At 37.1% G+C, this 72,089-nt stretch overlaps 3 protein-coding genes and 1 non-coding gene across 8 annotated transcripts in view; all 4 read left to right on the top strand.

Moving 5' to 3' along the window:
• Positions 1-21,978, top strand: part of VNN1 (vanin 1) — a 36,393-nt gene extending 14,415 nt beyond the window's left edge. For all 5 annotated transcript variants that reach the window (XM_055324670.1, XM_055324672.1, XM_055324668.1 and 2 more), the window contains 6 exons: positions 1,059-1,189; positions 10,664-10,856; positions 11,538-11,829; positions 12,265-12,626; positions 18,341-18,511; positions 19,396-21,978. In XM_055324670.1, the coding sequence (XP_055180645.1) occupies positions 1,059-1,189; positions 10,664-10,856; positions 11,538-11,829; positions 12,265-12,626; positions 18,341-18,511; positions 19,396-19,578 (1,332 nt within the window). In that variant the 3' untranslated portion in view covers positions 19,579-21,978. The remainder of the gene's footprint in view (positions 1-1,058; positions 1,190-10,663; positions 10,857-11,537; positions 11,830-12,264; positions 12,627-18,340; positions 18,512-19,395) is intronic.
• LOC129509304 (U6 spliceosomal RNA) lies at positions 3,478-3,581 on the top strand. Its single transcript, XR_008664328.1, has one exon. It is a non-coding gene; the product is annotated as a U6 spliceosomal RNA (small nuclear RNA).
• A 20,481-nt stretch (positions 21,979-42,459) lies between the features above and the next one.
• TAAR1 (trace amine associated receptor 1) lies at positions 42,460-49,007 on the top strand. The gene is given in 4 exon segments (XM_055324647.1): positions 42,460-42,586; positions 47,623-47,854; positions 47,856-48,139; positions 48,142-49,007. Coding segments are annotated over 4 exon segments (1,182 nt in total). The 3' UTR covers positions 48,681-49,007.
• Positions 49,008-70,312: 21,305 nt separating this feature from the next.
• Positions 70,313-71,319, top strand: LOC129509298 (trace amine-associated receptor 2-like). The gene is given in 2 exon segments (XM_055324735.1): positions 70,313-70,547; positions 70,549-71,319. Coding segments are annotated over 2 exon segments (987 nt in total). The 5' UTR covers positions 70,313-70,331.
• Positions 71,320-72,089: the final 770 nt, after the last annotated feature.

Below are 72,089 nucleotides of genomic sequence, written 5' to 3'. Positions count from 1 at the left end.
AATTACTTAACAATATGTATTATGTACTTCATATTTCATTCTAATTACAAGATAAACTACATATGTTAATGTGTAGTGAGTTCTTGGGTTGAATGAAGGGTTAAGTATAAAGGTCTGGTTTGAATGGATATGATTTTTTTTTTTAAGATTTATTTATTCATGAGAGACAGAGAGAGAGAGAGAGAGAGAGGCAGAGACACAGGTAGAGGGAGAAGCAGGCTCCATGCAGGGACCCCGATGGGGTACTCAATCCCGGATCCCAGGATCACGCCCTGAGCTGAAGGCAGATGCTCAACCACTGAGCCACCCAGGCGTCCCTGAATGGATATGATTTAAACAAGATATTTGTAGGTCAGGTATAGAGGGAGATTAGGTGAAGTGTGATGAGTCATGAATACATACATGTAACTCCTATTTACCAATATACATTCTTATACAATACAAACATTTTAAATACTATGAAGAATTCTGAGGTCCTTTTTCATCCTTAGTCCAACTATTTTCTTAAAAGCTGCAGCAGCTATCAGGGTGACTCTCCCATCTGAAGGGACCCCAGTGAGCTCATGGTGTACCTCTGGGCTTGGCACCCTTTTGGGAATCCGTGTCTGAGTGCTCTCCTTCTGAGAAGCCAGAATCACTTTTACAGAGTGATTTGGAGAGCAGGGAAGGTTGGAGCAGAGGAGGAAGTAAAATGGAGAATTTGAGTATAAATCAATCCTGTAATACAACACCTGACTGAAGTGTGGGGGGGGGGGGGGAGCGATTTTGAGAATTGGTTTTATGCTTAACAACCGCAGTGGATAGCAAACCTTTCAATAAGCTATTGATGTTTATGAAAGAATGAAAATGTTATAGAGAAAAGGTGGTGGTGGGATTAGACTATGCAATTGTGAAAAAAAAATTACAAAAATACAGAACACAAAAAATTAAGATCGAAAGAAAGAAAAGGCCTGGATGGCTGTTGCTAATCCATTCAGTTTTTCAGGTTCCTTTACAGACCCTCTCTTGGATTGTTTTCTTACCTGAGAAATACTTTAATTGAGCTACATTTTTAACAGGGTGCACATATTATTGTGACTCCAGAAGATGGTATTTATGGCTGGAACTTTAGCAGGGAAACTATCTACCCATACTTGGAGGATATCCCAGACCCTGGAGTGAACTGGATCCCTTGTAATAATCCTAAAAGGTAAGGAAATAGGTGGTGGACAATTCAATCATGAACGTGAACTTACTTTATCTGGAAGGACTTTGTAGAAGATCACTGTGTAAGATCCACTGTCAACTCTAACTTCAAGACCATTTTATTATTTTTCATCTTCTGTGGATACATTTATTAGGAAAGTGAATAAGAGTTGTGAAATCACAGAAATCAGTCCAAGAAGGTGACACAGAAATCATCAAATTCAATGTGAATATATTTCCATTGAGAAAAGGAACCTGGAGAGAGAATAGCATAACTTGCTTAGGGATACAGGGGTAGTGGTGAGTCAAAGATGACTAAAGGTGACTAAACAATCAAACTTTAGTTTTCTGACTTCTTACCAGTGAACAGAAAATTGTCCTGTGTTTCCATAATTTGGAAACTGTGTGAGAAAATGGCAAAATAGAGCCACGTGTTAGTTTAGGATTTAAAATTTTCCTTTTTACGTCAATAAGATAGCTAAATGAGGTTAATGTGTATGAAGTCCTAAGAGCTTAAAGTGATTGTTGATGTAGCAGAACTGCGGAAGTGGTTTAAGCCAGAGCTAGACTTTATTTTTAAGATCGTATTTATTTATTAATGAGAGACACAGGGAGAGAGGCAGAGACACAGGCAGAGGGAGAAGCAGGCTCCACGCAGGAAGTCCGATGTGGGACTTGATCCCAGGATCCTGGGATCACACCCTGGGCTGAAGGCAGGCACTAAACCTGAGCCACCCAGGTGTTCCTTTTTTTTTTTTTTTAAAGATATTAGGGTGTGTGTTCTAACAAAGCATTTTGTAGTCTTTATTGGATATAGCAAACAGTCTGAAAGATATAGTTTAAATGTGCATATATTTGGATATATGATGGGCTTTCAAGATTAATAGAGACAGAAGGGAAATATGTTATCAGGACTGTTTAAAAAATCCCAAACACCAGAATTCTATTTAATGTACTTATTCTACCAGTTGTGGTGATCTGAAAAGACTTCGGCTAAAAGTTTCAAGTGATATGATGTATTGTGTTTAATACCTAGGTATTTCAGACATTAATTGAAGCAAACGAGAGAGAAGAATTGTCAAATACTCATTCTTTATATATAATGCATTAAAATAATTTTTTAGATGTGGTTTCTCATCCTTCTTGGTCTTTTTCAAGGATATGTTTTTGTTGATAATTGGTATGGTTTTGCTTATATTAATTGTACCAATTTGTAGATCTATCTAATGGTCTCGGTTTGATACTCAAAGAAAGCTTTTACTACTATTGCCAGCAGATAGCGCTAAATTTCCATTCATTAAACTGTTATTTTACACTTCTCAGCTCTTCTTCAATAACCGACCTCCTATTAACCATCTATTATTTAAAGATTGTGCCAAGAGAGAATAAATATGGCTACATGTTACATGTAGTAGGGTCTCACTTTTGAAGATTGCCTTTTAAATTACTTACTGGGACAACTACTGGTAACCTGATAAAGAATAAAGAAATCAGGGGCACCTGGGTGGCTCAGATGGTTAAGCATCTGTCTGCCTTCCGCTCAAGTCCTGATCCCAGAGTCCTGGAATTGAGCCCCAAGCTCCCTGCTCATAGGGTGTCTGTTTCTCCCTATTCCTCTCCACCCTGCTCGTGTGTGTTCTGTCTCTCTCTGTTTCTCTCTCAGATGAGTAAATGAAATCTTAAAAAAAAAAGAGAGAGAGAATAAAGAAAACATTAACAAGCATTCCAGCCAGTATTTCCATTTTTCCATACTGTCTGGTAGTGCCCTAGGTCAATCCTTGTTTCCTTTAATCTGAGCTATTGCAACAGCTTTCTAATGATTCCCTGTATTTAGTCTCTTATCATTCTAGTACATTCTATACCCTAATGGCCTATTATCTTAAGGAAAATTCAGATCATGTGACTTCTGTCCTCAAAACCTTTTGTCTATTAAATTTGAAGTAAGTTTTTAGCTTTTTGTGCTGAGCTCTTTTATGATCCCAAATGCATCTTTTAAAATTCCCCTTTCCCTTTTCTATCCCTAATGATGCCTCTGCTCCAACCAGATTGACTAGTTCCCTGAACAAGATTTCCCTTTTCTTAACCTCCAAGGGTCTCTTTTTTCCTAATTTTTTTTATTGTGGTAAAATATATAGAACATAAGGTTTACTATCTTAACCATTTAAAAAGTACAGTCAGTAGTATGAAGTATATTCATATTGTTATTCCACCATCACTATCACCCACCTCCAGAACCCTTTTTATCTAGCAAAACTCAAACTCTACACCCATTAAACAATAATTTTGCTTGCGGTCATTTTGGCAGCACCTATACTAAAATTGGAGCAATACAGAGAATATTAGCATGGCTCTTGCACAAGGATGACATGCAAATTCCTGAAGCACTCCATATTTTTAGAAAAGAAAGAGGAGACATTATAGTGATACCACAAAAATACAAAAGATTATGAGAGGCTACTATGAATAAGTATATGACAACAAATTGGACAACGTAAGATAAATCCATGGATTTCTAGAAATAGGGAACCTACCAAGACCAATAATGATTAAGGAGATTGGATCAGTAATCAAAAAATTCCCAGAAAAAAAAAATTCCCAGCAAAGGAAAGCTTGAACCAGATGAATTACAGATAAATTCTACAAATATTTAAGGAAGAGTTAATGCCAATCCCTCTTAAACTCATCCAAAATATTTAAGAGGAGGGAACATTCCCAAATTCATTTAATGGAGCTAGGGTTACCTTGATGCCAGTTAGATAAGGATACCACAAGGGAAAAAAAAAAAACCACTACAGGCCAATATCCCTGATGAATACAGACATAGAAGTTCTTAACAAAATACTAGCAAAACAAATTCAATAGCATATTAAAAGGATAAGAGGCCATGATTAAATGGAATTTGCCCTGGCATGCAAGAATTTTTCAACATAAGTAATACAAAAATGTGATACACCATATTAATAGAATGAAATATGAAAATCATAAAATCACTTCAATAGATGCAGAAAAAGCATTTGACAAAATTCCACATACTTTCATTATAGAAACTATCAACAAAGTCAATATAAAAGGGACATATCTCAACATAATGAAGGCCATATATGGCAAGCCTGCAGCTAAAAGCATACTGATAGAAATTTGAAGAATCCCTCTAAGATCAGGGAAAAGACAAGGGTGTCCACTCTCCATACTCCTATTCAATGTACTACTAGAAGTCTTAGCCAGAGCAATTAGTCAAGCGAAGAAATAAATGGCATCCAAATTGGAAAGGAAGAACTAAAGTTGTTTCCATTTGCTGCTGCTGCTGCTGTGTCTTGTATAAATAAAATCCTAAGGACTTCACCAAAAAAACTATGAAACCCAAAGCTAAATAACCCAGTTAAGAAATGGGCAGAAGATATGAATAGACATTACTCCACAGAAGACATTCAGATGGCTAACAGACACATGAATGAAATGAGCATGAAAATGCTCAACATCACTCATCATCAGGGAAATACAAATCAAAATCATGGTGAGATACCACCTCACACCTGTCAGAATGGCTAAAAATAATAACACAGGAAGCAACAGATGTTGGTGAGGATGTGGAGACAGGGGAACCCTCTTACACAGTTGGTAAGGATGCAAACTGGTGTAGCCACTCTAGAAAACGGTATGGAAATTCCTCAAAAAGCTAAAAATAGAACTACCTTATAACTCAGGATGTATACTACTAGGTACTTACCCACAGGATACAAAAATAACAGATTTGAAGAGGCACATCCATCCCGATATTTATAGCAGCATTATCAACAATAGCTAAGCTATGCAAAGAGCTTAAATGTCCATTCACTAATTGATAAAGGTGTAGTATAGGGATACTTGGGTGGCTCAGTTGGTTAAGCATCTGCCTTCAGCACAGGTCATGAATTTGAGGTCCGGGGATTGAGCTCCACATTGGGCTCTCTGCTCAGTGGGAAGTCTGCTTCTCCCTCTCCCTCTTTCTCTGTCCTTCCCCCCCCCACTACTCATGCTCTCTCTCTTCTCACAAATAAATTTTTAAAGAAGATGTAGTGTACACACACACACACACACACACACACACACGGAATGTTACTCAGCTATCAAAAAGGATGAGTTCTTGCCATGTGCAACAACATGGATGGAGCTAGAGTATATTATGCTAAGTGAAATAAGTCAGAGAAAGACAAATACCATATGATTTCACTCATGTGGAATTTAAGAAACAAAACAGATGAATATATGGGAAGGAAAAAAAAAAGAGGGAGGCAAACCATAAGAGACTCTTAACTCTATAGCTAGAGTTCTCTATAGAACAAAGATTGATGGAGGGAGATGGGTGGGGAAATGGGCTAGATGAATAATGAATATTAATGAGAGCACTTACTGTGATGGGCAGTAGATGTTATTGTAAATGATAAATCACTAAATTCTACACCTGGAGCCAATTAGAATTCAAATAAAAATTGGGGAAAAAAAAGTGAATTCAGTAAAGTTGCAGGATACAAAATCAATATATAAAAGTCAGTTCTATTTCTGTATACTAATGATGAACCATTAAAAAAATAATCTCATTTACAAAGTACCAAAAATAATAAAATACTTAGGAATAAATTTAATAAAAGAAGGGAAGGGAAAGATCTGTACACCAAAAATAATAAGACATTAAGGGAAGAAATTGAAGAAAACATAAATAAATGAAAAGATCCTGTGTTCTTGGATTGGATGAGTTAATAGTGTTAAAATATTCATACTACCCAAAACCATCTACAGATTCAGTGCTATGCTTATCAAAATTAAAATTGTATCTTCATAGAAATAGGAAAAAATAGATCCTAAAATTTGTATGGAGCTACTGAAGATTCCAAATAGCCAAAGCAATCTTGAGAAAGAACAAAGCCAGAATCATCACACTTCCGGATTTCACACTATATTAGAAAGCTATAGTAATCAAAACTTACTGTGCTATTTTATTGGCATAAAAGCAAATACATAGACCAGTAGAACAGACTCCAAAGCCCAGAAATAAATCATGTGTATATAGTCACCTAATATTTGACAAAGCAGCCTCGAATACTCAATGGAAAGAGGATAGTCTCCTCAATAACTGGTGTTGGGAAAACTGTATATTCATATGCAAAAGAGCAAAATTGAACCTTTATCTTACACCATTCACAAAAATTAACTCAAATGTATTAAAGATTTAAACATAAGACCTGAAGTCGTAAAACGGTCAAAGAAAACGGGGAAATATCTTGACATTGGAGTTGGTAAGGACTTTTTAGATATGACACCAGAAGCATAAACAAAAAAAGCAAAGATCAACAAGTAGAACTACCTCAAGGTAAAAAGCTCAGCACAGCCAAGGAAACAAAATGAAAGGGCAACCTATAGAATGAGAGAAAATATTTGCAAATCTTATATCTGATAAGGGCGTAATATCCAAAGATATGTAAGGAATTCACACAACTCAATAGTTAAAAAGGGAGAGAAAGGGACAATGGATCTAAATAGACATTTCCCCAAACATCACTAATCAAGTAAATGTAAGAAAAAGCAAATCAAACCCACTGTATATCTCACGCCCACTGGAAATCTCCTGGAATTATCAAAAAGATAAGGGATAGCAAATGCTTAAGAGAATACAAAGAAAACCCTTTCTACTGTTGGTGGGAATATAAAGGGGTGCAGTCACTGTCGAAAACAGTATGGAGTTTCCTCAAGATAGAACTACCGTATGATCCACAAGGAAGTGAAATCATTATTTCCAAAAGATATCTGCACCTCTATGTTTTTTTTTTTTTTAATTTTTTTTTTTTATTTATTTATGAAAGTCACACACAGAGAGAGAGAGGCAGAGACACAGGCAGAGGGAGAAGCAGGCCCCACACACCGGGAGTCCGACGTGGGATTCGATCCCGGGTCTCCAGGATCACGCCCTGGGCCTAAGGCAGGCGCCAAACCGCTGCGCCACCCAGGGATCCCTGCACCTCTATGTTTATTGCAGCATTTTCTACAATAGCCAAGACATAGAAACAATGAAGTGACCTTTAACAGATGAATGGATAAAGAAATGTGTTATATACATATATTCAATGGAATATTATTCAGCCATGAAAAAGAAATATTGCCATTTGCAACAACATGGACGAACCCTGAGAACATTATGCTAAGTGAACTAAGCCAGGCAGAGGACAAAAACTGCATTATCTCACTTATAAGTAGAGTCTAAAAATGCCAAACTTATAGAAGCAGAGAGAATAATAGTTGCTGGGGGCTGATGGTGGGGGAAATGAGACAAAAGTTAGGCAAAGGATACAAACTTCTAGTTATAAGAGGGAATAAGTTCCAGAGATCTAATGTATATCATGGTGACTATAGTTAACAATACTCTATTGTTTGCTTGAAAGTTGCAATGGGAGTGAATATTAAATGCTCTCACCGTATTAACAATAAAACAGTAATTATACTAAAGAATGTGTTAACCTAATTGTGGTAAACATTAATATATACATGTATCAAATCACATTTTATATTTTGATCTCACACAATGTTAAATATCAACTATATTTCAGTAAAGCTGGAGAAAGAACACAATAACTCCCTATTTCCCCATCTCTGTAGCCCCTGGCAGTCATCACTTTACTTTCTATATTGATGAATTTGGCTACTCTTGACTATGCTAGCTACCTATATATTACTTTTTTGTGATTGACTTATTTCACTTAGCACAATGTTTTCAAAGTTCATTCATGTTATAGCACGTGTCAGAATTTCCTTCCTTTTTAGGCTGAATAATATTCTACTGTGTATGTATACCACATTTTACTACCTTTCATCCATTGATGGACACTTGAGTTACTTCCACCTTTAGGTATTGTGAATAATGTTGCCATGAACATAAGTATACAGATGTATCTTCAAGACCCTGCTCTCAATTTTTTGGAAATATATCCTGAAGTGTAACTGCTAAATCATATGCTGGTTCTATTTTTAATTTTTTGAGGGACTACCAAACTGGTTTCCTGGCAGTTCTTTTCCTAATCATGTCATTTTTACATTTTCACCAACAGCGCCTTTGTGTTCCAATTTCTCCACATCCTTAGAAACCCTTGTTATTTTCCTTTTTTTTTTTTTTTAATAGTAGACATTCTAAAGGGTGTGAGGTGACATTTCATTGTGGTTTTGATTTGCATTTTCCTAGTGATTAGTGAGGTTGAGCATCTTTTCACATGCTTATAGGCCATTTGCCTGGCTGGTTCTTTTTTGTTTGTTTTTGTTTTTTTAAGAAAAGACTATTTAAGTCTTTTGCCCATTTTTAAATCAGATTGTTGTTGAATTTTAAGAGTTCTCTTGTATTGTGAATATTAATGTAAATTGTCCTTCTTTGTCTCTTGTAATCTTTTTTTAATTTAAAATCTATTTTGCCAGATATTAGCATAGAGTGTCTTAATTTCTCCCTCACATTTGAACAGTATTGCTGGATACCAGATTCTTAGATGACATTTTTTTTTTCTTCCAGCACTTTAAATATATTGGCCCACTGCTTTCTGGTCTCTAAAGTGTCTGATCAAAAACTGCTGATAATTTCATTGGGGATTCCTTGTATGTTATGAATCACTTATCTTTTGTGGCTTTCAAAATCCTTATTTTGTGTTTGGCTTCTGACAATTTGATTACATGTCTTGGTATGGGTGTCTTTGAGTTCATCCTTCCTGGAGATCATTGAACTTCTTGGTTATTTATATTCATGTCTTTAATTAAATTTGGGAAGTTCTTAGATATGATTTCTTCAAATAATCTCTCTGTCTCTTTATCTCACTCTTCTTGGACTCATATAATCTGTGTATTAGTCCACTTTGTGGTGTCCCACAGCTCCCTTAGGCCTTGTTCACTTCAATCTTTTTGTCTTTCCATTATTTTGACTTGATTATTTCAGTTGGCTTACCTTTAAATTTATTGATTCTTTCAGCTAAAATTCATCTTTGAATACCATTTGTAAATTTTTTATTTTAGTCATTGTAATTTTCAGCTCCAGAATTTCTTTTTGGTTCCTCTTAGGTTTTCCATCTCCCTACTGATATTTCCATTTTGTTAATATGTTATCTTCTTGACTTTTTCTACACTTGCTTGTAATTCTTGAGCATCTTTAAGACAGTTGTTTTAGTCTTTGTCCAGTAGGTTTGCCATGTGGTCTTTCCATAGGATGATTTCTGTAGGTTCATTAGTTTATTCTTTTTTTTTTTCCTTTGAATGGGCCATACTTTCTTGTTTATTTGCATGCCTGTGATTTTTTTGTTGATAAATTGATATTTGAATCTTAAATGTGATCATTCTGGATATCAAATTCTTCCCCTTCCTCAGGGTTTAGTGCCTTTTGTTTGTTTGCTTGTTTTGATTCCTGTAGGCTGTTTCTGTTCTAGGCATAAGCTTGAGGTGTAAAATTAAGATCTTTTGAGGGCTTTTCTTAGCCTGTGTCTTTCCCTGACCACATGTGTTGACTTTCTAAATTCTCCTGTGTATATTATTGCTTTTTTATGTCCTAGTCTTTAAATGTCTGACTCCCAAAAGAGAAAAAGGACAAAATTAAGGAAGGGAGAGAGAAGACAACCATGGCTCTTTAAATCCTCTAGAAATTACTTCAGCTAGTAGGGGAAGGACTTGCAATAATATGGTAGTTGTGGTGGTAATGGGGTACAAAAATGGCTGCCTACCCTTGTGTCTGCACCTCCATGATCAGAAGCACATATCAGTGATCAGAGCACAGATCCCTGATATTTGGAGGACAGGGTTTTTATTGTCCAACCTGGTCCCAATAAGCTGCCTGCATGGTCCTCCAGGCACCTGCATGGATGTAGGGTAAAGCATGGGTAGCCTTTGCTGAGCTAAGAGCTGAAATTGACTGCAATTGACTACAATTTGCCTTCCAAGCCTTCCCTTGGAATTTACAAGCCTTGGGATAGACTTCAGAATTTCAAAATAGTTGCATAGGTTAGATTCTGCCAATACAAATATTATCTAGGTGGACGGATGTATTCCTGGTCCTTCCTACTCTGCCATCTGGAATTGTAATTCCAAGTTTTCATTCTTTCACTTGAAATATTTTTTTATTCCTCTTTTCTGCCAGGGTTAGTGAACAGAAGATGTGTATCATTGCTCCCAAATATCCATGAGATGTGACACACATCTTAAGACAAACACATAATGAATACATGATTATTATATATGATGACAAATGCTCTGATGAAAAAAATACATGGCCTATAATCTTGTCCTAGAAGAGTTTCCTACAACCAAATTCTCACAAGCATGTACTTCCTCTGAAATCTATTCTTGTTTTAATCCTTCCCTTCTATGATTTTATTTAGAATTTATTTTCACGTATATAACATAATAGGTTTAGACAACATAATTCTGAATTTTATTAAAAGATAAGCTTCATTTTTGTTTTCTTTTTCCAATAAACACATATCAGGTTTGGCTACACCCCAGTGCAAGAAAGACTCAGCTGCCTGGCCAAGGACAACTCTATCTACATTGTAGCTAATATTGGAGATAAGAAGCCATGCAATGCCAGTGACTCTCAGTGTCCCCTCGATGGTCGTTATCAATACAACACTGATGTGGTGTTTGATTCTCAGGGAAAACTGGTGGCACGCTACCATAAGGTAAAATTAATTTGCAAACAGTTCAGTTACTAAGTATTTAACAAAATAAAGTGGACAAGAAAGAAAAATAATTAGTGTTGGTAAAAAGTACACTTCAGAAGCAGACTAGAGACAAAGCATAGTAAGTATGATTAGGTGTGGTAAGCTCCTATGAAGAGGCTCAGGAGGCTTCCTATGCATTTAGGAACACAGGAATATATCTGTGGAAGTGTATGAAAATCAGCAGGAGGTACCTGCATTGACATATAATGTTGCCTTTTAGACTTTGTCCTTTTAAAGACATGCCTTGGCATTGGGTCAAGACTAGAAGGAAAAACTACCTACCAGATAGACTTGGTTTTGAAGAGAAAGAAGCAAAGAAAGTTCTTTCTCCACAGAAAAGAGTTAAGTGTTCTTGGCAAATAGAAGTTATCTATTTCACTCCTATGTCTTTCTAAGATTCAAGAGGGCCTTAATAATTAAGGATTTCCTTCTACATATCTATAAAATGTGGATATTGAACCAAAGGCTCCTATCAGTTGTAGTAATCTCTGATTCTCTTACACTTTTTCCCTGTGAAGACAGTGGTCATGGATTAAATTGGCAGTAAGAGATGTTGGCTTGCACCTTTTCAGGCACAGTAACACCCAGGCCAACTTCTGAAAAGAGACTTTTACCCACTTCATCTTCCGTTTCTTACAGCACAACCTTTTCATGGGTGAAAATCAATTCAATGTACCCAAGAAACCTGAGATTGTGACTTTTGACACCATCTTTGGAAGATTTGGCATTTTCACATGCTTTGATATACTCTTCTATGATCCTGCTGTTACTCTGGTGAAAGATTTCCATGTGGATACCATAGTCTTCCCGACAGCATGGATGAATGTTTTGCCACATTTATCAGCTATTCAATTCCACTCAGCTTGGGCAATGGGCATGGGAGTCAACTTCCTTGCATCCAATATACATCACCCCTCAAAAAGAATGACAGGTAATGTGTAAGCTCTAAAATTTACAAACTTTTGTAATCAAAAAAGTACAAGAAAAAATATTTTTTCTAGCTAACATGTATACTCCTTAATATAATATTTTCTTAATTTTTGCATATCTAGCTGGTGACATACTGTAGAATCAGTCTCAGCCCAAATTGTTTTGTAGATTTATTTAGTTTTTTTTTCCATTTATATGTATACTTTTTTTTCCCCTTCAAAAATTCACCACTTCTTACATGAAAGTTTCTCTTATTGGCCTTTTAGTATCATACTTTGATTTCTTCTCACTTGTTGTCCTTTTCAATATATTTTACTATAATTAATGATGTATATAACTTAGAGTAAATGGTAATGTGAGTTTAAAATAACAATAACAACTATGCAATTCCATTTCACTTTTCTATTTTAAATGCTATTTCCAACATCACTTTCAGGAAGTGGCATCTATGCACCCGATTCTCCAAGAGCATTTCATTATGATATGAAGACAAAAGAGGGAAAACTTCTCCTCTCACAACTGGATTCTTATACACATCACCCTATTGTGGTGAATTGGACTTCTTATGCCAGTAGTATAAAAGCATTCCCAACAGAAAATCAGGAATTTACAGGTACTGCTTTTTTTGATGAATTCACCTTCTTGGAGCTCACAAGAGTCACAGGAAATTACACAGTTTGTCAGAAAAAACTCTGCTGTCATCTAAGCTACAAGATGTCTGAAAAGAGAACAGATGAAGTTTATGCCCTAGGGGCGTTTGATGGACTACATGTTGTCGAAGGGAGGTATTATTTACAGGTAATGATTGTTTTGGTTGCAGGGAAGTTAACCAGATATAATACAGGACCCCCAGTTGAATTTGAATTGCAGATAAACAATGAATTATTTTTATTATAAGTATGCCTCAATTTTTTGGATACATGTACACTAAAAATTTTATTTGAAATTTGAGTTTAGTTGGGCATCTTGAATTTTTATGTGCTAAAACTTGAAATCCTAGTTGTCAGTCTCATTTGAAACTGGCTAGAGAAAAGGCAGAAGATTTATTTACAGTACCTGTATTTAAAATGATATAATAATTAAGTTACAGATGACTTTAATGGTTGTTAACCTCTCATATTTCCTTCCTGAATAAATGTATCCATTTTTTTGATATGTCCACTAAAGCTTATCATTGCATGTTTCATTAAGAGCTTGACACTAAGTATGTCCTGGAGACATATACAGTTGACCTCTGAGATATGTAGTAGATAGTTCACTTCCCTCAACATTAAAGGGGGAACTATTATAGCCTGGTGAGGTGTGACCCCTATGAGCAAACAACTTTCATATTCCTCTCATTCTGTTCTCCTCTTCCCTAAACTGGCTCCCATCCTATTTCAAGGCTTCCTGTTGACATTTCAGCCCCATCCAATCCATTTCTTGCACTCTAGTTACAAAAATTACTAAAAGCCATTTCTGATTATTTTATTCTCTTGCTTAAAATTCCTCACTGTCTTCTAGTGGGCAAATCAAATTCCTTAACAAAACATAAATTCTTGACATGTGCCATTTCCTAGTCTCCATTGTCTTCTCTCACTTCTCTCACATGTGCCCTGGGCTTCTCTCATATTGAGACCTTTCCTCTTCCCCATTGTGTGGGCATCTGCAGACCCTATGCATGTGTGCACAGGTGGTTTCCTTTATCTATGATGGCTCCACCTATTCACCATTCACAGTGCTTTTCAAGTGTTGTCTTCACCAAGAAGGCTGCCCTGGCATTTTCTGTAGCACCACTCCCACCTCCCTACCTGGTCTAGGTACTTCAGGCATCCTATGCCCAGCTTTATCAAGGACATATTATGTGAAATTATCCAAATACTCATTTAAGACTGAAAACTATTGAGTGCTGGACCTAAACCCATTGTACAATATTCTGTTTGCTATATGACAAACACTTTACCAATGCTTGCTCATTTGGAGATTTATTTTAGTGCCTACTGCATAGTAGGTATATATTCAGTGCTACTGGATATGAAGATGAATAAGTAAAGGCCCTTCTCTTGAAGAATTTAGTAGCAGGGATAGACATATGAATAAATAAGGTCAATACAGGTAGCATGTGATAGAACTTAGAATCCACATTTTGTTGTAGGAATACTAACAAGCTCTACCTGGCCTAATCTGGAGATTCAGGGAAGTTTCCAGAGACATGATATATAGACTTATGCTTTTATCCAAATGAAAAGAATGGAAGGAAATTCTAGACAGAATGGAATTTGAGCAAGTGTGTGGATGTGTCAAGAAGTAGGGTATGCAGGTCATTGTTATTAAGGCATAATGTAAGAAACAAGGGTTGGTGGAAGATGAACCTAGAGGCAGGATCACATTTGACAGAATCTTACCAGTCATTCCTAAAGTTTGGACTTTATTTTCTGGGTGACAGTCTTCTTTTGGAAGGTGTTCAGCAAGGGAATGATGTTATCAGATCTGCTGTTGAGTAGCTCACTGTGGCATGATGAAACTAGGCAAAAAGGCTACTTAGATTACTAGAATAGTCCTATCAGGACCTGTACCAAGATTATGTTGGAATAAGAGCAGGGTTTGGAGTCAAGCAATATTTAGAAAACTTAACTTAGTAGTTAATTTGATACAGAATAGGAAAGCAGAATGAGGCAACTGGAGTGTGCCAGGTTTCTGGCAAGAGTAGCTGGGTGAATATAATGCTCTGACAGATCAGAATGCTAGAGTGGGAGCAGATTGAGTGGCAGTGGGGAGATGCTCAGATCATTTTGGATGTTGGTTTTGAAGTATTTATGGAACATTCACCTGGAGCCATGGTACCCAGTATCACCAGCAGAATCTGGGGCAGCACCCCAAATCAAACATGTTAATATGACTGATGGAAAACATGGGACTATTTACCCTAAATAGCTTAAATAAAAACATAATAGCCTTATATTAGTTCAGATTAGGTCACAATGTCAAATGCTACAAAGCCTTTATTTTTAGAGAAGCCTGATCTTGGGATTGAGGATGAGGGATTTTGGTATTATATTCATAATCTTTTATAGTCTAACTGTGATGATAATTAATGCTAGAAAAATCTCTAACACCAAAATCTATTTCTTAACTGAGAGAAGAGAAATTAAAGGAAATAAGGATACAATAACTCCACATCTTGCCACAGAGATTTTCCAAGTATTCTAGAGTGAATTTTAAGGACGTGGGTAAAGAAGGTGCTTGTAGCATTTTTTAGAGTAGAAGATGGTAAAATATTGGATAAAGATTTATAGCAGTTGTTATGGGAGAGTGGGAGAAGGAGCAGCCTACATCTGACACCATCTACCTGGAGCCAATGCAGAGTCCACAGAGTACTTGGTCTCACAAGTCTGGTCCCCTCTCCACTTGAGACTCGTGGCAAGTCTAGGTGCTTTCTGACCTGACTGTAAATCAGGGGTTCCCATATCCCTGCCTTGGATTTGCTAATGTTCTGAAATGGCTCATAGAACCCAGGAAAATGCTTTATGTACTACTAACAATTTATTACAGAGGACATTTTAAAGAATACATATGAACAATCGAGGACATGATACATAGGGCAAGATCTGGAAGTGTCCCAAGCATAGGAGTTTCTGTCCCCATGGAGTTTTTGGCTTGTGCCACCTTCCTGGCATGTAAATATGGCCTTCTTGTTTGCCAGCCTGAAATCTCTCTAAACCCCATCTTTAGTAGTTCCTATGGAGGCTTAATTTCATGGACACAATTGATTCAATCATTGACCATTGGTGATTAATTTAACCTCCAGCTCCTCTCTCCTCCCCAGAGAGATTCCAACTCTCTTACCAGATGGTAACCATTTCCATTCTGTGGTTATTAAAGGCTTTCCAAAAATCTCATCATTAACATGAACTCAGGTGTGGTGGAAAGAGGCTCATTATGAATAAAAAAAGTGCCTCCTTTCACATTTCCCCTCTTATCACTAACCAAATTCCAAGGATTTTAGGGCCTTCTATGTCAGGAACTGGAAAAAGACCGAATATATATTTCTTACTATAAATCACAATACTACACACTTCCTTTGTTCTAAGTTCTGGGAAGAGAGTGAGTGGGTGATGAAATGTTTTCAACTTAAAAGACTGAAAATGCCTTTCTTTTCATATTTAATAGAGTATATCCCTAGGTATGGAAATCAAGGTCATTGTATTGCTACAATGAGAATTCTTGAGTTTTTTTGATTCCTGATCCTTTGTATATGTATCCCTCTTCCTCCTGGTTTCTCAGAAATCTTTTAGAATTTCCTCCCCTCCATTTCTTCTTTTGGAAGTCCTGTTATCGGAGACATGTGTCTTTTGGATTGGTCTTCTAATTTTTTAAACTTTTCTTTGCTATTTATTTTCATTTTCTCCATTTGCTTTCTGAGAGTTTTTCTCCTCTTGATCTTCCAAGGCTTGCATTGAGTCTTTTATTTTTGCTGACATGTTTTTATTTTTGAAGAATTACTTTTTTGCTTTATGAGTTTTTGTATTTTTTTGCTGATGTTTTCTGGATACAGTATTTAACTCTCTGAGGCTATTAAGGAAATCTTTTTTTCCTTGGAGTTTCTTCCCCTTAAATGGTTTCTTTTCCCCTCAAATTTCCTTTATCTACTTGTTTTGCTCTCCCTTTCATGTTAGAAGCTTTCCTCATATATAGGGTTACCCTTTAACATTACCAAAAACTGACTGAAAAGTTGAGCATAGGAGTGATACTTGCCAATTTTAAGCTTCACTGGAGAATAACTAGCCAGGCCTTTTGTTAAAGAAATCCCTGAGTTAAGTACATTTGGAGACTTCCTCTTGAGATGGGTCAGGTTACTCAGGTTTTAAAATTCTTCTAATTCCCTTCCTTAATAGTGTTGCTTAATTTTGCAAACTAAAATACAAGATGGCTTGGTAAATTCAAAGTTTGGGTAAACAACAAATATGATACAAGTATGTTCCATGCAATATTTGGGACATACTTAAGTTGAAAACTATTTTTGGTATTTTTAGTTTATCTAAACTTCAAATTTAACAAGACTACAAGTATGTTCCATGCAATATTTGGGACATACTTAAATTGAAAACTATTTTTGGTATTTTTAGTTTATCTAAACTTCAAATTTAACAAGACTCCTTTCCTGTAATTATCTGGCAATTTTATTTCTAAAGGATTAATTATTTGCTGGCAGGATTTCGAGAGCCAGGTGGGAGCAATGACCTTGCCGGATGTGGCCATGGGGGAAGGAGATGGTCACAACATTTACTAGGTTTCATTCATGTAATCCCTTTCAACTAGGTTATTTAAAACCTCCACTAAACATAATCTGCTTTACCCTTTCTGGAAATAAATGCTCCATCTTTTATGGGAAGAAGGTAAGGACAGGTGCACATCCATGATGGGGGACTCAGTATCTGAGACATCCTTAACTTCCCACAAATTTTCCTTACTTTAGCCAGTTCTTTACTGGCTCCTGAGGCACTTCCAGGAATGGAATCTTCTGAGTATTCTGCAGTGTAGATAGGGTTGATTCTTGGCTCTCCCATTGCCAGTTTAGGACTTGGTTTTCTTTTTAGGTCTGCTAAATCATTTGCTACTTCTGCATCAACCACCCCAGCTTCCAACGTTGTACCATGATCTATCCTCCCATTCTGTCCTTGTGAGTTTATGTCTTTAAAAAACAAGCAAACAAACAAAAACCTAATGTTGGTTTCAGTAAGATGTCAAGAAAATAAGAGCATATATTCATTTTACCTTAACCTGAAATCTAATTGTATCCCATCTTAACACATTTGCTCTAAAGCATTTATTCTCCAACTTCAAAAGTAGAAGCAGGGGGACCAGTTAGAGATTATTGCTTTAGTCAGGCAGGAGGTGAAGGTGGTTTGAAATAAGACTTGGAAGATGCAGCAAGATAGAGTTAAATAAATAGGGTCTTCCTTTTGAGGACTTTGCATCTGCACAGAGAGATGACTCATATACTTAAAGTTTACATTCAATAAGTATGTAGCAGGCCAGTGTAGTTAGTATAACTATGTAGTACAGTGAGAACTGTGTCAGTTCTTGCTTAGATATAAAGTATATGACTTTTCCAATTCACAGGGATTGTCTCTAGATCAACTCTAGGGTTCATTTCAACTTTAAAGTTCTTTTATTGTGTCAGATAGGCAAAAATGTAGAGATTATAGTGTCTAGATGTATCCTTTAAAAAATAGAATATTTGATTATAAAAGCATTGCTAGCTTGAGAATGATGAGGGTACATCTGTTCACGGCTAAAGATGAGGTGTCTGATCGTTGCTTTAAGAAATTTAATCTGTTTGTGAGTTGCAGAAAGCACTAGGTAGGGTCTGAAGTCCTTTATTTTTATTACTAGCTGAAGTAGCTATGTATCAATGAACTGGATTAATGTAATGGAAAAAAAGTATTTTATCAAACAAAGGGGCATAGATATGATTTCTAGTTCTGGAGGGTATATGCTTAAGGCTTACTGGTTTGCATTTACTTTCCTAGATTTGTACTCTGCTGAAATGTAAAACAGCACATGTACATACTTGTGGCGGCGCAGTTGAAACTGCTTCTACCAGGTTTGAAATGTTTTCCCTCAGTGGTACTTTTGGAACCCAGTATGTTTTCCCTGAGGTGTTGCTAAGTGAAACTCAGCTTGCACCCGGAGAATTTCAGGTAAGAACTTTTGCTTAATATTGACAATTCATTTTATGTAAGAGGAAACATTTTTTGAGTACAAAACCTTCTTAAGTGTTTACAAATATCACTATATATATATTATTGTGGAGACTATTAGAAAGAGGCTGAGCTGTTTGGGATCTGTTGAATAGGAAGAAGATTCAAGCAGGGTTTCAGGATTGGCCCCACCAGAGGGAAACTCTTCAGTTTTTGGGCAGTGATAGCAGAGTTAAAGAGAATTCCCCTCATTGTGCGGGGAAGGCCTTCTGTGATTCATGAGTGAAAAAGAAAGAAGGAACAGCTGAGGAGAGAGAATCTGACAATGGCTGAAATAGGCAAGAAAGCTATCACTTTTTTGAAAGTCCAGAAATATTTCCTTAACATACAAGCTCTGCCCAGCCATATTCTTCCCTTGACATTCCTGTGGGTTTTGCTTTTATTCCCCCTTCCTTGTAGGAATAGGTACTGTGGGGCACTAGGGACAATGAACAGGTTGGGAGACTGTGGTGAGTGAGTGGCAGAGATGACAGAGGCTCAGCTCAAATCCCCTCAATCAATCCCCTCTGTCCACTTGGAGGAGCCTATTATGTCTGAGAGGACTAGACCAGATTTCTCTTAGATACTCCCAAACCCATTGCTTTAGGCTTGTCGACTCATGGAATACTTCTTCAAATAAGTAAATGATAAGATATTGATTATGGCCATTTCAATAATAAATGAATCAGTGCTGATTCCATGGCTCTGATTCTTCTTATACTCTATACCATTTCAACAACATTATTTTTATTGTTTCTTCACCTAGTTGTACTGAATTTTAGAAGCTGTTGTGGGGTGGTATAACTTACAGGGAGACTCAGTCAACTCCTCTGTGTTTTAATTAGGTGTCAAGTGATGGACGGTTGTTTAGCATGAAGCCACTATCTGGACCCCTCTTGACCGTGACTCTGTTTGGGAGAATATATGAGAAGGACCAGACATTAAAGGCTTCATCAGATCCCAGGTCACAAGTACCAGGAGTAATGCTCTTAGTCATAATACCAATTGTGTGCTCATTAAGTTGGTAGAATATTTTCATTTGATCTCTTTTATTTTGTGTAATTTAAAAAATGATGGATGAGAAAAGATTGAAGACCATAACAGTGGTCATGGTCTCTTGTACAAGCAAATACAAGTATATTTACATATATAGTTCACTGTTTTTTAGACACACACACACACACACCCCAGATAATAGATGCCAGATAAACTGTGACATAATTTTGAAAGTAAAATCTGTAAAATGAGAGTAACAGTTTTACCCATATTTTACAGGATTTCTTGGGATGAGAATTAAATAATTGAATACATTTAAAGTCCTTAGGCAAGTTTCTGGGTCTGGTATGTGTGCTAGCTATTATAACTGTGTGACTATCACAATAAAAGCATGTGTGATATATTTATTGCTAAAGTTATACTACTTCTGATTGTCTAAAGTATAAACATTTTCTCATGGCTTAGCCACCATGCATATTTCAGTTAGAAAATCAGTGAACTCAACCTTAGCTAATTGGTTTTGGCTCTATACCTAGCAATAATGTACTCTAGAAGGCAACTAGGCTTGCACCTAGGAATCTATTAGCGCGTCTTCACATTTTTGCACATTTTTCAGTGTCTCTGTAGTGTTTTGCCTATTTTATCAGCCTACAAGTATATTAATAGGGTAGTTCTAAACCAAGCACTTACTGAATTTGATTTTGTGGAGCCTGTGAGCTAAGAAAGTTTCTAAGTGGTTGAAAACCAAAGAAGAGTAAAATGAAGAATAATATTTTGTGACACATGAAAATGATCTGAAATTCAAGTTTTAGTCTCCATACCTAAAGCTTGATTGAACACACCACATTCTTTAAGTGTTGTTGATGGCTGTTCCTATGCTATGGTGCTGAAGTTGGGTTGTTATGACACAGACCCTATGGCCAGAAAAGCTGCAAATATTTACTGCCTGGCCTTTAATAGAAACAGTTTGTTGACTCCTGCTCTGAAGTGTTAAATAACAATGGAGTTTAGTACTGAAAACCTTTAAAACATCTCAGTGGGCAAATTGCCTTTAAGTGTCTTTCTTGTAATTCTTTCATAAAAGGAGAAATAAGATAGTTTTATTTGCTTTGTATGATATGCCATCACAGATACACATACACACAAAAGATTACCCTGATTAACTTACAACCAAATGTGCTAAGTAGATTAATGCCCCAAATAAGTGAAGATAATTTTTGAACATGATTGATATTTATTTACTATAAGATACACAAAAGTTTTTTTGCATTTAATATGTTCTAAAATTCTGAGAGAATGCCTATTAGTTTTTATTTTCAAATTTTTCCTGGAAATCAACTGAGAACTACTGATATGAACATACTATCTGATATTTTCCCCTGTGGCAAACTTACTAGCCTGTTTTAAAGTGATTTTTCTTAAAGTTAAATGTTACAAGTAGTGAATCTATTTTTTTCAAAATGGTATTTACTACATCTGTACCCAGCTCTGATTACTTGTTCATTCTGGATTTCTTTAAGCCGTATGTATGTATTTTATGATAGTTCTGATATGCTTTTTAACTGTAATTTTTATTTCCTCTGCATAATTCATGATGCTCTTTTAATACACACATGGAATCATGGAAATTCTCCATGATTAACTGTTTTGTTGCTATTGATTCTTGAATCCTTCTTTCCTTCTTTCCTTCCTTTCTTTCTCCCTCCCTCCTTCCCTTCTCCCTTCCTTTCCCCTCTCTCCTTCTCTCTCTCTCTCTCTCTTTCTGAGAGAGAGCACATGAGTGGGAGGGAGGGGCAGAGGGAGATAATCTTAAGCATTCTCCTCACCTGGTGCAGAATCCGATGTGGGGCTTAATTTCATGACCCTGAGATCATGATCTGAGCCGAAATCAAGAATTGGACGGTTAACTGACTGAGCCACCTGGGTGCCCCTGATTCTTGTATTATTTCTTATACAATTTCTGAGCCTTGTCACTTATAATAAATTTGAATCCATTCCCACTTGTACTGTAACATATCTCTTATTCAGCTCTGCTTTAAGTCTTCCAATGATTTTACTTATTTGCTCTTTTAGTTTATCCAAACAGTATATTTCAAGTCTCATAGACTGAATTTTGTGCCCTCTCAAATTCATATATTGAAGTTGAACTTCACACCTCAGACTGTGACTATATTTGAAGATAGGGTCTTTAAAGAGGTAAAATGACAGCATTAGGGTGGACCCTAAACCAATATCACTGGTGTTCTCGTAAGAAGAGAGGACTAGGACATAGACGTGCACAGAGTGGAAACTATATGAAGACACAAAGGAAGATGGACATCTACAAGGCAAGGATAGAGGCCCTCAGAAGAATCAACCCTGCTGATACCAATTTGATTTATATTTCTAGCCTCCAGAATCTTGAAACAATAAATTTTTGTTGTTTAAGCTAATCCATGGTACTTTATTATGGCAGCCCTAGCAAATGAATACAAATTCCAATCCCCTTCTTTTGTATTTCCACCACAAATTGAATCTTATACAAAATACAAAATGGTTACCTGGTTAAGGATATCCAGCTAGCCAGGTTCCCCAAGACTCAACTAGATCCTCTTAGAGAAGCACTGGTGATGAACTGATAGTGAAACCATCAGACATTGAAAATCTTCTGGAGTTTGGAAATCAGAAAATCACATTGATGAAATCATGTAGTTAATCTGACCTTAAGTGTTCTTTTTCAGTAAGAGCAGAATCTGTTGACATTATACAATTTAGTGAAATGAAGAGCACTTTTTAATTCAAAGCATCTCTCAACTGGTAGACAATCCACATAGCCCTGAAATTGCCCAATGCTGTACAAAACATGCCCTTCTGGAAAAGAGAGCCGGGATCCATACCAGCAATACAGCATTTTGCAATAAACATTTTTGTGGCAGGTGTTTTTCTTAAAAAATACTACAATAAATATTTGAGTAAAATTCATCTGGTGATTTTTGGGTGACTTAACTGACTTCCAAAAAAAGACCCAGTAGAAAATAAACCCCTGGGAATTTAGAAACAGCAATCATCATGGCAAGCACTAATACCATCATACAAATTCAGTTTAAAGAAGAAAATTGTTGTAGTGGTGATAAGTTCAAAGTATTAAAGCTTCAAAAACTTTGCGTGCTTTTTTCTGTTCAATTTTGACAATTATATTAGCTATCCATTGTAGCATGGATAATTACTGTCAATGTAACAGCTTAAAACAACATTTATTATCTTACACAGTTTCTACGAGTCAGGATGTTCTGGTTTAAGGTCTCTCTTAAAGTTGTCATCAACCTGCCCAGTGTGGTGCAGTCATCTCAAATTCTGTTGGAGCTGAAGACTCTGATTCTAAGCTCACTCACATAGATGTTAACGGGCCTCAGTTTCTTGCTGGAAGTTGGCTGATGCCTTTGTTCCTTATGCGTGAGCTGCCTGAAAGTTTTCACAACAATGCAACTGGCATCTCCTAGAGTGAGTGATGAGATAGGTAGAATAGAAGTAGAAAGAGAGAGAAAAACAGAGATGAAAGGATGGAAATTTCAGTCTTTTATAGCTTAATTGTGGAAGTGATATCATTTCTGTCATATGCTATTAGTCACACAGACCAACAGTGGTATGATGTGGGAGTGAATCACACAAAGGTGAGAATATCAAGAGGCAAGGATCAAATATACTCCCAATATTTATATCTGAAAGGTATTGGGCTAAAGAACTTTCTACAATTACTTTCTATAATAAAGATTAAATAATTTAATGATTTCTGCTTCTGATGCTCAAATTGATTGGATTAACTCATTTGTGGCAATACTATCTTCTCCAGATATATACCTGTCACTTTTATATTCACTTCTTAGAATCCTACTTTATAAGAGAATGAATATACACTGAAAAGTAAAATAGTATAAATGGCATAAATTCCAGGATCATTAATTCATGAAATGACACTACTTGGGAAAAGGGTCTTAAGAACATCAACATATTGGGATCCCTGGGTGGCGCAGAGGTTTGGCGCCTGCCTTTGGCCCAGGGCGCGATCCTGGAGACCCGGGATCGAATCCCACGTCAGGCTCCCGGTGCATGGAGCCTGCTTCTCCCTCTGCCTGTGTCTCTGCCTCTCTCTCTGTGTGACTATCATAAATAAATAAAAACAAAAACAAAAAACATCAACATATTTATTTAACTGTGTTTTTTTTTAATCAGCAAGGATTTTTTTTCTAATAATCTATAAAAAATATAGTGGAAGTAGAAAAAATTGAAATAATTGAAATGTTCTGAATATCAAGATGAATATGGAAAAATTATCTAGAAAATCACACTGTGGGAAATTCACTATTGTAAATTGTTGCCCTAGTTTATCCCTCTTCTCCCCTCCCAATGGGAAAACAAACAAACAAAAAGAGATGTTCTGGGTCATCCTCTGTTCTGGGACCTTGGGCAGAGGGGGCGGGCAGTAAGAAATTGAGTATAAATACCCAAAGGCTACCCACTATAGCTCCAAGTGCATGCAAAACCTGGGTCAGAGATTCCAGTTCAATAAGAAATTAACATTCAAGGTGAAGTGTCTTAGGATAGGTTCAAAAAGACTATCCTTCCTGAAATGTAGAAGCTGAATTCCCCTATATTCCATTCTTCTATTTGTCGTGGCCAAAGAATAGATATACAGACAATCCTCTAAAACTCCTCCCTGTAATAGTTATGAAATATTCAGGGTTGGTGTCATCAGGATGATTTTATTTATCAGTCAACCTATTTTCTGAAAAAAGTTTTAAGAGATTTATGAGACCTGCTAGCATTTGGTCTGTTCTCAGGGCTTTGAACTGAACACAATTTTTGAAGTATCACTTTGCTTTTTGGGCTCCATACAATATTAGTTTCTGTAACTATTATTTACTGGGTTTCTAAATTCCAGGGGCTATGCTAGGCCCATAAAATATAAATGCTTCAGCTGATACTTAGATACAAGTGGCCCAAGATATAATATTTAGCACTGATGTAGAGAACTGTATGAAGATTTCTATAGAGTCACTTGACTTGCTACTAGATTCCACACCCAAGGATTGCTGCATGTCTTTTTCAAGACTAGTAAAAGGCATTGTTGTCATATCCACTACTTATACCCTGTCTGCTAATACAGCCAAGAAATTGACAAATTGTATAAAGGTTTTTTTTTTTTTTTTTTTTTTTTATGGGGAGAGAGTTCTGTTCCCTGTCTGGTTCTCTATACGGCAAGCTCTACACTCAGTTGTCTCAGTGCCACCAGAAATGTCTCAGTGCCACTCTGGGAAATTGAGCCGCTTTAATTAAATTCCACCAAAGACGTTTTATAAATCAGAGTGTTTCTAGTTCTCTGCATAATGAGAGAAATAAAATGGTAGCGGAGAGAAATGCAACTTCAAAGTTAGACCTGCCTTTGATTCCTGGCTTTGTCATTTGCTGAGACCAAATTCCTTAGCTGCCTTGATAATCAATCTTTTTAAAGGTGACAGGATAGCACAGTGTCTGGCATACAGGAGGCACCCCATAAGTGACTGATTGCTTATTACTCAGCCAGTTGGATACTCATTTCAGAATAGCACCTTTCACAACACAAAGTCTTCCTGGGAAGCCCGAATACATTTGACCTCTGAACAACATGGGTTTGAACTGTGTGGGTTTGCTTACACTCACATTTTGGACGAATACACTGCAGATGTAATCTTTCTTCTTTATGATTTTCATGATAACATTTTCTTTTCTCTAGCTTATTTATTGTAATAACACAGTATATAATACATATAACATGCAAAATATGTGTTATATGACTGTGTTAATGGTAAGACTTCCAGTCAAACAGTAGGATATTAATAGTTAAGTTTCTGGAAAGTCAAAAGTTATACATAGATTTTCAACTCTATGGAGGGTCAGCAGTTGACATTACAGTTGAATCTTGTAATACACATAGCTCTGCTTGCTAAAAATCATTTTAAAATGATAGTATGGGCACCTGAATGACTCAATCAGTTGAGCAACTGGTTTTCTGCTAAGGTCATGATCTCATGGGTTGTGAGATGGAGCCCTGAGTTGGGCTCTGTGCTCACTGGTAGTCTACTTGGGGATTCTCTCCCTCTGCTCCTTCCCAATGCCCATGTGTGTACACACCCTCTGTCTCTCTAAAATGAATAAAATAATTTCTTAAAAAATGATAATAAAGGACATTTATCTTCTTGTGGAATACTTTTCAGGAGGCCGTGATAGTTTGCTGAATCAGTTTTCTTCACAATAGAAATGGTGCTGCCCAACGGACCATATGCATGGCCTATGCAGGAAAGGCTTAGTCCCAGACAATGCCTAGGCTATGCTGTGATTTCAGTGACCTGAAGTCACATTCTTTAAACCAATGCCTTTTTCCTGTCTGCTAAAAATTCCTTAAGTTGAGACATTCTTTTATGCATTGAAGATCTGGTTTGTTTGAGTCCTTTCAATGGCAAGTATCTCTGGGCATGGTCATATTTGCTTAGCTGTTGGAAACTTGGGCTCATTGATGACGATTCACTGAAAAGATGAGCTCTACAATGGAAAGAGGCATTAGGGCATCTGAGAATAATGAAGATAAAATCTTTGCTGTATTTACAGTAAAAAAAAAATCAAAGAAAGGAGAAGGCCCTCCATATCAGAGAATTCTTAAGTCTAAGACATCTCTGGAATAGTTTCCAAGTAACAACCAGTTATGCCTATGATAACCCTACAGAGAGTTTTATTTATATGATTTCTTGCTCTGACAACGTTGCTTTCATTTTATGTCAGTAGGCAACAGCTGCAAATGTAAAATTCAAGTGGAATTGTTGAGACTTTGCTATTCCTTATTTTTGCCTCAACCAACTTATTTTTTTCCCACTGAACGTGACATTTATAAACCTTTGGTATCTTCTGTGTAGCAGAATGGAAGCAGATAAATTAGAATTTATCTTACCAGTAAAATGGTTTTTAATCTTCATCATTTTGCTTTGGTTGGTGATATGAAACCCCATAGTATCTCTTCTATAATCTAGATCAGGAGTCAGTAAACTGTGTCTTGCAAATAAAGTTTTATTGGACACAACCACACCCATTCATTTATGTAACATCTATGACTACTTTCCAGTTCAATGAGTGGGAGAGAGAGGCAGAGGTAGAGGCAGACTGCACTAAGCAGGGAGCTGGATCCCAGGACCCCAAGATCATGACCTGAGCCGAAGGCAAATGCTTAACCGACTGAGTCACACAGGTGCCCCAGTTCAGAGCATTTAAATTTATCAGCGTTGATACCCTGATTCCCCCTGTGAGAACTGTCCTCAAACCTATCCTGAACCCTTCTTACCACACTCTGTTATGCAGAAACCCTTCTTCCAATACTGTTCTCATAAGCTAATTTGTGTTAAATGTCTATTAATGTTAGTGGATATAATCTTCTGAGAACTGTATTTCATTCAGTGTTTACATAAAGACACTGTGGGAAATGTGAATTAAAGGATACAATTCCAATCAATTATTATAATAAAGTACAACAGAAAATATAATACTATAATACTTACATTTCAAAAGAAAACTTCCAGAGAGAACACCTTAATCCAAAGAAGCTTCTATAGAGAGGTGATTTCAGGTACACTTGCTCATTACTGGGCAAGATGGCTTAGGGCAGATTATTAGGTTTATGGCATTCAAATTATATCCCATCATTCTATCTAATTGTTTAGCTGTAATATAGTTGTATTCATTTGATGTGGGTTTTTTTTTTAAGATTTTATTTATTTATTCACGAGAAACATAGAGAAAGAGGCGGAGACACAGGCAGAAGGAGAAGCAGGCTCCCTGCGGGAAGCCGGATGCGGGACTTGATCCCCAAACCGGGATCATGCCCTGAGCCTAAGGCAGATGGTCAACCACTGAGCCACCCAGGCATCCCTTATGTGATGTGTTGAAGCCAGAGGACTATAGAATATCTAGCCTGAAAACTAAGGAGAATTGACCACACTTATAATAGGAGAAGGTAGTCTGAAAAGACTCACTGAAGCATGATTTTGCAAAGTGAGCCATAGATGTAGAAGCTGAGAAACGAGAGTATCAAGACAAACCAATAGGTCTGATGGCAGTTCAGGATTAGAATGTAAACTCTTTTACCTTGAGGGTAAGAATTCAGTCTTATTCATTACATTATAAATACTGAACTCTGTCTGCCATGTAGGAGTAGAGGATGCTTCCTACTGAGTGGAGGAATAAATAAATGAATGAATGTATGGAAAATCAGGGATTAAAGAAATTGAAAGATTGTCTATGTGTGGGGCATTAATGAACTGACTCAGTTTTTGCTATAGACTCAGGTCATGATATCAGGGTCATGACATTGGGCTCTATATGCATTAAGCATGCAGCCTACTTGATTCTCTTTCTCTGTCCCTTTACCCTTCCACCTGGTCACACATGCATGTGTTCTCTCTCACTAAAAAAAAAAAGGAAGAAAGAAAGAAAAGAAAAAAAGAAAGAAAGAAAGAATGAAAGAAAGAAAAAGAAAAAGAAAGAAAGAAATGGCCCTATTTTCAAGATTATCTATGTCAATCTGTTCACTTTACAGATAAAAATTCTAAGTCCCAGATATGCTGTCTGATGAGAGGCAGTATTTTGAGCAAGGACTGAAAGATAAAAATTCCAAGGTCAGGGAAAGTCAACATGATCAGGTATCAGTTCTACACACACAACCATTAAATCAGTTAATTTTATTTGTATAATTTATGTAAGAAAATGTTGGCAGTACAGCATTATTTAATCTATTTAAAATATCCTTACAGAAACACACAGAATAATGTTTTACCAAATACCTGGGCACCTCATGGCATAGCCAAGGTGACACATAAAATTGGCTGTCACAATGTATGGAATGGGGTCTCTGCTTGACTCTATAAAAGAGTGAGATTTTGTTCTCTTTGCAATTTTGTAGCAGATTGCCCTTGGTGTGCATCACATTCTGGTTCAATGCACCTGGTCACACATGCATGTGCTCTCTCTCACTAAAAAAAAAGGAAGAAAGAAAGAAAAGAAAAGAAAAGAAAAGAAAAGAAAAGAAAAGAAAAGAAAGAATGAAAGAAAGAAAAAGAAAAAGAAAGAAAGAAATGGCCCTATTTTCAAGATTATCTATGTCAAATATGAGAAATCTCTAACAAATATAAATAATAACTATTACAAGGCAGTTATATTAATAAAAGATAAAATGCTAAGGAAGAAAAGGGATGAGGGAAATTAATTTGGATGAGAAGGGGAGAATATGTGAATTGGGTTTTGGAAGATGAGTAAAATGTGACACATTGGTGTTATGGGCTGAACAGTGTTCCTTCCAGATTCATAGGTTGAAGCTCTAGCCCACACAAAGCCTCATCTGACTGCATTTGGAAACAGAGCTTTTAAAATGATGATAAAGTTACAGTGATGCTGATGGGGTGGGCCCCAATGTGATCTAACCAGTGTCTTTGTAAGAAGAAGAATTTGGACACACAGACACCAGTGATGTGCAAGACCTTGTGAGGACACAGTGAGAAGGCAGTCTACTGTAAGCCCTGGAGATGGGCCAGAGGAGACACCACACCTACTTACACTGTAACCTTTAACTTCCAGTTTCAAAATTATGAGAACACAAATGTCTGTTGTTGGAACTCAGTCTGTGATACTTGTTGTGGAAGCCCTAGCAAACTAATTCTACTAGAAAGAGGAGAAAGAGCAAGATGGGAGAGTTCCTCTTATTTTTAATGCTCATCATTTCTCATATTTCTGACCCCATCACAACCATCTCCCTGAGCCTCATATTCCTCCCCTTTGGTGTTTACTCTTTCTTTTTCTCTGGTCTGTCTTAGAAGCTGACAAATTCTTTCATGCATATTCTAATAAAACTAATGAATGCTACTGCTGGGGAAATATAGATAAAAACACCGTCTTGTCTCAACCCAAAAAAACACACCACAAAGGTAGAAGAGAAAGAAAAACATCTTCTTAGTGAATAAGCATTGAACCAGAATGTGATGCACACCAAGGGCAATCTGCTACAAAATTGCAAAGAGAACAAAATCTCACTCTTTTATAGAGTCAAGCAGAGACCCCATTCCATACATTGTGACAGCCAATTTTATGTGTCACCTTAGCTATGCCATAAGGTGCCCAGGTATTTGGTAAAACATTATTCTATGTGTTTCTGTAAGGATATTTTTGGATGAGATTAATTTTGAAATCGATAGACTGAGTAAAGCATATTGTCCTCTCTAATATGGATGGGCTCCATCCAGTCTGTTGAGGGACTCAACAGAACAAAAAGGCAGACCCTCCCTGAGGAAGAGAAGGTTCTCTTTGCCTGATTGCCTTTCAATCAGGACATTGGCTTTTTTCTGCCTTGGACTCAGACTGAAACATTGGATTTTTCTGGATCTTGAGCTTGCTATCCTTCAGATTGAAACCACACTATTGACTCTCCTGGGTCTCCAACTGCCTGGATCCCCTTGCAGATCCTGAGCCTGGTCAGCCTTCATAAATGCATAAGCCAGTTTCTTATAATAAGTCTCTTCTCTGTATATATACAGCTTATTGGTTCTTTCTCTGGAGAACGCTGACTAATGCATGTTCTCAAGATAAAAAATCACTAGTCCTCAAGTGAAAGTGCTGACAGTATTGTTTGTCCCACATACTTCATCTTAAATTCACTTGGTAGTTGAGGTGACCATCTGTGTTAGCTATTTTACTTTACGCAAAGGAAAAACCAGCCGTTTATGATCAGAGGTAGTCTTGCAGAGGTGTCTACTGAGGTAAGTCGCATCCCACAGAAACTGGGAAATAAAGATGTCTTCCTTAATGATTACATTTCAAAGAGACATTCTCTGGTCCTTGAGCAAGACATTCCTGGGTCATAAAATTGGCAAGAGGATTACTAAGCTTTTAAAAACATTTACATACATTTCAAAGAGACTGGGAAAAAACTTGCAAGTCTTCTAAAGTAAAGGCTTTAAGAAAAGGGAGTGGGCAGGTTGCGGTGGGGAGTCTCTTATTTTCAACAAGGAGAATTAAGCATTTGATTTTTAATTTATATTTGTCCTTCTCTGAACCTCCCATTCCTTCAAACTAATATTCCATTTTCCACCTTTCTTTCACTGTCACATGTCTCAAAAAATTAATTTTAATCTGGCTACCACTATTTTCTCACTACACATTATCTTCCTTATCTCATGAATCTAGCTTTTTTCTGACCCCTCTCCATGGCCCATATTGCTGCATTGACATTGCTCTAAAATCATTAATGACAACTTTCTTTATCCTCTGAGCTTATTCTTGGTCCATGTCCTTACTTTGTCATTTTGTAGTATTTTACACTATGACTCCACTGAAGCGTTCTTCTTTCCCCCTTGACTGTAATGGTCTATTTTTTCTTCTCCACCCTTAAGAAATATCTTTCACACAGTTCCATCTTCCACTCTCTTTGTCTCTCTCTCTGGGAATTTTTTTAGTCTTCTAATACAGACAACTTCAATTGTTACCATAAGAATGATGTTTTCCAAATCACACCACAGATTCTGACTCCTCTTGTGCTATCGACCTAAATATTCAGTGAATCTGCTAGAAATTTCAGGGAGTCAATTGACCAGTCATTATTGAGCACATACTATGTGCCAGGTCCTGGGAACACAGCAGTGAACAAAGCCTATCTGGTCTCTGTCTTCATCAAATTCACGACATCCACAGGAGTGTCCCACTCCAGTTCCAGGTCAACAGGCAAACTGGAAGCATATCCAGTGACATGGATTATGCCATCATCAAAAATCATTCAGTGATGGAACAGATAACCAACCCTTCATTTTATAATTGGGAAACTCATGTTCACAGAAGTTTGGCAACATGCCCTTGTATAGAGTTTTCAGTAAAACTGAGAAGTGGATAATTGTTCTTTTATTTCTAGTCCTAGCATATGCCCATTCTTTCAGGCAGTGCCCTTTTGCTTTCCTAAAGTCCCCCTTTTCCCCAAAGAGTGTAATTTGAAGTTGTTTTTCCTGCAAAAATTAGTTAGGAGAGTCTTCGTTCTTATAATGACTGAGAATATCATTTAAACCAGGATGCCTTCATAGATCAATGGAACAGAACAGAGAATCCAGAAGTGGACCCTCAACTTTATGGTCAACTAATATTCAATAAAGGAGGAAAGACTATCCATTGGAAGAAAGTCTCTTCAATAAATGGTGCTGGGAAAATTGGACATCCACATGCAGAAGAATGAAACTAGACCACTCTCTTGCACCAGACACAAAGATAAACTCAAAATGGATGAAAGATCTAAATGTGAGACAAGATTCCATCAAAATCCTAGAGGAGAACACAGGCAACACCCTTTTTGAACTCGGCCACAGTAACTTCTTGCAAGATACATCCACGAAGGCAAAAGAAACAAAAGCAAAAATGAACTATTGGGACTTCATCAAGATAAGAAGCTTTTGCACAGCAAAGGATACAGTCAACAAAACTCAAAGACAACCTACAGAATGGGAGAAGATATTTGCAAATAACATATCAGATAAAGGGCTAGTTTCCAAGATCTATAAAGAACTTATTAAACTCAACAGCAAAGAAACAAACAATCCAATCACGAAATGGGCAAAGACATGAAGAGAAATCTCACAGAGGAAGACATAGACATGGCCAACACGCACATGAGAAAATGCTCTGCATCACTTGCCTTCAGGGAAATACAAATCAAAACCACAATGAGATAACACTTCACACCAGTGAGAATGGCGAAAATTAACAAGGCAGGAAACCACAAATGTTGGAGAGGATGCGGAGAAAAGGGAACCCTCTTGCACTGTTGGTGGGAATGTGAACTGGTGCAGCCACTCTGGAAAACTGTGTGGAGGTTCCTCAAAGAGTTAAAAATAGACCTGCCCTACGACCCAGCAATTGTACTGCTGGGGATTTACCCCAAAGATACAGATGCAGTGAAATGCCGGGACACCTGCACCCTGATGTTTCTAGCAGCAATGTCCACAATAGCCAGACTGTGGAAGGAGCCTCGGTGCCCATCGAAAGATGAATGGATAAAGAAGATGTGGTTTATGTATACAATGGAATATTCCTCAGCCATTAGAAACGACAAGTACCCACCATTTGCTTCGACGTGGATGGAACTGGAGGGTATTATGCTGAGTGAAATAAGTCAATCGGAGAAGGACAAACAGTGTATGTTTTCATTCATTTGGGGAATATAAATAATAGTGAAAGGGAATAGAAGGGAAGGGAGAAGAAATGGGTAGGAAATATCAGAAAGGGAGACAGAACATAGAGACTCCTAACTCTGGGAAACGAACTAGGGGTGGTGGAGGGGGAGGAGGGTGGGGGGTGGGGGTGACTGGGTGGTGGGCACTGAGGGGGGCACTTGACAGGATGAGCACTGGGTGTTATTCTGTATGTTGGCAAATTGAACACCATAAAAAATAAATTTATTATAAAAATAAATAAATAAATAAATAAACCAGGATGTCTTGACCTTGGTACCATTGTCATTTGGGGCTGGATAATTGTTGTGAGGACTGCCCCATGCATTATAAGATGTTTAGCAGCATCCCGGGCCTCTACTTGCTAGATGACCATAGCACCCTCCCGGTTCTACATCCTCCAGTTGTGATGATCAAAAATGTCTCAGGGTATTGCCTAATGTTCCCTGGGGGGCATCTTACCACCTTTGAGAACCAAAGCTCTAGCCTGTGTCAGTGGTGAGACTTTCATTTCTCTCAAAGATCTTTTTTCATTTCTAAGAAAATGTGAATAGAAAGAAAGCAGTAATATTACTCTATTTACTCTTTCCTGTCTTTGCATAGTCTGTTTCATTAAAATTTTTCATCCTTTAGGAGAGTGTGATATTTTCTTCAATATGAACTGCTATACATATTACAAAAGTGGTCTCTGGAGGCAGTGTAGAATCTTCCTTAAGAGAATGGGGTCAGGTGTTTAAGAAATATTAACTTGATTTCCGACTTTGCTGTTTGCTGGTAATATGACATTGGAAAAGCAACTTAAATTCTCCCAAACTCATCATAACCTGTAAAGTGGGAGTAATGATATCTATTCCATCTGGTTATTGTGAGGATTAAGTGAAAATACTACTTTAGCACTTAATTCTATTCATAATAAGTTCTCAATTAGCATTATTCATATGTAATAGAAATAACTTTAAAAATATATTTTGAGAGTTGCTTGGGTGGTACAGTCAGTTAAATGTCCAACTCTTGTTTTGGCTCAGGTCGGGATCTCAGGGTCATGAAATTGCCTCATGTAGAGCTCCATGCTCAGCTTGGAGTCTGCTTGAGACTCTCTCCCTGCCCCTCCTGCTCATGCTCTCTCTCTAAAATAAACTTTAAAATCCTTAAAAATATTTCTATGTATTTTGAAAACATCAGTGTACCCACAGAAACATGCCATTTGTAAAAATGATATTGTTATTCCAAATACAAAGATACCTCAATTTTGTTCTTTGCAAATATGATAAGAGAGATAAAGCTAATAATTAACTTGTAATTCATTGGGCTTAGATAGTGGAAATTAAGACATTTACTAGTTTCTTTTTTTTTAAAGATTTTATTTATTTATTAATTCATGAGAGACAGAGCGAGAGAGAGAGGCAGAGACACAGGCAGAGGGAGAAGCAAACTCCATGCAGGGAGCCCAACGTGGGACTCGATCCCAGAACTCCAGGATCACTACCTGAGCCAAAGGCAGACACTCAACCCAGGCGTCCTTAGTTTCTATTTTTTTAAGTGTGTGTGTGTGTGTGTGTGTGTGTGTAACAAGAAGGAAAAATAAACTAACTTGAATGCCTAAGGCACATAGTCAAAACACTTGTTGATAAAAATGATGCTAGAATAAGATAATAAAAATGTAAAATATGATTCTTACCAATTAAAATATTTTAATTGTCCACTATGAGATTATATTATTAAAATTAAATAATAGATTTTTGTTTTATTTCTCTATTCTAAATTTAGCCTGTTTGTGAATCTCTGAGACCTTTCCAGATTCAGCTTTTATGTGATCTCCCGTGAGCAATCTTTCCCAGCTACCATGTGTGGTTTCCAAATCTCTCTTATGTGCTCCCATAACTCAGCCTTTCTATTTCCAGTCAGCACTTTGTCTATCACACTGTGTCCGTTTGCCCATCTAACTCACCATTAGCTACATATTCCTGGAAGGAAGAATCATAATTATATTTTATCCCACAAGCTTACCACCCAGTCAACTAAATAAGTGTTCAGGTTAAAATAAAGAATGTGACATAAAATGAAATGAAAACTTGCAGAGCAGTTTTATATTTAACACAAGTGAAATTATGAGAATTCCATATTCACTTAATACTTTAATTGAAAAACCTTTAAAATGAATAATTGACTTAATTATAATTTATTACCATTCAACCAACAAATATTTATTAAGCAAATGATTTGCAGGCACGGTTTCAGGTAACTGGGGAAACAGTAATGAACAAAGCAGATGAGATCTCTGATTTCCAAGAGTATAATAAACTCCACTAGGTGAGGCCTTGTGCTTGCTTACAAAGAAACTCACAAAATGACAGATGTGTGTATGATTCAGACAAACACTATCCTGTTTGGATAGATGAATGAAATTTTCTTTTTACTGTTATAAAAAGTGAACTTGTATGTTATTCCTTGAACCAAGCTTTAATATCTGGAAATTTCTGAAAAAGGAGTTCTATTAACCCAGTAAAATGCCAACTTCACTTAGTAAAGGGTAATCTACATTTTATGCTTTTTTTTGTGTTTGTTTTTGCAAAGGCAGCTTTTGTTAATGGCTATTTAGATCACAGGTGACCCAATGTGTGGTGTCAGTGTTTCTGCAAGGCAGGAGAATTGGGTAATAGATCTCAGTGGCTTCTTTCAGGAACACAATTAACCCAGTAATTTGTTGCCATGAAAATGCTGTCTAACAAACCACCCCAAAACTCAATAGCTTAAAATAATAGTAACTTATGTTCATGAATCTGTGGAATCAGCTAGGGTGCTTGTTCTGCCCTATACTGCATATCTCTACACCCCAATCTGGTCCACATGTCATCCTTTTTGGACGAGTGGGCTTCACTGGGGAATTGTCTCCTTGTGGAAGGGCATGGAAGGCATTCACAAATATGAAACTCCTCCTAATGACAAGGCTTAGAACTTGGCACACTTTTATTTCTGTGTATATTCTTTTGGCCAAAAAAGTAAAGTGGCAAAGAAAGCTGAAGTTTGAAGGATAGGGAAGAACCTTCCATTCTCAATGAAGACAAGACACAAGTGTAGATGCTAGGAGAGTGAAGAATTAGGACCAGTAATAGTCTATCATAATGATCTTATGATTTCTGTGGCAGAATAACAAATAGACATAGATGAGAAATTGCACTTGTTAAGCTAGTCATTTTGTCAGAAGGATCTGGATCCCTGTGGAAGAATGTCATTTTGGAAATTTTATTTACATAATATTTTATTTACATTTTATTTACATTTACACAATTAAAAACATTGGTGGACTACGTATATGTGACCATTTAAGCTCTAAAGCAGTGCTTCTATAATTGTGATTAGTAACATTATTGTAATATAAATCCCAGTAATTAAAAAAAGAAATAAAATAGAAAATATCAGAATGGGTTGAATGAAGTAAGCATATTTTTTAGTGAAAATATTTGCTTCTGTTATGGATGCTTACCTACATGTATATTGAGTCATGATATAAAATATATTTCTTCCTATTGTGGTTAAAACAAAGTTTGAGAAAACCATTGTTTTAACTTATTTTCCATCTATAGGATGTTATTGGGTTTAAGTATGCTCTAATTTTTCAAAATAGTCCTTTGGCAGGTGTAAGTTACCTGTTTCAAAACTGAAGCGTTTTTTAGTGCTAGTTATTTCCTTTGTAAAGATGTCTAATATAGTTCTTTTCTTTCAAATCAATCAACAATTAAGGCAGTTTTAACAGACATGTGTTTATATATATATATATATATATATATATATATATATATATATGCTGCTAACACCCATGACTGGTGGCCCATGTTTGAGATTATTTTGAAAGTAATGGTATTATTTACCTTCTCTTTTTAGCTTGCTCACTGCTAGCTTCCTGATGCTGGAATAAAAACCTCTCCCGGTTATATGTATCAAGCTAAAATTCTTACTGTGACCTGTAAGGCACTGTTCAGTGTAGCCTTATACGCTTCCACAGGTTCCCCATCTCTTCTTCGCTGCTTTGCTGGGTCTGCTCCAACCACATTGACATCTGCTAACTTTGCCAACACACTAAAGCACGTTCCCATCTCAGGGCCTTTGAGCTGCTGCATCCTTTCCCTTGATTGCTCTTCCCCTTTGCACATATCCATGCAGTTAGCTCCAGAGTTCATATTCAGATATTTCATTCAGAGTCAGTTTCTTTTTTTCTTTTTAATTTTTTTATTGGAGTTCAATTTGCCAACATATAGCATAACACCCAGTGCTCATCCCGCCAACTGCCTCCCTCAGGGCCCATCACCCAGTCACCCCAACCCCCTGCCCACTTCCCCTTCCACTACCCCTTGTTCATTTCCCAGAATTAGGAGTCTCTCATGTTTTGTCACCCTCACTGATATTTTCACTCATTTTCTCTTTCTCTTTATTCCCTTTCACTAATATTTATATTCCCCAAATGAATGAGACCATATAATATTTGTCCTTCTCGGATTGACTTATTTCACTCAGCATAATACCCTCCAGTTCCATCCACGTCGAAGCAAATGGTGGGTATTTGTCGTTTCTAATGGCTGAGGAATATTCCATTGTATACATAAACCACATCTTCTTAATCCATTCATCTTTCGATGGACACCGAGGCTCCTTCCACAGTTTGGCTATTGTGGACATTGCTGCTATAAACATCGGGGTGCAGGTGTCCCGGCGTTTCATTGCATCTGAATCTTTGGGGTAAATCCCTAACAGTGCAATTGCTGGGTCGTAGGGCAGGTCTATTTTTAACTCTTTGAGGAACCTCCACTCAGTTTTCCAGGGTGGCTGCACCAGGTCACATTCCCACCAACAGTGTAAGAGGGTTCCCCTTTCTCCACATCCTCTCCAACATTTGTGGTTTCCTGCCTTGTTAATTTTCCCCATTCTCACTGGTGTGAGGTGGTATCTCATTGTGGTTTTGATTTGTATTTCCCTGATGGCCAGTGATGCGGAGCATTTTCTCATGTGCTTGCTGACCATGTCTATGTCTTCCAGAGCCAGTTTCTTATTTAAGTTTTCCATGGCTGCCTTATCCTGAAGTTCAGTCCTCTCCCTAAATATTGCAGCTCTCTCTTTGCTTTATTTTTCCCCTCAGCAAACATTGCAATCTAACTTCTTATTTATTGATCACATTTATCATCTGTGGCCCCCACCCCCACTGGAATGTAAGCTCCCCAAGGGACGGGAAGTTTTGATGTGTCTGTTCATTGCAGCACCTAGTGTTTGACAGAGGGAAGGCATTCACTCAATATTTATGAAAAAGAAATAGTGAATTTCTCTTTCTTTGTGTTGTAGCTTAGTGTGTGTGATGTTCTTCCACTTGATTCACAAAGTTAGTGATTTGGTCTTCAGCCGTGATTATTCTCTTTTATAAATCCTTTAAGGATTTATAAAATTCCTGATATCATTTCCTTTGGTTATAGAATATTTTTCTGTGCTGTAATTTGATTTTTCTTGTTTTTTATTATATTTTGTTTAAAGTTCTCACTTTTCTGCCCCTAGAGTAGCCACCATTCCTAATTGACTTGACCCTTCTTTGTGCTACTACTGCTATTTTCCTAAATGAGTCGTGAACTTTGACAGTTCTTGACAGGGCTGTAGACATTTTTGGCATCCATGAAGATCAGGCTGTCAAAGTCTCTTGGGTGGAAGCTTTTCTTTCACCAGCAAGGCTGTTTATAATGCTTGTTTCCAATTTATAAATGGTATAGTTTACCTCTAACTTGCTTTTAAAACATGTATCTCTTCATCAACTGCATTTCAATTACAAAGCAAATTTTATGGGGTGCCTGGGAGGCTCAGTCGGTTAAGCATCTGCCTTTTGGCTCAGGTCATGATCCCAGGATCCTGGGATCCAGCCCCACATCTGGCTCCTTGTTCAGCTTTTTATTTTCTTAAAGCAAAATTTGCCAGAATTTGTATTATATTATAGGCTTTTAAAGATTTTATTTATTTATTTGAGAAAGAGTCAGAGAGAACACAAGCAGGGGGACAGAGACAGAGAGGGTGACTCCTCACTGAGGGGGGAGCCTGACATGGACATGGGGCTCAATCCCAGAACTCTGAGATCATGACCTGAGCTGAAATCAGATACTTAACCAACTGAGCCACCCAGGTGCCCCTGCCAAAATTATTTTAAACTCAATCCTTTGTTTGATTTGCAGAAAGCTAATTATTAGTCCTTTTATGGCTTCATTTCCCAATTCTTGAGATCCTAATTCTCATGCCTTCCATAGCACCTGATGCTTCTCTGCAAATAATTTGGTTTTCCTTTTTCCAAGAATACATGAGTACTATGTTTTATGAATATTGGAATATAATAGACCATCTTTCGCGGTCTATAAGTACATATTTCCGCATTTAAAATTCTCTAATTTCAAAATTTCCTCCTCATAGCTCCTTATACTGAGGTCAGCCTTATTTTTGTTCCTGTGCAGGTACATTATTTTGAGGTTTGGGATTTGTAGGAAGTTACCACATTGTATCTACTGTATTTCAAAGTTAAGTTCTGGACTGTATTGGCTGTAAATGCATGAACTTACCAGGTATCTTTAATTAGAGAAGAATGTGAGCTAGCCCTACAAACGTCAACAGTTTTAGTTTCTCCAGAAACTTTGACAGGGACACATAGCCTCTGGCAACAATCTCACCCAGGGTGGGATCTTGCTAGTTTAGAAAGTTCAGGCTTGCTATGTCCACTGCTTTCTGTGGAGCCTTGAAAACCCTTTCAGAAGATCTTATTCTAAAAATCATCTTTCCATTTTAGGACATGATTAATAACATCCTGATTTCTTGATTCTGGAACCAAATGCAAGATCAACAGGTTTCCAGTCCCATCTATTGGGAGAAGGCAATTATGGTCTCTAAACAAACTTGGGGACTATTTACTGGATTCACACAGACTGTATGGGTTTTTCCTATTATACTTTAAATCCTTTATCCCCTTTGAGCATCATAGACTTGTGAATTTTCATTAGCTCAACTGGTTGCATTAGCTGACAATGTTTTCTTATGAGGCTCAAATGGTCACATATTGGTCAAGAATCATTTGAAACTTTGAAAGTTTACCAATAGTTTGAGTACAATAGTTTATGTAGGGCCATACAATAGTTTAGAATATTATCTAGAAGTAGTAAACATCAATATATTTGGGTTAAAACAAAATTTAGTTGCAATTTTAGGTCCGTATTGCTTTTAAATTCCCTCCCCCAAGTCAGTCAGGATATTATATACTTCAGAGTTTTCCGTATAAAAGCGAGTACAGAATATCCATGGAAAGTTCTAGAACAAAATATAAAATCCTGGGTTATCCCTCATTTTATATTATGTGCTAACTAAAGTCACATCTAGAAGAAACAGAAAGTCACTTAAAAAAAAAATAAATCCAAACAAGCCAACAAGGTGTTGAGATTTTGGCTTCTATCTGGGTCAAGGACAAGTGCTTATCCTTAGTTTCCTTTAAGGTATAAGTGGTCTTTGCCTTGAATTCCCCAGGAATTTAATCGCCCTACATCTACTAGGAAACTACTTTTGCATTTCTGTCTGGTTTCTGCATTTGCGTTAGGACATACCAGAAGGTTCTGCCCTGTTACAACTCCAGGCTACTTTACTGTTGTTGTCCTTGGATAACTGCTAGTTTCCTTGGGGGAGAGGGCAGAAGATCTCCATGTCTTCCTAAATGTACTTTGGACCTCAGGTGACTGTCTTCGGTAGGGTTTTGACATGCTGAGAAAGCTTTCATCTAGACTTGTATGACTTCTGCGTGTCCCTAGTTCTGTTCCCCTGGACACCAGTGACTGCTGCCTGGTGGTTTAAAAGCCGTGACCGGGGAGGTGGGCCGGGCGGAGCGGGGCGCGGTGCCCTGGCCTGGCCTCGCCTCCTTGGAGCTCCAGCCCCGGCGCAGGAAGCTGCAGTCCCGACCTGCGAGCACTGCAGCGGCGCAGCTCAGAAGCTGCCTCCCCGGCCCTAGGAAGCCACGTGTGGGTCTCAAAAACTGGCATTCTGATGTGAGTTCGTGCATTAAAGTAAAAGGTGATTTAGTTTGTTTGGTGTATAGAACAGACCACGCCCGAGTCCTAAAGATTGAGAAATTCTAGAGTCAACTAACACGACTTCCTGTAGCCAAGAATTCTGCAGTGTTGCCATTGGAAACGGACTGAAGGGATTGAAATGAAGATCCTCATGTTCTTAGGAAGTATTTTTTGAGTCTGAAAAAATGTTGTGAAAGAAAATACTTCGTGTAACTAAGTGGACTCCTCAGAAGCCGAGAGATTATTTTTTGTACTTTGTTTCTGAGTGTTTAGAGAGCTAGGAATGTAAATGCTTTCAGATAGAAAGCTTTTATTTATTTTTGGAGATTGAACAAGAAATGTATCTATGTTTGGATACTTTTTGCAGATTGACGTTGGGCAAAATACATAATTATTCTCTGGTAAGTTTGTATCAGTAATTTGAAAATGAGGTATCAATAGAAGGCAATTCTTCCTTAAAAAAAAAAAAAGCTATGACTCTGCTCTGTACTCTATGATTACCTTTTCAGGGGTTCCTGTGGGCCTCCCTTCCTTTAACTTTATAACCTATTATTACAACTGATGGCAAACAGAATGAATTTCTCCTTTGCTTAACATCAGCTGTTGAACACACTTTCCACACTATCCACAGAAATCATCCATCTTCTTTACTTTTTATGAAAGAATGGGGAGGAGGGAACCAATTCATTCCTTGGCTTTGAAGCTATGTACTCAAATCAATCTAGAATTAAATTAGAAAGGAAAGGGGGAGAAAAGCAGCAGGGAAACCAGTTGGGAGGCTACTAACTTGATAGTGGTTGGTAGCTTGGACCGTGAACACTGGTCCAAATATGGACATAATTCCAATGAAGTGTCAAGATACTGATGGATTGGTTATATTATTGAGTATGAGAGTAGCCAATAATTACTTCAAGGTTTTGGACTGAGGATTTTTCAAGAATGGAGTTGCTTTATTTACTTATTTATTTGAGACACAGAAAGAGAGGCAGAGGCACAGGCAGTGGGAGAAGCAGGCTCCTGGGGGGAGCCCGATGTGGGACTCAATCCCAGGACATGGGGCTCACACCCTGAGCCAAAAGCAGACACTCAACCGCTGAGCCACCCAGGCGTCCCAGGGTTGCCATTTTTTAGATGTGTTGGAAGCAAGAGGAGCTGGACACCTGCTGTGGAGAAGATTTGAGGCTTTAGGCACAGTGGTGATATTCTCTAGACAGCAGGAAAAGTTTGTCCAGAGGGTAGGGGGGAGGTCATGGCTGGACATATTCATTTGAGATTCCTCAGCATATAGATTAGCTTAAAGCCAGGAGACTGTAAGGAATCACCTAGGGAGCAGATGTAAGTAGAGAAGAGAACCACAAGTGAGTTGAGGGAAGAACTGGCCAGGGGGATTGTAAAAAGGAGTCATTGAATTCAGAGCTGCAAGGGAAGGAATTGTTTTGAGAAGTATCTAGGGGGTCAAGCAAGAAGAAGCCTGAGAAGTTGCTACTGGGTATAGTAACCTAGGACAACATGATTTGAGCTTTCAGCCTTAGGGCCCCCTTCTTGGAAAGCCCCTGCCTTGAGAGCCAAGTGGAGGAAGCAGTGAATGCGCATGCAGGCTGAAGGGGAAAGGAAGAAAGATGGAGCAGAGATCCAAGTAGACTGCTTGTACACCTGTGGAAGCCACAGGAGCAGAAATAAGGAAAGCCAGAGGCCAGGGACGCTGGTATCAGTTTTTGGTCTGCATGCCTACTTTCTAAAATTTGATTCAGTGGATCCAGAACATTCATTGCCATCTGAATGACCACCTTTGAAAGACCCACCTTCCTCATACCCAGATAGTCCCTTTTGTTCCTTTGCCCTGGATCTATGACTTTCAGGACTAATTCTGTTTTCATTTGGGGCCGAATGTGACACGTGTGCAATAAATCATCTCTTCTGCTATCTTAGCTGGAAAAAAAAAAAACAACAACACTGTTTTGGTGAAGCATTGACAATAAAAGTCTTGTTACATTATATTCAAAAGGTTAGTAGAAGAATGAAAGATAAGGAGTGTGAATGACTCTTTCAAAGAAGTTTTGTTTTGTTTTCCTTTCTCATAAAGGGGAAATACAAGGGGATCATCAGAAGATGTGGATTTAAAAACAATTGTGGGTATTCATGTATTCATTCTTTTTATGGTATATTACTACACATATTTGAATATTATTATTTAGAAGGGAAGTACTGAAGAGGCAGGGGAGAGAGAAGAATTGAACGGTATATTCTGGAACAGGCATGAGGAGATACTTACGGGACACATGTGATGGAGGATGGTCAGTTCATTTGTGCTAATAAGAAGGACGGTTGAGTATCCAAACAGGTGTAGGCTGGAGGGAAGGTGAGGAGGTAATGTGGACATTGTCTTCTGATTGTGTCTGTTTCTCAGTGAAAAAGGATGCAAGGCCAATAGTTCAGAGTAAAGATGAAAGATATTTGAGACAGAAGGAGGGAAAACAGAACTGTTTGTTTAGCTAGCTAATCAAAGAGATTTATTAACTTTCCATATTACTATTATAGTTTCTGCTGGCATTATTTGTATATAAAAATAATAATAATTTCTAGCTAGCTAAATTCTTAGAACTGGAAGAAAAGAAACAAAAACAATATTATGTCATGTTCTCAGGTAAGCATTCAACTCATAATATCATCATACACCATTTATTTGAACAATTAAATCTATTTAAAGATAAATTTTAACATCTTAATAAATATTTGCATAAATTATATGTAAAATTCTTTAAGATGGGTAGGAAAATTATTCTACTGAAGTGTCACTAATTTATCGATAATTTCCAAGATACTATGCCTATGGTTCTACTTCTCTGAAACTAGGATGTACAACTATGAGGAGGAAGCCTCTGAGCCATTTGGTTTTTATCTGGGAAACCAACATTTTGATGCATAATGAACAGGGCATACAGAGTTGTCAGGTGATATTTCCATCTTTTACGAATTTAGTCTTCTAAAATTGAACAACAAAGTTTTTTTCCATCTTCTTTTACTTCTTTTTAGACTCTGGTTCCCTATTCAGTATGATAACAGGTGGGAATGTTATTTTGACTGGCAATAATTAGCAAACATTTCTAGACAGTGCTTAGAATGTGTTGATTCCTTTAATATAAAGCGTAAATAAAAGAAACAAGGAAAAGTAGAATATAGAAAAACAGTCTAATTAGAAGATTTATAACGTAAGTTTATTTGGGTGCATACTCAAATTTCTTAATAAAAGAAAATCCATTATTCTGTTAGTGAAATTTTAATTATAATTCAAATATTACTTAGTACAGATAATCTATATAGTTTTAGCCTGCTCTTTGTTCTGTCATGGAATCGGCCTGGGTGTTGGTTGAAATACATTTTACAGATTCATTTGGTGTAAAGATGTTTCCTTCTGGGAATAGAAGGCAGGAAGGGATTGGGGGAGAAGTGTTGAAATACATTAAAATATATATTTAGTACCTAAATATTTTATCCTGCAGTTTTGGTTATGGACACATTTAGATTTCTATGTAGTCTTGATCTCAACTGGCAGCCCAGAGGGAATGGGAGGAAATGAAAAGAAAGGCAGGCTCCTGGAATATTCTAAGACTTGTTGCTATTTTCTATCATTTCAGCATAGCGACAGGTTGCTCATTGACTGCCAGAAATTCACTTTCTTCCTCCAAACTCTCTCTCCCTCTCTCTTCATATACATACAGACATATATATATATTTATATATACATATATATGTGTGCATGTATATTTATATTTCAAAATATATTGAAAATTCCAGAATTCAGTTGAGAATTACAGAATCATATAGAAACAAAGGTGATTTTTTTAAAGAAGATTTGTTTATTTATTTTTAGAGAGAGAAATAGAGAGAAAGAGTGCATTCTCCAGTGGAGGAAGAGGCAGAAGGGAGGGAGAGGGAGAGAAGCAGACTCCTCACTGAGTGTGGAGCCTTGGGGTGGGGGCAGGGGCCAGTGCTCAATCTCATGACCCTGAGATCCTGACCTGAGTTAAAACAAGAGGCTCACGCTTAACTTACTATGTCACCCAGGTGCCCCCAAAGTGGATATTTTTTTTATATAATTTTTTTATTGGTGTTCAATTTGCCAACATATAGAAAAACCTCCAGTGCTCATCCCATCCAGTGCCCCCCTCAGTGCCCACCACCCAGTCACCCCCACCCCCCGCCCACCTCCTCTTCCACCACCCCTAGTTCGTTTCCCATTCAGGAGTCTCTCATGTTATGTCTCCCTTTCTGATATTTTCCACTCATTTTTCTCCTTTCCCCTTTATTCCCTTTCACTATTTTTTATATTCCCCAAATGAATGAGAACATATAATGTTTGTCCTTCTCCAACTGACTTACTTCACTCAGCATAATACCCTCCAGTTCCATCCACGTTGAAGCAAATGGTGGGTATTTGTCGTTTCTAATGGCTGAGGAATATTCCATTGTATACATAAACCACATCTTCTTCATCCATTCATCTTTCAATGGGCACCGAGGCTCCTTCCACAGTTTGGCTATTGTGGACATTGCTGCTAGAAACATCGGGGTGCAGGTGTCCTGGCGTTTCACTGCATCTGTATCTTTGGGGTAAATCCCCAGCAGTGTAAATGCTGGGTCATAGGGCAGGTCTATTTTTAACTCTTTGAGGAACCTCCACACAGTTTTCCAGAGTGGTTGCACCAGTTCACATTCCCACCAACAGTGTAAGAGGGTTCCCCTTTCTCCACATCCTCTCCAACATTTGTGGTTTCCTGCCTTGTTAATTTTCCCCATTCTCACTGGTGTGAGGTGGTATCTCATTGTGGTTTTGATTTGTATTTCCCTGATGGCAAGTGATGCGGAGCATTTTCTCATGTGCTCGTTGGCCATCTGTGTGTCTTCTTTGGTGAAATTTCTGTTCATGTCTTTTGCCCAATTCATGATTGGGTTGTTTGTTTCTTTGCTGTCGATTTTAATAAGTTCTTTATAGATCTTGGAATCTAGGCCTTTATCTGATAGGTCATTTGCAAATATCTTCTCCCATTCTGTAGGTTGTCTTTTAGTTTTGTTGACTGTATCCTTTGCTGTGCAAAAGCTTCTTATCTTGATGAAGTCCCAATAGTTCATTTTTGCTTTTGTTTCTTTTGCCTTCGTGGATGTATCTTGCAAGAAGTTACTGTGGCCGAGTTCAAAAAGGGTGTTGCCTGTGTTCTCCTCTAGGATTTTGATGGAATCTTGTCTCACATTTAGATCTTTCATCCATTTTGAGTTTCTCTTTGTGTATGGTGCAAGGGAGTGGTCTAGTTTCATTCTTCTGCGGGTGGATGTCCAATTTTCAAAGTGAATATTTTTAAGCCAGGTCTCATGGAGCCTTGGGTTCTTAATGGGCCTGTGGAGGAGAAGGTGCCATCTCTGTTTTAACAAGATTTTACTTTTGTTTTAAATTTAGGATTGCATGAGAGGTGCCTGGATGGCTCAGTTGGTTAAGCATCTGGTTTCAGCTCAGGTCAGGATCTCAGGGTCCTGGGATTGAGCCCCACATCCAGCTCCTGCTCAGTGGGGAGTCTGCTTCTCTCTCTGTCCCTCAGCTTGCTCGTGTTCTTTCTCTCAAATAAATAAATAAAATCTTTTTAAAAATTGGGATTGCATGAAAAAAATTAATAATTTAATGGGTTTCAGAGCTTAAAAAAAAAAAAAAAGAGCTCCAGTGCCTTGCCCACTGATGACACTGAAGCTCAGTTTCCCTGGATTCTTACCTCAGCCATCTTTTACCTGTGCCACAGTATGTCTTACACAGACTTTGGTCTGTATATTTAAAATCCTTAATAATTTGGACCACAATATCACACTTCACTAGTAGGTACCACTTTTTAAGACATCCTATGTTCTTAAATGAAAGTTCAAAGTTTAATGTTCTTGAAAATACTTTATCTGAATCGCTCTTTTCTGCCATGGAAAGAAAATGTGGATTAGTAAAAAAGAAACTGTACTAGTAATTGAGATGTCAGTTCATATTCTAGCTTTAATGGTTCCATGAATGAAGACTCAATATCCTGCCAGTATGATTATACTAACAAAACATGTCATGTCTTCCTTATAAGGAATAATGTTTATATCATAGATGCAAAAATGTTAAGTGAAGTAATGCCTGGAATATATGAATAAGTGCTCTGTATGTTAGCTTCTTTCCATTATAATTAATTATAAAATAAGAAATATATATTATAAGTCCAAAGGCAGGCACTAGTGGATATTACTTGTGTTCAATAGGCACATTTAAAAGACTGCACTTTTTCTCTTGAATATATTTTAATTCTAAAATTTCTGGCAATTTATATCTACCCTTGCTTCCCCCCAAGACTTTCCTTTGTGCAAAGACTATTTCCATAGATTGATTGAATCGTATGAAAGATTCATCATTTGACCTTCTCTTACCTAAGAAAGTGGCAGTTTCATATATTTCAACCTAATAATTCAGCTTTTTATTTTTAGCACAGTATCCAACATCAGGTAGATGTTTAAAAAATTATTGAACTGAACTAGTGAAGTAAACTTAGGAATAAACACTCTTCCTAAAATAACGATTTTTCAGCAAGAAGTAATAAGTAAGTGTGTTAGAAGTGAAAGGAATCAAATTGCCAATGATTCTCTCCTTCTCTGTGTTTTTTTTTTTTTCCCCTTCCTGGGTTTCTGGGGAAGGTATATGAAATAAAAGAAGAAACTCTAACCTGATTATGGATTTTGAATAAAGATTCCTCAACACATCAAGAAGAAAACTGGTGGATAACACTCAGGAATGATGTCTTTTGCCACAATATAATTAGTATTTCCAGTGTGAAAAGCAGCAGGTCAAATGGTGTTTGTGCTTTCCTGTATAGTTTAATGGTGCTCATAATTTTGACCACACTCATTGACAATCTGATAGTTATTATTTCCATATAGCACTTCAAGCAACTTCATACCCCAACTAATTGACTCCTTCATCATGGCCACCGTAGACTTTCTGATGGGGTGCCTGGTCATGCCTTAGAGCATGGTCAAATCTGTTGAGCATGGCTGGCACTTTGGAGAAGTCTGTAAAATTCACACCAGCACTGACATTATGCTGAGCTCAGCATCCATTTTCCACTTGTCCTTCATTTTCATTGACCGCTACAATGCTGTGTGTGATCCATTGAGATACAAAGCCAAGATGAGTATCTTGGTTATTTTTGTGATGATCTTGGTTAGTTGGAGTGTCCCTGCTCTTTTTGCACTTGGAATGATTTTTCTGAGCTAAATTTCAAAAGAGCTGAAGAGACGTATTACAAATACATTCACTGCATAGGAGGTTGCTCTGTCTTCTTCAGCAAAACATCTGGGGTACTGGCCTTTATGACTTCTTTCTATATACCTGAATCTATTATGTTGTGTATTTATTCCAGAATATATTTCATAGCTCAAGGACAAGCAAGGTCAATTAATGATGCAAATCAGACACTTCAAATTGGACTGAAAGAGAAAAATGGAATGTTACAAAGCAAAGAAAGGAAAGCTGCAAAGACTTTAGGGATTATGATGGGAATCTTCCTAAATTGCTAGTGTCCTTTCTTTGTCTGCATGGTCATGGATCCTTTCCTGGACTACAGTATTCCACCCACTTGGAATGATGCATTGGTTTGGTTTGGCTATTTGAACTCTACTTTTAATCCAATGATTTATCCATTTTTCTATCCCTGGTTCAGAAAAGCACTGAAGATAACTCTATTTGGTAAAATTTTCCAAAAAGATTCCTGTAGGCACAAACTATTCTTAGAATCACATTCATAGAATTATTATATCTACTGTTTACTGTTTTGCAAAACAACTGGTGATTGTATTTATGAACACAACATGATTAACTACATGCACCAATTGTGGGTCTTTTATCAGTCATTGGAGCCAAAGAATGTATAGTGAGATATAATTCTTACATTTTGCTTCCTATTCGAGACATAGTAATGTGATCTTTGCCATTCTTACTATACACACTGAAGCTTTGTAAGCCCAAAATTTAAGGCTCTACAATGAACATGAATTTTCCAGGCCTTACATGAACTGCCACGAAATTGACAGTGGTACCTTAGTTGTTCAGGGGCTGCATTTGGGAATGCAAGTTAGAATGGCTTTGTCATTCATTTGAATATATATGTCTTTTTGTAAAATCAAAGAAAGTACACATTATATATTATTAAATAATTATTTACACATAATTTACTCTTTATCATGAATTCTTATTAATATATATTCTAATTTTAAAATATATTAATTTTCATGTTTTTATAATAGGTTTTCTTGATTCTCATACTTGTAGAAAATTCAGAAAATAAAAAATAAAAATAAAATAACATATAGAAATGAAATGAGAATAAAGACATCACTCATAGCTCACCTCCTGAAAGGACTATATCATTTGAAATTCTTAAAAACATAACTTTTTGGTGACTGTATAATGTTACATTGTTTTTATATACAAAACTTTTTTTTGTTTTGTTTTTTTCAAATGTTGGGCTTGAACTCAAGGCCCTCAGATTGAGACTAGAGCTTAGGTAAACTGACTGAGTCACCTATGTGCCCCCAAAGATTTTTTTTCCAAAGATTTTTTAAAAACCATTTCTCTATTGTTGACCCCTTAGATTTCAATTTCTTTTTTTTAATAATGGAAATTAAATCAAATTTTTATTTATTACTTGCTAGTGAAGTTTATAAAACTGTCTGGAAGGATTTCACTATATTTTAAGATTGTGCCACATATGGCAGGACTCAAAATATAAACTCTATGAAGTAAAAAAAAAAAATCATTTGTTGGGCTCTAGGCTATCCCAAAAGAGAGGCAGCCAACCATCAATGCAGCTAAACATGGAGGATCAACAAGAGATATAATCATGCCTATTAACATGGCATATACAAAAAGAAAAAGAGGAATAAATGGTGGCTTCAAATAAGACTTCCTAACAGGAAGTGGGCAAACATTCTACAATTGAACTGTTTCTCATACAGACTTCGTAGTCTGTTGCATGTTGAGTAGCCCTAGAGATTTGGATTTAGTTATTTAATAACAGTGACTTATGCTCATGAGTAGGTTAGGGTAAGGCAGATAATTTTACATGAAATGACAATGCACTTTTCTGCATCCAAGTTGTTGGATATGTTAAATCCCTCCACCTATCATAGTCTGTTTCAGAACTACGTACTATGCCTTATTGATCTGATTAGATTTTTGTTCGGGTACATTTACCTTTTCATTTAATATATGGTAAGACAAATTGTCGCTAATTACTCCTATGTCAAACATGACCTTGACTTTTTTTCACCTGTGAGATCATATTGTCAGATTTTAAATGAGAAAACAAAAGAATTTAGACAATGTTCTGTACCTTACAGCAAGTTTATGTGGTGTTCGTCATTTGCTGCCACACATTCCTCTTCAAATTATTTCTACAAGTTCTGTACTTCTGTGTGTGTGCGTGTTTTGCCTATTGTGAATAAATCTTTTAAAAGTCCTTATATTTTCTATGTAACCATTATTGCTGTCACACAGTAAAATTTATTTTGGTTTTGAGTTGATTTGTTTGGGCTTTCATTCTATGTAGTCATATTATCCTCAAACAATGTTAAGTTTTATCTCCCTTCCAAAGTTATGATTCTTATTTACATTTTTTGCTATACTTCATGAGTCAGAATTGCTAGAGTAATACTGATGTTGGTGATAATAATCATCCTTGTTTTACAACTATTTTAAATTATTATTCAGATTTTACTACTGATTCCACATTTTTCTTGGGACAAATTCCTGATTCAGATAATTCTACCTTTTTTAACTCAGTGCTACAGCCCCATAGCCTATCTTTCTTGGCAGCCTCTGGTTTTAATACTCACAATAAGAGATACCCATAACCCACTCTCTTAGCACAAGAAGATAAGCTCACTTTGCCTTTCCATACGCCCAGCTTCTCTCTAGCTTCCATTCCTTCATGCAGAAAGAATATTTGCCTTTTGGTAATCCAGAGTCCATTTTCCAACTGGCATTCAGTTAGCTTTTAGGATTTCCCACTCTGACTGGATATAGCCTGCTGGAACTTTAGTGAAAAGATAGGCCCCTGCTTTTTTCCTTAACTAGACAGGTGGGCAAGCCAAGCTAATATTTCCAGAAAGTCTCTCTAGAATTTGAATCTTTAGCAAAGGGGAAAAGACAGTGATCTTTAGCAGAATTGTTAGAGAAAACAATGAAGACATGTGGGGTTCCATTCCATCCATGTGGTAAGCTCATGACCAGATTGCTCTTGGTTTTATTGGGGTTCTTGCTTACCAAACTCCAGAGCTGCCTCACACTCTGTCCATTTCCAAACTAAATTCTCCAGTATCTCAGGTATTCCGTTATTCCAGATAGTCTTCTGGTAGATTCTCTTTGAGAATAATTTTAAGTTGCATCCATGGAAAGAACCTTAACTTGATATACTGTATATGCCAAGAAAGTGATTGCAATGACATGACATTCCTTTCCCCAAGTCCAGACAACTTCCAATCAAAACAGTCTCATTTTCTACTTGTCTCTCAAAGAGGTGAACTTGTATAAAATACCAGCCAGGAAGAGACAAAAATAGGTGTATTAGCCAAGAAGTTTGTTGGAACTAATTTATTATTAATAATTACAAAGCCATCTTAAGAGATAAGTAAACTGGAAGTTCCATCCCCATTTTAAACTTGATTCTTGAACTCTTAAACAATACAGCCTTTGGAGAGTCATAAGTACTTGCCCAAAACATTAGGTAAATCATATGACCCTAATCTATTGTAGATTCTGGTGAGTCGCAGTTTCTGTTTAAACCATACATTATCAACAAAAGCTTGAACTTCAATGTGTCGCTATATGAAGAATGGGTTTTTTAAAAAAATTAGCAGATTATAAAATGTACTAACAAAACAACTCTCCAGAGAGATATTTTGAATGCTGCACTTAAACAATCTAGATGATGTAAGAATCAAAGTATTTTTTAAGATAAGGTGTATATGCATTTTCCAAAGTGTTTTAATACAGGTTATTGAGTATATGGCCAGCAGTAAAAAGTATTCAAAGTAGGTAAATTTATCTTTGAAAGATCCTGACTCTATATTTTCTACATCCCTCCTCCCCCTAAAACCTCTTTCTCAAGTCTTTAAGCTCCGAGTACGTTTATATTGCTCCAACATTTTAACTTGATTGAGGCTGATTCTCCTGTGCATATCAACATCAGCATCCATAATTTGTTTTTGTCTTTTATTTTTCCTGGGAGAGAGAAATCCTTGACTCATACAAATTGAAAGTTCTTAGCATATTTACCAAGTTAAGTGACTTCGAAGCTTAAAGTCATCAATGGCAAACTTCCATCTTCATAAACGTACAAGTTAGAGAAACAAGAACTGAGATAGAAGATAAACTCTAATATTTGTTTAGTGGTCAATGTTTTCACAATGTGGTGTGTCAAAAAAGTAGTGTCCCTCAACTCTGGCTGCTACTGGGAGCAGTAATATAAAAAGTAATGTGGATGCTCAGGTCCTATGTCAAGAAAATGATCTGTGGTGAAGAGGGAAAGCTTAGACCAGACACCATGGATTTAAATTCTGACACCATATTTATCAGCTAATGTTTGGACAAAGTTGCTTAAAAACTCTAAGCCTTGGGGAATCCCTGGGTGGCTCAGCGGTTTGGCACCTGCCTTTGGCCGGGGGCGTGGTCCTGGGGTCCCGTGATCGAGTCCCACATTGGGCTCCCTGCATGGCTCCCTGCTTCTCCCTCTGCCTATGTCTCTGCCCCTCTCTCTCTCTCTTTGTGTCTCTCATGAATAAATAAATAAAATCTTTTTAAAAAACCAACAAAACTCTCTTAGTTTACTCACCTACAAAATAAGGGCAATAATATTACCCATCCCATTGGACTGTTGATTATTAGATGAGAGATACTGTCTAGCATGAAGATTTGCACATAAAAAAAAAACACTCAGCAAACATACTTTATTAGTATTATTCCCTATCATTTTATTGGCACGTGCTATGGAGGTGCTCATTCAGAATATGCTAAGGCCGTGTACACAGAGAATTTGATACAGGCAAACATTACATACTGTTTTTTTTTTTCCTTAAAGGTGATGCAGAATTATTTCATCCTCTTCCCTAATAAGTTTCAAAATTACAATTATGCAAAAGAATAACAGAGAAGATTTATTCCAAGGTCTACACAAAAAGAAATTTAACCTGGTGCCACATTTTTTTGTCACTGGTCTATGATGTGTCAGTGTTTGGCATACAGTATGTTTGAGAGGCTGTGGGAATTTTTATTTATTTAAAAAATAATTTATATAAAATTTATATATATAATAACTATATATTTATATATGCATATATATAATACTGCTATCTATTTGCAAAGTAACTATTATCTACCTATCTAGTGAGTTTGAACGGATACTCTGTAAGCCCAGAAGCACAGTGGTGTAGAGCAGGTTCCTGCAGCAACCACACACAGGGACGTCCTCAGGCTTTAAAACCAGGCAAACCTGAGTTCAAATCCCAGTTCTCTTTGTAGTTAATGTGCTTTCTTTCCTTTGTGCCTTTGCTCCCATATGCCCCCATGCCTGAAATACTGAAATGCCTCTTCCCTAACTCCACCTCCCTTAACTGGCTGACATTTACTCATTTTAAAGGACTCATCTTAAGGGTTATTTCTCTAGGAATCTATAATCACCCCAGATCAGGTAGGTGTTTTTCTCTGAACTCCCAAAATATCCTATACACATCCTTGCTGGTGCATTTATTAATTGTGCTCAGATGTCTTCTGCCTCACTGAACTAACAATGGGGAAACTATAGGGATTCACAGTTTGATCCCCAGCCAAGTCTAAGCTGATATGCCTATATGGGTTTAAATTTGGCAATAAATGTGTATTTGTTGTGAATAGAAGTGATTTTAAAAGTTATTTTTTAATTTTTAAAAGATTTTATTTATTTATTTGAGAGAGAAAGAGCAAGAGAGCACAAGCAGGGACAGTGGCAGAAGGAGGGGAGCAGCAGACTTCCCACTGGGCAGAGAGCCCCACATGGGGTTCTATCCCAGGACCCTGAGTCAGAAGCAGACACTTAACCACCTGAGAGCCACCGACGTGCCCCAAGAGTTAAGTTACTAAAACATATCTAGATTTAGCTTATGTCTACTGCCTAAGCCAACATTTGAAGCCCAAATTGCTTGGAATTTTTTGGGATGTTTGGACTGAGACTCAGAAGTCTTTAATTTCAACCCACAATCCAGGTTCTTTGGACATTTCTTCTGACAACCATTGACTTCGCTCCTTAAGAAAAAAGGAATTCAAAATTTTTCAGTTTGCATAGTATGGTGAAAACTTAAGAAGATACTAAATACTACAGCACATTTATAAAGGAGCTCAGAAGCCCTGGCACATGAATCTCCAGCACCTACCTGCCATAAGGCCCACCCAATACAGGGGGATTGCTCCAGGAAAGTGTGTCCAGGGAAGGGAGAGAGGAAAGATAGTAGTTAAAATGTGATGTTTTTAAATTAGCAAGAAAAAGATTATTTCTCAAGTTATCTCCTGAAATTTAGGCATTTTAATGTCATTTTCTCAAATCAATGGTGACTTGACAGTCCAACTCAGAGTTTCTGAAACTCTCTCAGTCTGTGGATTAGCGCTGGATGTGACAAACATTTTACAGATCATTATGAAAGAAGATAAAAACAAGGTAGTGAGTTTTTCATTCTGGAATACTTATTCAACTTAATAGATAGATTTTTTTTATTTTTTTATTTTTATTTTTTTATGAAGTAGGCTCCACATGGAGCCCAACACAGGGTTTGATCTCACCATCCTGAGATCAAGACCTGAGCTGAGATCAAGAGTCAGACACTCAACTGACTGAGCCATCCAGGTGCCCCTAATAAATTTTCTTTTATCTAAGATCATGACCTCGCTCAATGTTCAGGACTAAGATGTCCTTTTCTTTTATGAAAATATGGTAATAATAGAAGGTTTTTAAAATGACTATCTGACAAACTTACATTTACCACCCATGTTTAAAAAAATTTTTTTTTGAATTTTTATGAAATTCCCAAATCCACTCTTCTACCCTGTTACTAACTCTAATGGCAAGAAAGGTGTTTTTGGCAACAAGATCTTATGGTAGGCCTAAAATATACCAGGGCGGCATCTGGTCAGCTCTAATCACTGAAGAAATAAATGTCCTAAGGACTGCTAATAAACCACAGCCACAATCAGTGGTAACAGATGACAAAGGCAACAGCCAAGCACATGCAAAATAATTCTTGCTAAGACAAAAATTGGCCTTTTCCCGTCTTATTCCCCCTTTTGCCACAGATCTTAATTTATTCCACCTGTCTTACTCACCTATAAGCTTAAAATCTGAAATTACTCAAGGGACAGAGAAAATAAGTATCTGGTTAAGAAGTCTCTTGTTTCAGCCAACTCAGGACTAAGTTGTGATGTTAGTTGGATGACTTTTCTGAGACTTCTAAAATCTTCCAGATAGCTGACTCTGTTTCTTTGCTCATGATACCAGCTTTGTAAACAGTTTCATCATATAAGAAGGGAGACTAAAGTAGAAGTTACTGTTTTGCTTCTCTTGCATCAGCTGAAGTTTTCTTCCTCGGATTTACACTTTGCCTTTGCTTAGTAGTCTGAGAATTCCCCAAACATTTAATTCCTCAAATAAAGTTCTGTGACAAATGTTTTCCTAGCTCCACTAAGTGCAACTGCTTCCCTAATGACTTACAACATGAAGTTATTTCCCATCATGATCAAGGCAGAACAGCAGATGTGTTAATGATGCCCTCTGGTCTCTACTTGGAAGTTTTGCAAATGAGAAAAAAGTGAAAGAGATCGGTGCTTATACTTGTCCCTCTGGAATGTGGATTCAAATTGCACCTTCAATGTGTCAAACTGTAAATGAATTACAGTGGACATTGGTAAATATCCAATCAACACATTTAATTACTGTTATTAGCGATTCTCACAAGGCTTTGAACAAACAGAAGAGTCTGTAAACAGTGATATCATATATTTGAAATAAAATGGCTTAGTTTTTCTCTTGTCTGTAAATTGCCCTAACCATGGAAAATCATAAAAGTTTGAGGAATAAGGAAAAACACATAGACCATCCTTCCATGGTTCATATTACAAGGAACAATAAAATAAAACACAACAAAAGAGGGGCACCTGGATAGCTCAGTGGTTGAGTGCCGTCTGCCTTCGGCTCAGGGCGTGATCCTGGAGTCCCGGGGTCGAGTTCCACATTGGGCTCCCCACATTGAGCCTGCTTCTTCCTCTGCCTCTCTCTCTGTGTCACTTTGTGTCTCTCATGAATAAATAAAATCTTTTAAAAAAAAAAAAACCTTTAAAATACAACAAAACAACATGCAGTAACACCTGTTTTCTACCACATAGTAGACTGGATGTAGGATTACCACAATGATAAATTTGATAATGTCAAATGATAATGTCACAGCTAGGTGACAGGTTAGTTCTATATAAAAAAGTGAAGTGAAAAATGTGGTCATTACCTGGGTGAGTCATCTAAACTCTTCCTCATGACTCCTGTTGCCAGCACCAAATAAAACCATAATCAAAAGAGACTTGGAATCATTGCTTGTGATGCACACTAGAAACATATAGGCCTGAGTTTATATTAAAGTACTGGTGATTATTTGCTGTTTGGCAATGTTTAGTAGCAGAAAGCAATTTATTAAATCTCTTTAAATTTCAGTTTTCTCATTTGTAAAGTGGACAATATGTAACTTCCAGTGTGTTGTGAAGATTTGTTCATTCCTTAAATCACTTATGCATTCATATAGCAAGTATTTATTGAGCATCTATTACAGCCTGTTGTGTTAGATACATGCTAAGGGTACAAACAGGAACAAGGCCAACATGTTCCCTCTCCCTCTGGAATTTTTATGAAAATAAAACTAAGCTTTTGGAAATGAAATGAGATCATATTTTATCACATTTTGCTTGGTGTACAGTATATAGTTCATAGCACGTAGTCAACAAAGTAGCTATGGCTATGATTATGATGTAGAATTCATTTAGGCATTTCCAACTTAGTCCATATTGCAGAGAAATGTTTTTAAAAGATTTTATTTATTTGACAGGGAGATAACACAAACAAGGAGAGAAGCACACAATAGGAGAGGGAGAAGCAGCCTCCCTACTCAGCAGGGCCCAGTCCCAGGGCCCTGGGATCATGACCTGAACCAAAGGTAGATGCTTAACTGACTGAGCCACCCAGGCACCTACATACTGCAGAGAAAATTTAAAGATACATCCCTGACTATCCATTTTGAGCTCAAATCTCTTTCTGTTTAGCCCAAACATCAAATCCTCAAGGTAGTTGTGATCATACTCTCACTACCTCCTCCTCTGTTTCTGTTCCTGTCTGGCCAACTTACATAAAACACACTGGTATTGTTTGTTTGTTTTTAAAGATTTTATTTATTTATTAATGAGAGACACACACAGAGAGAGAGGGGGGCAGAAATAGGCAGAGGGAGAAACAGGCTCCATGCAGGGAGCCTGACATGGGACTTGATCCCGGGTCTCCAGGATCACGCCCTGGGCTGAAATCAACGCTAAACCGCTGAGCCTCCTGAACTACCCCACACTGGTGTTTTTGTCTCCACTTCAGCAGAAGCCAAAATTCTGTATGTACCAAATTAAACTAATTTTTCCCATTATCCCACCTTCTCCTCCTATGTTCTCTGTTGAAAGACACCACTATCCTTGCAATTGCTCAAGCTGAGTCTGGGAAGAATCCTTGGCTCCTCCTCACCCGTACTCCCCACATCCTGCCCAGTGTGGCCCATCTATTTTAATTTGGAAGCCAACTTTCCCTCCATGGACTCTGGATAAATCTCACAACTGGTTTCATTCCTCAAGTCTTGACCATTCTAGTCCAGTCTCCACGCAGTAGCCACTAATTCATGTAAAACCAATATTTGGCCCCTTGAACATCTCTAAGTATCTTGTAGTATTTTTTTGTGTTACTTGCACCATAATGTACAAATTCCCTGGCTAACATAAAACACTGTCTGTGGTCTGTCCTGATTATTTTTCTATCTGTATCTCCTACTCCTCTCCTAAAAGCATATTATATTTCAGCCTCACCAAGTTACTTAAATTTCCTGAAAATTCTATGTCTTTTCAGAATCAGGTTTTTCAAAACCCGGACTTTGAACACTCTATTTCTCCTGTTCAGAATGTCCTTCATCAGGGTGCCTGGGTGACTAAATCAGTTAAATGACCAACTCTTGGTTTCAGCTCAGGTCATAATCTCAGGGTCCTGGGATTGAGGGGCTCCCCCCAAATTCCAAGGTCAGGCTCTGCACTCAGGGAGTCTGCTTGAGATTCTTTCTCTCCCTCTCCTTCTGTCCCTACCCCACTCTCTCTCAAATAAACAAATATATCTTTAAAAAGAAAAAGATTGTCCTTCATTAAATTGTTTACATATTCATTTTCAAAGCCATCCCTCAGCCTAACTCTTTCCTGAAGCTGCCTGTTAGAGGGCCACTCAGACCCTGTTGGTACCTTTTCTCTGATCTCTAAAAGCAAGTCAGGCATAGTTCTATTACTGCACATAATGCATTGCAGGGTGATGATCTTTCTGATAAATATTTAATAGAATATTTAACAGAATATGTAAGGAACAAATATTAGGCATAAAAAGCACTGTGAGTATCCACACAGCCTATACTGTTTAGAAGAAAGTAGCATCGTTTAAAAAATTATTGATTTTGTAGTTTTATGCATACTCCGTACACTAATTCTTTGTCGGTTACATGTGTAACAATTATCTTCCCCCCAACTAGTAGCTTATATTTGGTTTCTCATGATAACTTCTGTTGCATGTAAATTCCTTATCCTCATGTAGTCAAACTTATCAATCATGTGCTTTATTCTTTGTCTATTTTGTGACAGCAGTAATCCTTTTCCATAATGAGATCATAAAAAAATTTTCCAAATGTCTTCTATAGGTTTTATAGCTTTGCCTTTCATAACTAGCGCCAAACCGCTGCGCCACCCAGGGATCCCTATCTTTTCTTTAAATAAAAAAATCAGTAGTCTATTACATTTCTGTTTTGGGGTAAGAATAAACTTTGATTTTTCTATCCTATATATCCCTGTGTGGATTTGGTAACCTCATATGTTTATTCTAACCTCATAAAATCAGCTGACAGACTGACCATTTTCTGTGTCCTAGATGGTTTGTGTAAGACAGGCATTTGGTTCTGGAATGTTCAGTAGGACTTGCTATTAAAACGATCTGTACATGAAATTTTCCTTATGAGAACATTTCAAACTATTTATTTTAATGGTCCTAGACTAGTCACAGGTGTTTCTGCTTTAATGTAATATGTGGGTACCAGAGAAACCAATGCTATTAAAATTGTGCTCTATGAATGAATAATAGAGCTAATGGGGTAATAGGATTACTGGCAGACCACCCAAGCCCCATGTAGCACTGTAACTGGGGCCGTAACAAAAGCAATAATAATTTTAACAAAAGCATTAATAGAGTAAATTTCCCCTGGAATTTGTACTCAGTTTCACAGTGAATTTCTTTGATGGGTCTTCTGCTTGTGCCTTTGAGTTCTGGATTCATTAATATATTTGCTTCCAATAGAGATCAGTTTAATAACAAAATCTAAATTAAAAATATAACCTCAGGCATGCCATTAATATCAATAAAAAAAAGTTAACATTGGAGGAAATACCTCTGTCACCCTTTTTTTTTAAGATTTTATTTATTTATTCATGAGACACAGAGAGAGAGAGAGGTAGAGACACAGGCAGAGGGACAAGCAGGCTCCACGCAGGGAGCCTGACATGGGACTCAATCCCAGGTCTCCAGGATCAGGCCCTGGGCTGAGGATGGTGCTAAACCACTGAGCCACCAAGGCTGCACCCTCTGTTACCTTTTTACATATTCTCTCGGCTTCCCCAGAAAGATTCATGCTGCTGCAAGGAAAGCCACTCTTCAAAACCACCAAAGCAGCTATACTACTTATGCTTCAGGAAGATCCCTAAGACCTATATATATCTCGCTAGGGTTCTTTTTTCAGTTGTGAGGAAGCTTGTCATAATTACTTCAAATGTGTTGGGAAAGATCACATGAGAATCAACAATATAGTTCTGAATTACAAGGACATCAACTGACATCATCCTGCTATGGATCAACTGGATATGAGCAAATTTATAGTATGGAAACACACACTGTCCAACAGACTATCTCCCATTTCCCCTTGAGTCAGTTTCTATGAAGTATATTTTTCTAGGTATTTCTAGGGTTTTCCATTTTTTTGGTATAAAGTTGTTTTTTTTTTTTTTAAAGATAGTATTTATTTGAGAGAGAGAGAGAGAGAGAGCACAAGCAGGAGTCGGGGGTAGGGGAGAGAGGGGCAGAAGAAGAGAGAAGAAGCAGACTTGCCCCTCAGTGGGGACCCTGCTATGGGACTGGATCCCAGAACCCTGGGATCATGACCTGAGCTGGAGGTAGCTGCTTAACAGACTGAGCCACCCAGGTGCCCCTGGTATAAAATTGTTGATAGTATCCTATTACTTTTTTAATATTTGCTGAATATGTAGTTACACATAGCCATAAGCGTTTTTAATTTCTAATATTATTTTCTTTCTCAAAAATATCTAGACTTTACTTAGACTTTCTTTTGTATGTTGGTTTCCTGTATCAAGTACTGCTCTTATTTTATTATTTTTTCCTTCCTTTTCTTTGGGTATTCCATTGGTCTTTTTCTAACTTCTTAATTTGAATGTTTATTTAGCTAATTTTCAGTCTTTCTTCTTTTCTAATATAAGCAATTAAGGGACAAATTTTTTTTTCAGTTTTATTTTTAGATGATTCTTTCAAGCCTTCATATATTTTATTATTGCCTGGTTCAAAATAAGTCCCAGTTTTACTCTTTGATTTTCTTTTTAGGTAGTAAGTGATTTAGAAGTATATTTTTAATATCCCGAGGGGGTATTTTTTAGTTATCTTTTTATTTATTTCTTACTTAATTGCTCTGCACTTAGACAACCTGATACATATAATATCAGTCCCTTGAAATTAGTTGATATTTTACTTTATATCCCAATATTTTATCAGTTTTTGTAAATGTTTTGCGAATATCTGAGAAGACTGTGTTCTTCAGTTGTTTTGTTGTGTTCTATTATTTTCACTAGGTCTAGCTTATTTAAAATCTTACTGATGTTTTGTACTTATTCCTTCAATTATTGATAGATACATGTTAAAATCTCCCATAAGGATTGTGGATTTTGTCTATTTTTCCTTGTAGTTTAGTCAGTTTTTTCCTTTATAGATTCATATACTGTGATTAAATTTAGATACATTTCATCATCTTGGCAAATGGAATTCTTTTTGTTATGTATCCTTTTCACTAGTAATACCTTTTGCCTTAACATACATATTATCTGATATTAACATGACTACACAAGCTTTCTTTTGATATATATTTTTTGGAATATTTTTCTCTTTTTTCATTTTCAAAATGTCTGTAACCATCCCTATGTTTTAGATGCATCTCTTTAAAACAGCTGGATTATTTTCTATTGAATCTGATGCTTTCTTTTAAGAAGGGGAGTTGTAGAAGATAAGTTCAAATAGCCAGAATAGCTGAATTTTTAAGCCAAAATTGGAGCTTTGAATGTTATTTCAAGAAGGGAAGCCATTGGAGAGTTTTGAGCATGATCATATCACACATATATTTCTCCTTTCATGCCTCTCTCATTTCTTTTCTCCCCCCCTTCCCTCCCTTCCTTCCTTTCCTTAATTCTTTTCTTTTTCACAGTATAAAAATTCTTTGTTTAAAATCTACTTTGTTAGTATGTGTTTGGGGTGGGAAGGGATAAGGATAAAAATAAAATGGAAACAGAGTACAGTCATGCAGTGTAAACTGAAAATCTCAGTACAAAGCATTTGAGTGACAAGGAAAGTTGCCACCGTAAGTATTTTTTTAATTCAGAGCAGTCGTTATCAGACTAAAGTAAAAGTACTTCTCTTTTTTGCAGATTAAAGTAGCTAATATGCAATTTTTTTCCAAAGATTTTATTCTATAATTTATTCATGAGAGACACAGAGAGAGAGAGAGAGAGGCAGACTCCACGCAAGGAGCCCAACGTGCGACTCGATCCTGGGACTCCAGGATCACAGCCTGGGCCGAAGGCAGGTGCCAAACCACTGAGCCACCCAGGGATCTCTGTGAATAGCTACTATACACTTTTAAAAAATCTTTAATGTGAGTTGGATTTTCAGAAACAGTGAGAAACACTTTAAGCCGAAGTGATTTGGCTGGGTAATAAGCTGTGGTATTTACTTTCTAGAAAGGAACATGAACTACCCTAAAATGGCTAGCTTTTTGTGTCTGAATCTAAGACTAGTCGAAAGGAGTTTCCAGAAGGTTTTAAATCATATTATCTCTAAAAGACTTTGAGTGTCATAAGACGTATGAGTTTTGTTCTAAAAGCAACTTCATCATTTCGTAATTGTGCCTTAATCAACATTGTTCTAGAGGTCTTAGCACAATATATTAAGAATAAGAAACCAAAAGCCTTGGAAAGGAGGAAATAAAGCTGTAATTATTTATAGATAGTATTATTAATTGCGAAGAAAATCCAAAAAAAATTTTTTTCTAAGTAATAAGAGAATTCAGCAACTTGCTCCATTCTTCCAGATCTAAGAGAGTTGATGATATTTATTCTTTTAGTCACATTTATGTGGGGGCAAAAAAAAAGAAAGAAAAAGAAAAACAATGGTTAGTACAGCTTCTTCTCAGTGACTGGGATATGAAACAAATGTGGACTGTGACATTCTCAGATTTTCCTTTTTTAAAAAATTTTAAGATTTTATTTATTTATTCATGAGAGACAGAGAGAGAGAGAGAGGCAGAGACACAGGCAGAGGGAAAAGTAGGCTCCATGCAGGGAACCTGATGTGGGTCTCGATCCCGGGACGCCAGGATCGCGCCCTGGGCCGAAGGCAGGCACCAAACCACTGAGCCATCCAGGGATCCCCACGTTCTCAGATTTTCCTAAAGAGATGGAGGACACATAAGCATTTTTCTACTGGAACCACTGATCCCATCCCTGTATGGTTGGGATCAGGTCCCTTAAGGCCACCTGTAATGCAACAGTTCAGATTTGCTTTTACAGCCATTACGTAATGGCAGACTTAGAGACCTCAGGTCAGGTGACGACAATTTAGGTAAGCAGAAATTCCTGAGAGGATGGGGGAGTGCTTTAGGTTTATTAAGCTGTTCAACTTTAGAACAGCGAGGGTTTGTTTTTACTTTCTTTCCCCCTTAAAATTTTCAGTCCCAGTTCCCTCGGGACTAATTGATAAATTCTGAAAAGCACAATTCACATAGTTCAGATCTAGTTGCATATAAAAGAAAAAAGGCAGTGAAGTTCCTTCCAGAAGGAATTGAAATAACAATGGCATCTTCTGCAGTACAACAGGTTTGTGGAGAGGGATTAAGGACAGACCTGTCTTTTCTCTCTCTTGAGGTTTTGTTAAGAACTAAATTGTCACTCTAATTATGTGATAGCATTTCTTATTACTTGATTCTTCTTTTCTGCATTTTTGTCATTTACAAAGAGAATGGAGGAACATGGAAGATGGTAGGTGCTGGATTTAATACGAATTTGTAATAAAAGCCAGAGTCCTTCTGTTATGTGAACAGGATGATACGTTGCCTTTTGGCAGTGCAACAAGTTTCTTGGGAAGAAGATATGGAATCCTGGAAAGGGTTACCTCTTCACAAGTGACTGAGTACATTATCACTGGTGTTCACCTAATTAGTGTAGAGAGAATTGATGGAGACCTAGGATTTTACATGCAATCTTATTCCTTTACTTGCTTAGGAACAGTATTTTTTAGTCAAATGTATTCTTGAATGTGGTGTTCATCCCAACAAGGAAGGAAGAAAGATGAGAAGAAAGTCATCTTGATAGTGTTCTTTGTATATGCCTGATACAGAGCTAAGGCTGTTCATGTGTGTTATTTAATATGCTATGATTCATTGACATGGAATATTTGATAGGAGCTGAAAAACTGAAAGAAATCAATAGCTTGAGTTAAGGTAGAATAATTCCAGAAAGGTCAAAAGAATGATTAGTAGGAAGAAGGACTTTGTAAAATCTGTTAAAAGTTTAAAAAGTGGTTGCTAAAGCGAAGAAATATTTACTATGGCAGCACTTACCAAATTTAAAAAGATAAAGAGAAATGAGATTGCATTAGAAAAATCAGAAAATTCCTTATTATTGTGGTCATGGTCCTGCAATTTAATTACTTTCCCAGGGCATGTAGAAAATACTTTTATTTTTAGCAATTTAATAGAATACACTTTAGATATGGTATTTACTTATTATTCATGAACAGGCAAGCAATTTGTTATGTTCTGAGTCTAATTTTGTGCTTCTTATAGATAGAACAATAATGGAGAAAAGACTAGACTTTAATTTTCTTGCCATTCATGTATCTATATATGCTTATATTGACACTTGAAGAATATAGCCTTGAAAGTATTTTATCCACAGACAATGACTGTGAAAGATATGAAGGATACGGCCATCAAAGGGTTTAAATTGATGATGGATGTCACATTCAAGAAACATGCCAAATACACCATAGAAGACAATGATTCTCAGAGGGAAGTTACTTCAAAGTTTTGTTTGATGAAGTCACCAAATAGTCATCTGCTGTACCCCTCCATGCACTATGGTGAGGGTATGAGGAAGACATATACTAATGTATGCATCATGCTATGTGTTTCAAAGAACTTTCTTAGAGTTCTTAGAGTTGATTTGCTAATTAAGGTTCCTGAATTCTAGACAAAAGGGAGGTCAGTTCATGTCCTGTGATTTGAAGCTTAGGATTGAGTATGACTTTCCAAAAATGGGCAGTAGGATGATCATAATATCAAAGTCAGTAAACCATGATCACAAAATTTGCAATTAAATCTTAAAATATATTGTCACAGAGTTATCTTTAGCATGAGAATAGTATGTGTGTGCCATTTTCATTAAAATGAAATTGTTTCTTTTAGCTTTACTTCCTTTTTTTTAAAAAGATTTGTTTATTTACTCATGAGAGACATAGAGAGACAGGCAGAGACACAGGCAGAGGGAGAAGCAGGCTCCTCATAGGGAGCCCTATTTGGGACTCAATCCTGGATCCTGGGACCACAATCTGAGCTGAATACAGGAGTCCAACCACTGAGCCACCCAGGCGTCCCAGCTTTACTTTCTAAGAAGTAAAGTGACTTAAGGGGTGTCCAGGTGGCTCAGTTGGTTAAGCATCTGACTCCTGATTTCAACTCAGGTCATGATCTCAGAATTGTGAGATAGAGCCCTGCCTGGAACCCACTGTCAGCATTCTACTCTGCACGGAGCCTGCTTGAGATTCTCTCTCCCTTCCCCTCTGACCCACCCCCCTCCTTTCCTGTCTTAAAAGAAAAAAAAAAGTAAAGTGACTTAAATATAAACCTACAAGGTTTTCTTTGGCTTTCCTATGCTTTTTGATGAGTATACTGAAGGTTATTAGAAACTTCCTTTCCATTTTATAGTACAGTTGACTCTTGAACAACTTGGGAGTTAGGGGCACCAACCCCCCACCCCACAAAGTTGAAAATACACTTCTGGTTCCCCCAAACTTAACTACTAGTAGCCTGCAATTGACTGGAAGCCTTACCAGGAACATGAAGAGTTGATTAACACATGTTTTATATGTTATATGTACTGTATTCTCACAACAAAGTAAGTTAGAAGAAAGAAAATGCTCTGAAGAACATCATTAGGAGGAGAGACTACATTTACAATAGAGTACTGATTATTGAAAAACATCCACATATAAGTAAACCCATGCAGTTTGAACTTGTGTTGTTCAAGGTTTGACTACTACATTTTCTCCCAGTATTTTCTTCCATGCTTGCTTAACTGGTAAACAGGTGGCTAACAAGAATGGTAATTAGCTAAAAACAAAAAACAAGAAACCTTGGTACAAGAAAGGGAATGAAATTCCTCACCTTCAGTTTTTTTCCTCTTCCTTTTTTTCCTATGAAGATGTAGGAGGAGCAGATGAATGTTATATGCATAGTAGAAACTCCTATAGTAATTGGTTAAAAAGAATGTAACTTGAGATTTAGTGGTACATACTTTAGAAATTTTTAGGTGAAAATGTTTGATAAATCTATCTTTCAGGAATAAATCTGTCATTTCTGTAAACAGTAGTTGGGGGATTAGCTGGCAGAGATCCCAAATGCAGTTTGGTAGCATCCCTATATGGTTGTAAACAGCCATGTTCCTCCTTCTCTATCTTTAATTCCATTGCTAAAATGTCTCCCATAAAATAGTTAGGCTATTATTTCTCCACAGGGGGGATAAGACGCCAGAGCAGGAAGGATAAGTAGGATAGAACTGCCTTGGATTCAACAGTTAAAATTAGTTGGACAATTAGCATCCAAAAATATCCGTTGGAGGGCCAAAATCCAACTCATAATTCAAAATCAGAAAGAAGGAGGAGGAGAAGCAGAAGAAGCAGAAAAAGAAAAAGAGAAAAGAAAAGAAAAAAGAAAAAGAAAAACAAAACCCCAATCCAATTAAAAAATGTACAGAGGACTTGAATAGATATTTTTATTTTTCTCCAAAGAAGACGTACAGATAGCCAATAGGCACATGAAAAGATGCTCTCAACATAATTAACCACCATGGAAATACGAATCAAAGTCACAATGAGATACCATCTCACACTTGTCAGAATGGCTATTATCAAAAACATAAGAAATTACAAGTGTTGGAAGGATGTGGAAAAAAGGGAGTCCTTGTGCACTGTTGGTAGGAATGTAAATTGGTGTAGCCACTATAGAAAACATGTGGAAATTCCTCAAAAAACTACCATGTGATCCAGTAATTACACTTCTATTTATTCGAAGAAAAGAAAAAAAATCATAGACACATATGCACTCTTATGTTTACTGCAGCATTAGATTAATGGGTAAAGGAGATGTGGTATATATATTTACATTGAAATATTCATTCATAAAAAAATGAATCTTTGCCATTTGCAAACATGCATAGACCTTGATGGTATTATGCTAAGTGAAATAAGTCAGACAGAGAAAGACAAATACCAAATGATTTCATTTATATGTGAAACATAAAAACCAAAACAAATGAACATATGAACAAAACAGAAACAGACTCATAGATACAGAGAACAAACTGGTGGTTATCAGAAGGGACAAGGGTGGGGATGGACAAAATAAGTAAATGGAATTAAGAGGTACATATCCCAGTTAAAAAATAAGTAAGACATGGGGATGTAATGTACCGCATAGGAAATATAGTCAACAGGATTGTAACAACTTTGCATGACGACAGATGATAACTAAACTGTGTCAGGATCATTTTGTGATGTTTATAAATACCAAATCAGTACTTTGTACACCTGAAATGAATACAATCTTGTATGTCAATTATTCTTCAATAAAAAAAGAATCAGTTGAAGAAAGTTTTAAATTTCAAATCTGCATTCATCATCCTGCAGCTATCTTAATTGTTTTATGTATTTTTTAAAATCATTTTTCTTTTTTTAAATCATTACTTAAATTTAAGAACAAAATGGGAAACTCCTTGACTACTGGCTAAGACCACTGGTTTAGGGGGCAACAATGAAACTAGAAACCCTCTCTCCTCCCATTCTATTCTCTCCTCAACCTTTATTTTCTCTGTTTCAGAGACCCTGAGGACGAAGGTTTCTGAACAACCTCATGCTTTTTCTTCAGCTTTTCTTCTGCTTGGAACCAGCTTTCTCTCTTCTGTTTAAATTTCACTCATCTATTGAGAACCAGATGGATGGTCTTGCCCCCACCAGATCATTCTTGTCTACCTCAGCCTGAAATTCTCTTGTCCATATTTTGTTTTACATATTTTGCCTAGACCTAGTTGTTTTTTATCTGTGGTGCAGAATCATTTAGGTTTTAAGTGTTGGTGTGTTTTGCCTTATTGGCTGATTTGTAGAATCTCTGCAGCCAGGGACTAGTTCATGCTTTCTTGTTCTTTCACTATGTCTTGTGTGTTGTGGGCACTCAGTAAACAGTTATTGCTCAATGCGTGATGGTGCTCATGGGTGCTGAGGATCTATCACTTGGTCTGTTAGTAACTGGTCATGTCTGATATTTGTGAAATCTTTAATGGCCAAAGACTCTCTACAGTATAAAATGTTATGTTTTGTAGTAGATAGTGCTTTTTTTCTCCAATGTACTTTAAAAAGGAAAGTTATCCTAATTCATGAGCATGTTGCCTTCCAAAAGAACTTATCAAAATCTACCACCCCAAAAACAAATAATCCAGTCAAGAAACGGGCAGAAGAAATGAATAGACATTTCTCTAAAGAAGACATAAAAATGGCCAGCAGACACATGAAAAAAGGTTCCACATTACTTGTCATCATAGAAATACAAATCAAAACCACAATGAGATACCACCTCACACCAGTGAGAATGGGGAAAATTAACAAGACGGGAAACGACAAATGTTGGAGAGGATGCGGAGAAAAGGGAACCCTCCTACACTGTTGATGGGAATGTGAACTGGTGCAGCCACTCTGGAAAACTGTGTGGAGGTTCCTCAAAGAGTTAAAAATACACCTGCCCTACGACCCAGCAATTGCACTGCTGGGGATTTACCCCAAAGATTCAGATGCAATGAAACGCCGGGACACCTGCACCCCGATGTTTCTAGCAGCCATGTCCACAGTAGCCAAACTGTGGAAGGAGCCTCGGTGTCCATTGAGAGATGAATGGATAAAGAAGATGTGGTCTATGTATACAATGGAATATTCCTCAGCCATTAGAAATGACAAATACCCACCATTTGCTTCAACGTGGAACTGGAGGGTATTATGCTGAGTGAAGTAAGTCAATCGGAGAAGGACAATCGTCATATGGTTCCACTCATACAGAGAATGTAAGAAACAGGGCAGAGGATCACAGGGAAAGGGAGAGAAAACTGACTGGGAAGTCATCAGAGAGGGAGAAAATCCATGAGAGATTCTTAACTATAGGAAACAAACAGGGTTGTTAGAGGGGAGGTGGGTGGGAGAATGGGGTAACTGGCATTAAGAAGGGCACATGATGTGATGAGCACTGAGCATGTGATGCGATGTGATACACAACTGATAAATTGTTGAACACTACATCTGAAACTAATATACCACATGTTGGCAATTGAATTTAAATTTAAGAAATATGCATGTAAATGGTATCTTGCAAATTTCTGTATGCAGAATGGAGATACTGGGCCAACAAGGGGAGGGAGTGGAGACAGCCTGTCATCCTAAAGCTCACTTAGTGTCTGCTGCTAGCTCTCTATGTGACCCCCATACTAAAACATCAGGCTTTCATTTTTGCGCGTTCTGTACTGACCAGAGCTCTGAGAAGTACCACAGAGGTGTGCTTGCCCCTCACACAGAAGCAAGGGTGGCCCACCTTTGGCCTCTACCTGTGTCTGATTCAGGCGCTCTGGTTAGTGAGATGCTAGTCAAAGCTCCACACCTGGCTGAAGACGAATGTCTCCAATCATTATACATCCTTAAGTGATTCCCCTTTCAAAATAAAAGACACCATGAAAAGAACACAACACATAATGAAACAATTTTCAAGTGAAAATAATTTCCTGGTCCCACAAGGCAGTAGACTTCAATTAAATAAAATCTGTTTATTTGTTCCAGACTTATTTGAGAAAGAAGTGACTGTATTTTCTAATACATATTCAGTCTTTCTATGAACATAAGGAACATCAGTTACAATAAATTAGATAATTAATTGGTTGCTTCTCTTCTCCTTCACCTCCCCTTCCAGTCTTCTCTTTCTTTTTCTCCTCTCTTCTTTTTTAAAATTTCTGGCCCTGGCATAAGGTAAGAGCTTGCTAAATGTGAGTGATATAATTTGTAACCAGGAAAGTAAACAGTAAATAACGACCACTTAAACTCAGGTTAACATTCTATGAACTTGAAAATAAAGTTTAAGGCAAATAAATCAGAAAGATCATAACTAATATTTTAGCATAAATTAAATCTCTTCCTTGAGTCTTCTATATTTTTCTATGAAAATTTATATAAAATATAGACTATTTTATGCATTATGTACTGCATTATGTATCTTTTTTAAAAAGATTTTATTTATTTATGCATGAGAGACACAGGCAGAGGGAGAAGCAGGCAGGACTCGATCCCAGGACCCTGGGATCACGCCCTGAGGCAAAGGCAGATGCTCAACTGCTGAGCCACCCAGGTGCCCCCTATATTATATATCTGACAAAGTTTCATGTGTCCTTTCTTTTTCTGAAGGAAATATGGGATTGCTCTTCATATGGAAATGGATCTTGCCCAGGATATCAAAATGGATTTTGGACAACCACTGGGTGTCCAAGCTGCTATGTTTTCATTTATGGCAGGAGCCATATTCATCATGGTGTTTGGCAATCTTGCCATAATCATTTCCATTTCCTACTTCAGGATGCTTCACACACCAACCACCTTCCTCATCCTCTCCATGGTAGTCACTGATTTCCTCCTGGGACTCACCAATCATGCCCTATAGAATTGTCAGATCGGTGGAGACTTGCTGGTATTTCGGGCTTACATTTTGCGAGATTCATTACAGTTTTGACCTGATGCTTGGCATACCATCCATTTTTTATCTTTGCTCTGTGGCCATTGATAGATTTTATGCTATCTGTTACCCTCTATGTTATTCTACAAAAATGATGATTTCCCTCACTAAGCGGTTGCTACTTCTCTGCTGGTCCGTCCCCCAAGCACTTGCTTTCTGGGTGGTCTTCTCAGAGGCCTACGCCGATGGTATAGAAGGCTATGATATCTTGGTGGCTTGTTCCAGTTCCTGCCCAGTGATGTTCAACAAGCTATGGGGAACCACCTTGTTGATGGCAGGTTTCTTCACTCCTGGGTCTGTGATGGTGGGGATTTATGGCAAGATTTTTGCAGTATCAAGAAAACATGCTCATGCAATCAATAACTTGCCAGAAAATCAAAATAATCAAATGAGGAAAGACAAAAAAGTGGCCAAAACTTTAGGAATAGTGATGGGTGTTTTCTTATTATGTTGGTTTCCCTGTTTCTTCACAATTTTATTGGATCCATTTCTGGACTTCTCTACTCCCATGGTTTTGTCTGATGCTTTGATACGGTTTGGCTATTTTAACTCCACATGTAATCCCTTAATATATCGTTTCTTCTATCCCTGGTTTTGAAGAGAACTGAAGTACATTTTACCAGGTAAAATTTTCAGCTCACATTTCCATAATACTAATTTGTTTACTCAAAAAGAAACCGAATAGACTTCTGTATGAATGAATTGAAGAAAAAAACCTAGAACTTAGAAAGTCACTTAAAGTGTGTGTATGTGTGTGTGTCTGTCTGCTTTTGGCTACCATGTCAAGCTTTTCATTTCTAAGACTTGAGGAAAAAATAGGAATTTTCTCTTTGAACTCCAAATCCCTCTTATTCAGAATACATGATACACCCACTACTTTTAGGTATAATAAAAAAGAAGAAAGAAAGATAAAGAGAAGATGAGGAAAAGTCTGGAATGGTGTGAAGAGAACACACAGGACTTTTATACCAGTTGGAAGGGATCAGGGCACAAGCTGAGCTTAATGACTGCTGCCCCCTCCTACCAGCACCAGCACTTTGTGTGATATTTCTATTCGCTTTTTGTTCCTTGGCACCTGACCAGATATATTTTGAAACATCAACTAATAATCACAGATAAATGAATATAGAAATAATTTAAAAATTGCATAATCTGTCAGAAACCAATCATTGGTTAGCAGAGAGTTAAAGCTTTACTAGATTTTACTGTGGTGAGGTTAAAGTTTTCTTTAAAAAAAATAAGGGCAGCCACACATTAAAGACCACAGATTTCGTGCATGTATCATCTTAACCACAGCTGCTGGCAGTTTTCTGTTTATTTGCAGGAGACTTCTACTCTGTGTTTGCTTCCTCCCTGAGACTCATCCACATTTTGTGGATTGGTGTTCTGATTTATTTATTTATTTTAAGAGAGAGAACACACGTGCAAGTGGGGGTTAGGGTAGAGGGAGAGAGA

The sequence above is a fragment of the Nyctereutes procyonoides genome, unplaced genomic scaffold, assembly GCF_905146905.1.
Source record: "Nyctereutes procyonoides isolate TBG_1078 unplaced genomic scaffold, NYPRO_anot_genome, whole genome shotgun sequence".
Classification (NCBI taxonomy): domain Eukaryota; kingdom Metazoa; phylum Chordata; class Mammalia; order Carnivora; family Canidae; genus Nyctereutes; species Nyctereutes procyonoides.
This window is presented reverse-complemented; position numbering and strand designations above follow the sequence as displayed.